This window comes from Phaseolus vulgaris, chromosome 11 (assembly GCF_051622355.1).
Source record: "Phaseolus vulgaris cultivar YP4 chromosome 11, ASM5162235v1, whole genome shotgun sequence".
NCBI classification, from domain to species: domain Eukaryota; kingdom Viridiplantae; phylum Streptophyta; class Magnoliopsida; order Fabales; family Fabaceae; genus Phaseolus; species Phaseolus vulgaris.
Genome location: NC_143508.1, coordinates 12,007,807 through 12,079,895, shown reverse-complemented (window position 1 = coordinate 12,079,895; position 72,089 = coordinate 12,007,807). Strand labels below are relative to the sequence as shown.

Here is a 72,089-nt window from a genome sequence, read left to right as displayed (position 1 = left end):
TCAAATTTTGGGAAGATGAATGGCTAGCCAATGGTCAACTTAAAGTAAGATATGAAAGAATATACAATAACTCTGAGCTTAAAGACAAGTCTATCGGTAGTTTTGGAAGTTGGAGTGCAGATGGGTGAGAGTGGAAATTCAGTTGGAGAAGAGAATGGTTTGAGTGGGAAAAAACTACGGTAGAGGATTTTATGTCAATAATATCATAGGTGTCACTACAACCTGATAAAGAGGATTCAAGGACATGGAATGACTCTCCATCATACACATTCTCGGTAAAATTTTCTTAATAAGTTAGTAAACCACAGATCGGGGGGGGGGGGGGGGGGGGGGGGGGGGGGGGGGGGTATCAATGTTCGGCTCCCTTTGGAATCTAAAGGTTATGCCCTCAGCTCTGTTTTATGTGTGGAGGGCTTTCTCGAATAGATTAGCGACAAAACAGAATCTACACAAAAGGGGAGTGTCATTAGGGGATACTTTATGTGTTTTATGTGGAAGGGAAGAGGAGACAGTTGTACACATCCTCCTTTCATGTAGAGAATCAATTAAGGTATGGAATATGTGCTTTAGTTGGATGGGAATTAGTTCGGTGAACCACAATGAGTTGATTTATCATTTTGAACAATTCTCTTGCATAGGCTTTAATCAATAAGGCAATGAGTTATGGAAAAGCCTTTGGGTCTCAGTACTATGGAGTATATGGAAGCATAGAAACAGGGTTATCTTTAACCAAGCAAAGGAAATTTTTAGTATGACACAAGTACAATCATGGGTATGGTTGAAACATAAAGAAAGGAAAGTTAAATTCTCTTTTTCTAATTGGATTTTATCACCTTTAACCTGTGTTAACATGGTAACAAGATAAGTGCATAAATGTGTAATCAAATTTTTCCATATTTTACTGTATGTATATCACAAGAGTCATTACAACCTTCAAAATATACTGCATGTATGGTTGGGTGTTGTAAAAAAATATAGCATAATTTACTCTTGGTCAAGGTTATGGGTTTGTATTGTCTCTTTGAATTAGTTGAGAGGTGAGGAAGGTTGTTTTCTTGATGCAGGTAAAGCTGGTGAATTACTTATGTTAAAGGAGTATGAAGAGAGAAAAGATCTCAGAAGGATGATGGAAGGTTATGGCATAGGGAGAATGTTTTAAAGCAATTTCAAAGGTTTGAGCTCTTATCAGCACAGGAACTTTCGAACCACTATAGAGTACGTGGTGGTCCAAAGGTGTTATCATTTAAGGAGTTTGAAGAATTAAACGTGCAAAATCACTTTGGGTTTGGAGAGCCGGAAGGAGGATATTGAAGTCCTTCTGGAGTTAGGAAAAACCAAGGTAATTTTTTGTTGTTGTTTTATGCCTGGTCCAATTGATGTCATTGAAGATTTTGTTGAAGTTGGTGTTACGATAAGATCTTTGGTTATATAAGGAGATCTTTGATGAGAGGCTTCTGTTTTAGCGAGCACGTTTTGTTGGATCAAGCAAGAGCTCGTGCACATAACAAATTAGATATCATATTTTTAGCAAGTGGGAGTGGGTTTTAAGCTGCTGGGTTGAGAAAGTCTATGTGGGGTCTTGCTTTAGTGCCTTGTTATGTTGTTGTCATGCTTATGCTTTGTTTAGAAGCATAGGCTTTGTAAGATGTTTTAAACAGGGACTTTGCTTGATGTTGTAATAGGTTTGGTTTCTTACATGTTTCTTAACCCAGTTTTTTGGTGGGTTTGTATAAGGGTTGTGACACCCCTAAAGTGTCCCCTTTAATTTTAATTTCTTTAATTTTTTGCCGAAAAAAAAAATCTCCTTTGTCCACATTCATCTCTTTAATCCACACTCATATCTTTCATGCACGCTCATCTCTCCATATCCTTCATCCACATTCATCTTTATCATCTACTCTTTTTCTTTCTATTTTTTGTATTTTATTTTATTAAAAATGGAGAAATTTTACACAATTTTTTAATTACTATAATTAGTGTCGACCAAACCGACACAAAATAAATTAATATTAAAAATATGTTATTTACCATTGAATTAATCAATATTATCTATTAATAAATAATTATATTTTATAATTTTTAATCTGTTAAACCGAAACTATATTTTCATAATTAGTGTTTAATATATAACATCCATTTTAACCTCAATTTACCTAACATTAGTAAGGTTTACTATTAAGAGTCAACACAAAGGTCATACCTTATTCTATTATTATAGAGAGTTGATTTTTTATTTTTCACTAAGACTAATCATGAGCTAGCAAAACTATTTATCTTTTTTTTATCATTTTTTGGTTGACATGATGTTCAAATTTTCTTGTAATGATTAAAAACAACTATATTTTGTGAAAAAACTTGAGAAATATGTATGAAAAAACAATCATTTAAGATAATTTAAAAAAGAAATTATTAGAAGGATAGTTTTTTTTATCAACAATAAACAATAAATAAATATGAATCACTTTAGGGTGATTCAACCCTTATACAAGAACTCACCCATAATCTTCATCACAAGACTTACTCCAAAGTCTGTCTAAACAGAACTCTCCTATCTAACCCAGAGGAAGACATCTAGGGAAAACAGTCAAACAACTTAAATGAATACGTCATGAGATCATCTTCATACAAACCAACAGATCAATGCACCAATTAGAAAAGGAAAAATTCGCAAATTGTGACTTGGATGTAACCCATGACCAAACCTTTAATTGAGCCAAATCAAAAGCTTCCAGAACATCCACTACTCCCCCGTTAAAAATAACCTTGTTTCTATGCTTCCAAACCTCATTGACTACTGCGATCCAAACAACTCCCCAAACTTCATTCATCGAAGCAGGCGCATTGCTCATCCTAAACTAGGAAAAACTCAACAATGGAACGTTGTGAAACACGCTCAGCACGCCCAACCATGCACTACAATGGTTCCACAATAACCAAGCAAATCTGCACTCAAAGAACAAATGGGTGCAAGTCTCCTCCCACTAGTGCAGAAACATAAAACAAATGCGGCTATTTCGAATTTATAAATGCGGTTTTACAACCGCATTTGATCAACACGCAATTGTAAATCAAGAAATATAAATGCGGCTATATAGCCGCATTTATAAATACCATTTACAAGTGCGGTTATTTGCTTTAACCGCACTTGTATATGCCAAATCATTAAAAAAAATTAAAAATTTTAAAACATCGTTAATCTTGTGTGAAGCCAACGTTGATGAAGAGTCACGGGAGCGAACAACGGTGGCGGCAGCAGAAGCGACGGCGGACAGGGAAGCAGCAACGGAGCAAACCAAAAAATCCACAAGAAACCACGAATACAATGAAAGAGTGCTCCGAGACCACCAATGCAAGGAAAAAAACATATATAAGAAAAACGAAAAACATTTATGCATATATTTGTGAAGATGAAGAGGAAGAAAGAGAGTTCAAAAACTTACATTGCACAAATGGAATGCAGATACAGCAGAATAACTCAGAGTGTGAACGCGAAACGAAGGCAAAGACGAGAAATAAAGTTTGAAATTGTGTGTGGCGCGCTTCAAAATTTAAGGTAAAAAATGATTTACGAATGCGGTTAAAGGTAAAACCGCATTCGTAAATCAAAGAATTTTGATTTACGAATGCGGTTATTCAAATAACCGCATTCGTAACCGCATTCGTAAATCAAAATAATTTCAAAAATGCCACCGCGTTTTTTACGAAAGCGGGTAGCGCAAAAGCCGCACTAAATAAAGCGTATCCTTTTCTTCTTTTTGCACTAGTGTCCTCGACCTCGTAAAGACTGCACATGGAGTTTGCAGCAATAATCTCGCGCCTTTCCAGGTTAGCCTTAGTGGCTAACTTGTTTTCCAACACCCTCCAAGCTGTAACCAAATCAGTAGGTACAAATTTACTCTTCCAAAACTTTTTAAACACCATCCCATTCTCCCCTACTCTAACCTCCCTTAGACGGAAATATGCCGATTTAACCGTGTACCGAAGCTCCTCTCCTTCCTTTCAGATCCACCTGTCCTCCTTATCCAAGTCGAAATTCACACCTTGAACTTTCTGAAAAAGTCGTTTTGCTATTTGCTTCTTGAGGCAAAATATGGGTTAATGTGTGACATGGACAACCAGAATAAATTCTAACAAAAAGTATGAGGGGTTGGTTATATTCCATTGCAAAAGAGAAAAATGGAGGTGTGTAATATGGTATGTTTGTTGGAATGACTGGATTAGACATTTAGATGGAGAAGAAATCTATTTGAATGGTAAAAATCATTTTTTAAATGAAGGAAGATCTGATTGAGGAAAGGTTAAAAGCAAGGTGAAGGGGTTTTCCTGTTTGCTGATAATTTTTTTTATTTGCTTTGCAGATATGAACCCTTTTAATAAAAATATATTATCATTCCAAAGATTTAATATAAAAGAAACTTGTAGACTTTTCCTCCTTAAATAAACTATCGGTAATAAACTGGATAAGGAATCAACATTTTATTAAACAATTTTAGCATAATTGGAGAACATTGTATATTGTTTATTATCTGTGAGTGGCTGAAGATATTTTATAGCATAATTAAACCAATGTTCAATGAAATGAGACATCAATTAAATTGATAGGAGTATATTAAAAGATTTGTCAGTGGATTCTAACCACGATATTCATTAACAAATTATTGAAATGTTAAGTTACATGATTATTATATCATAAAGCGAAAACGAATCAAGTTAATTAATTTTCAGACAAGTGTGATACTAACGTTATACGTTATTTAGTAGATTTTTCTAATAATATAATTTCATAAATTTAATTATTGAATTTATATAATATTATCTTAACAATTTTACACACCAAGTTACACAAAATTTAATTAACTCTTACGATATTATCACGTGTGCTTAATTATAGTACATATAATACTTAATATTCTAAAATAAAATTTTAATCATAAATGGGTTAGATTTGAAATCTAAGTTTAAGTCTCATATATATTGTAGTAAAGAGTAAGATGAGTTGTATGTAAAAAGTAATATTTATAGATTAATTATTCTAAAGTTTTTTTTTTATTAGAGGAAGTGTTATGGTCTTTTATATGTAATACTATAAATATACGTCTTTTATGTTATATATTTAAAACTAAATACGTGAATGTGGGACGTAAATTTACAACGGAGATTACATCTTTCGTTAAAAAGTGCATATTTGCGTTACACTAATCAACATGAATGAATATAAGATAAGTAGAAAAAACGATTAAAATTTACGTCACTAAATCCATTGGTCGACATATACATATAATATAAGTTAAATATTTCGATAAAAAGTTCAATAAAAGATATAAAATCTAACATAAAAATTAGTTAAAAAGAAAAATAAAGTTAACTACTTTATCTGTGTCGGAGAATGAAGGTTATAAATTATTCTCTTATTTGTTGGATATTATTATGAAACATTTGAATCATGTTATTATATAATAGTCATAAAAGTAAAATATATTTTAACAAATGTTGAAATGTGTTATTTTTTTTTATCAATAAGAAAAAATAAATAAATGTGTTACCTTTGTCCAACAGTCAACAACACTCATCAAATGATAATTTTCTTTCAATACATTGCCACAATTGAACGAATCAACTTGCCTACATTATATTAAAATGAGAAACTAGTGACATAAAATATTTCCATCAACTTTTAAATTAATAATTATTGTATTTACTAAAAGTTGTAAAAAAAACATATCAATAATTCATTTAACAAAATAAATAAAAACATTATAATAATAAAAGTGCAAAAAAAAGTAATAGATAAATGTCTATTAAGAAGCTATGTTTTCTGGAATATGTTCATCATGATCACTTCGAATAGCATGCATGACATCCACTTCATTGTCCATAACGACAGGAAGTGTTTTTTATGAGAAAGATGTATCATGCATATCGAGAGAGTCGTCATCGTGAGTTCCTTACATGTCTTCCTTCTAGGACAATTGACCATTTCTCATTACATGGATCGGTGACATAAAATATTTGTCACTTGTATAATTGAAGGTGAGACCTTATGCATCTGGGAAAACATTTTTCATAATTTTCTAACACGTACAATCAAAATCTATTATCTTAAATTTGATAAAATTTTGTATTGATATCTGAAGTACACAAAATGAAAGTGGTAACAAAGTTCATTGTCAAGTATGCACCTAAAGAACAACACAAAATAATTTCACCAAATTTAAAGTCAAACTTGTAATGTGTACGTATTAACAAATTATTAAAAATAAAATTTGAAAATTGTCCAATCAAATAAGGAACTAATCTTCCCTCATTGTGTTCATGAATACAATACTTAACTTAAATAAAATTACAATAGCAAAAATAAAGTATATCACTATCATTCCTACAAAAAATCTAATTTCAATATTCAAATTTCAAATTTCAAATTTAAGGAACTAAATAACACATTTTAAAACTAAACAAAATTTACACTAACACGCAAATTCAACCGAGACATTCATGCATTGTCGAGATTGAGATCCTCAAAACAATCACAATTTCAATTTCAATAATACAGTGGAGGTGTAGAACAAACTACCTCAATTACCCACTTTGACTCATAAATACTCCAATGCAATCAAAGAGAAGCGTCCATTACCACAAACCACAAACTACCAATTCAGGCCATGAAGATGACTTATACAAACTCTACAACGATGTAGTAAAATTATTGTCAAAGAAGAAATTGCAAGTGGGAAGAGAAAATCGCGATGAAAATGCAAGGAAGAAGAAGCGTTGTGTCCTAATTTATGTAGTTTACATCGAATCCCATAAGGTCCAACATAAAAAAGTTCCACTTAGTCTAATCAAATGTAAATTTGGTAATATGACATGCAAACTTTGCACTAATGATGGATTGTCTCATGACTTATTGATAGAATCTCCTTGATGTTGGTTCTGGTTCTGACTTAGGCTTTACCTTTTTATTCTACCTTCTATTGATTACACCACTTCTTAAAATTTCTTGTAATGTTACTTTCTTAAAACGCTTTGATTGTTTACTTGCATTAATGGATTTTGTAGACCTACCTTTAAAGAAAAAAATTGATGATTTTCTTGTTTTGATCATCCCAAAACATGTAGCCATACATGTCAAATCCATAATTAATGAAATAACATTGTTTTTCCTTTAGGTATAGTTTATCTCTATTATTAGAGTCTATCAGAATATATGAGGCAACAAAAAACTATCAGATGTGAAAGATTTACCTCCTTTCTTGACAATACTTCTTCAGATAACTAATAATCCAAAGGAATTGATGGTCCTCTATTTATGAGATAAGTTATTATATATATTGCGCATGCTCAAAACACCTTAGGTAGGTCTGATAATATTCTCGTAGACATAACTCTCTTGTTGAATATCATGTTCATTATTTCTACACATTGTTATGTTATGGTGTTCTTGGTACTATCTTAATCGTTATGATCCCATTTTCTAAACAACATTTCTTGAATTCTTTGTTGTTATACTTTTCACCATTATTAGATTTTAGACTTTGAACCATTAAACATGTCCAAGTTTCAATTAGAAATATTAAAGTGAGACAACCTGGATTACATGGGTTGAGCTAAAAACTAGGCAACTCAACCCGACTCACTTTTTGGTAAGCCAAAAATTTTGTAACCTAGCTCAACCCACCATGGGTGACTTTTTCCCCAAATGACATGTTTCTGGGAATTAATTCCTTGAATAACACTATTTGATATTTAATTCCTTAGATAACATCATTTTTATTCCTGGTAAGAATTCATTTATCGGGAAATCGAATTCTCACATTGTTTCTTATTTCCACCAAAAAAGGTTCCCAAAATTTGGTTCCTGGGAGCCGAATTTTGGGGTATATTTTTTCGATAATGAAAATGAGCAGAGAAAGTTCGTTCAATGAGTCATAAAAAATATAAAATTTCGACTTCTAGTTTTCGACTTTAGTGTATTTTTTTTTTGTCGGGAGTTAATAGGAAAGAAGAAATGAAATATAAAATAAAATCTTTTTTAAAATCTTTTTTGTAAGTAAGAAATGTTTTGAAAATTTTAATTAAAATGGGGAGAATAAATTTTAAATGAGAAGATAAAATTATTAAATTATGTAAGGATAAATTATTAAATTTTATTTTGTATTGAATTTAAATATTTATAAAATTATAATAGAAGGAAATATAAAATTTGAAATAAAAAAGTAAAAATATTAAAATTTATAAAGGATAATATTAATACAAAGAAATTGAAATAAAATATTTTATAGGTTTTATGGGAAAAAAAATGAAAAATTATTTTATTTTTGCATTTTTATAAAAAATTTGAATTGTGAAGAATAGATTCTAATAAATTTGTCAATATAGTTTTATGATAAAATTCAAATTGGTTGGAAAAAATTGTAATAAATTATAATATTGGTATCGAAATTAAATGTTGGTATTTTTAAAAAATATATATATAAAAATAAATAATAGCAAAAATTAAATAAGTAATAAGCAATTATAGAAAACTAGAAGTCGAAGATATATATTTTTGAAACTAGATTTCAATGACCCACCAAACGATATTTTTCCGCTTTTGTTCATTATCGAAAATTTTCCCTCAATTTTGACTCTCAAAAAACCAAATTCTATGAACATTTTTTTTTTCAGAAATAAAAAACAAAGGTGAGAATTCGATTTCATGGGAAGTGAATTATCACCGTGAAAAAAAAATTGTGTTAGTAAAGGAATTAAATATCAAACAATGTTATCCAAAGAATTAAATATCAAATGGTGGGAACTAATTCCAAAAGCGTGCTATTTAAGAAAAAAAAAAGTAGGAATGATAAAATAGGGCGGACCAGCAGTATCCGTCCATGGTCCACTAGTAAAAAATGTAAGGTGAAAAACGTAAGGTGAGTTCATTTTTCAACCCGCTTTAACCCGTTCCACATAACTCGCAACTTGCACGGGCCAACAACGGGGTAGGGCAGGATGGCCCACTGACCCATAAAAAAGAAAAAAAGTTTTTGTGTTGACTTGGCAGTGGCAAGTTGGACTGAAAAAAAAAATAGGCTTTCCTTTTCCATTCATATTCATTCATTCCAACGTTGCACACTTTAGGTTTTCTTTTAATTGATCTTATTTTTATTGTATTATTTTTATGAAAAATTAATTAATTCATTGTCATTGTTTTAATGTATGCAGATGACGGGAAAGATTATAATTATGAAAAATTGGATGAAAGTTTTTCTAAGGCTGCATCAAATGTTATTGAAATGGAAGAATATTAATGTTTTTGAATTAACTATGTTTATTGTAGTGATGCTTATGTTTAATGTTTTTGAAATGGACGAATATTGATATTTGATTTTTTTTTTATCTTAATTGAATTATTGATGTTTGACTTTCTTTGAAATGGAAGAAAAAAATATTGATGTTTGATAGTAGCAAATATAGGTTTAATTTGACAATTTTTCAAGAGAAAAAGTAAAAAACATTTTCATTGAATTTCTTTAAAAAAAACAGAATACAGGCTGGCCCACAAACCCGCAGACGAGTTGACTCTTATGCGAAGTGGGACAGAGAATCCACTTCACGTTCATTACGCGAGACAGGTCTATGTGAAGCGGGTCGACCCGCTTTATCATGCCTAGAAAAAAGTCACCATTGGATTGGCGAGTTAAATGAGTTGGCTCATTGAAGCACATTTTGCTTTTCAACTTGTTTTGTATATTTAATATAGTACGATAAAAAAAATGGTTAACTCACGTGTTCAACTATTTCACTCAATATTAATTGTTGGAGATCTCACATCGACTAGAGATTATAGCCTTTTCATTGTATATAAGTGGGTGCAAACCTCACCCCATTGAGCCGGTTTTATGGGGTTGAGTTAGGCTTAAAGTCCACTTTCGTAACATGGTATCAGAGCATGTTTTCGAGCCTATCCTAGCGAGTATTTGTTGGACCTATCGTGCCACCCGCTATCGAGCCGCTATCGGACCACCCATAATATATAGTCCCACGCACGAGTTGGCAGTCTCGGCGTGAGGGGGGTGTGTTGGAGATCCCACATCGACTAGAGATTAGAGCCTTTTCATTGTATATAAGTGGGTGCAAATCTCACCCCATTGAACCGGTTTTATGGGGTTGAGTTAGGCTTAAAGTCCACTTTCGTAACATTAATCTCAAAAAAATGATAAATAAAAGTCAAAGTGTTAACGTATATAATTTAATAAACAAACCTATTCAAATATTATTAACCAACATACTAATCTTAAAAAAGCAAAAATAGCAACCTACATAATTAAATAATTAAAAGTAATAAATAGTTATAATAAAAACATAATGAAAAAATATAAAAAAATTATTGTTGATGGATTATAATCTACCTACCTTCAACTCCACTCAAACTTGTTTAACCCCTAAGTAAATTGAGTTAAATTTGTCCATTTTTAAAAAACGATATTTTTTTTTCAACCCAACTAGACTTTAACACACCTAGTTTCAACATCTATTTTCCACTTTTTAAACACAGAAAACAAATTATATAAAGTTTATAAAAAAATACTCCATCTATCTTCTTGTAGAGTCATAAATGAAATTTACATAATAATGTGAGTCGTCAAAAAAATTCCCTTGAACTCTACCCTCCAAAGATGTGTATAGACATGAAGAGGAACCATTTATGAATTATTGACTGTAATATCATTATTAGAATCCTTTTTAAAAAAATACCATAATATCATCTTGAACAAAATAAAAAAACAATAAGTTTTTGTTTTGGGTGAAGGTGGACTCAAATCCAATAAATATATGTTTTTAATTTATAAATATAATCCAATTACGGATTTTTTTTTTTGAAAAATAATTAAATTGATAAAATTCATGTCGTAAAAAAATATTAAATAGTGCAACAAAACAAGTACGTAAAAAATTGTTTCTAAATTAAAAAAAATTTAAAAACTGTAATCATTATAAACACATACTTACACTCACGCAAATTTATATCCTCCTTCTATTTTGATGATATCAGTATAACGTACCTTCTCAATATTTGTGATTACTTTTGTTAGTTTCTCTTCCTTTTAGATAATAATGCATCACACACACACACACAAAAGTTAATAATAACATATAAGCTAAGTATTTTATTCTTAACATGTAATTGTATATACTTTGGTACATAAATGAAATGATATATACCATGACATAAGCAAAAGTTTCACCCAAAAATAAAAATTATTCTTTATATTGAGTACGGTATGACACGCAACAGGAATCCAACGACTTGCACGTTCTTTTTCTTTTGCCTATTAAAATATTTGTCTCATCCTCTTTAACTTTTTCCTTTCTTGCTCCCATAAAAATTTATTGTGAATGCCCTTCGAATCTTTCATGCAAGTGATAAGAGGGTAACAACTTCTAAAAAAAATCTGAATTTTTTATATCTATTAAAGTATATATATATATATATATATATATATATATATTAAGAAATAGACTTAGTTGATATGAAATTTTCTATAAACTTCCTTTATATCGAGATCCTCTACAGTATTTATGTATATTTATGGGTGAAACCTAATATGATAAATCTAATAAATTTTAACTATATAAATTTTAAATAACTGTAATACCATAATATTAAATGAATATTAAACTTAACACAACCTTAACATAACTTTACAAAGTCGAATTGCATGTGACATGTAAAACAATATAAAAAATTAGTTATTTGATAATATATAAAACCATTAAATTATTCATCATCCATAAAAGTAAAACAAAAGCTACATAATATTTCTAGTCGAATATTTTTTTTCCTAATAATTACAAACTAAATGTAGTTCAATTGATTCTTGAAACCACACATCATGGTTTGTGCATAAGTCACGGCATACAAAGTTTCATTTGAACGATAATTAACACAAATTCAGTCTAAGCAATTTTTTTTCGTAACAATAGTATTATAAAGAATATTTAAAAAATTTGATATCATTGAGCAAAATATTTTTAACATAAATGAAAAACAACTTATTTTGTCTAGTGTTTTAACTCAACATCCATAATAATAGTAGTTTGTAGGACAAAAATTCAAAAGGCTCTTATCAATTAGACTGAAAAGATTATATAAATAAGTTTCTTTTTTACTTTATAAGTCAATTTTATATAAGTTAAATCTAAAACACCACTAAAAATTATATTAGAAAATAATCAAAATCTCACGTTATAACTGCCAGTATCAAATTTCACTGTAAGTGCCGTCTTACTATTTTTGGTAATTATTACACTTCATATAATTTGAAGTTAAGTATTGACCAACTTACACCTTATATGACCCACCTGATTCATTCAACTGTTAATTATATACCCATTCTTTGTTTTTTTTTTCCACCTCTAATCATTACAATAACCAGCATGTTTTTCTCTCCCTATCTTATTAATTTATCAAAATCCCCATTGCTTTGTTAATTCAAGTTTCATTGTAATGTCGTCCACATGGTTGTGGAACATCATCTTAATTATGTCAAACATAGTTATTAATCAATCATCATGAAGTATCAGAAAACTGAAACACTGCAGTTAATTAAGTTTCCCTTCAAGAACAAATGAACAAACACAAGTTTATCAAACTGCTATCAATAGGATTAATTAATATACACATGGTGACATACAGATTATAAATCACAGTCACTGATCATGCTCTTTAATATACAATTCAACAACTGAGCCACATAGAAGAACACAAAGAAAAGGAGACAAGGAGGGACAGATATATAGAGAGAGAAGGTATATAGACAAAAGTATCAGTCACCCCAAATAATTAACCAGCAAAGACAAAGGAACCAAGCATAGCCCCCTTTTCTTCAAGTCTGAGCAATCAACATTCTTTCCATTAAATTTTAGTTCATGCTTGTTATCTTCTGTCTTCAAATCTGAATAATGCTCTGATGATGTGAACTCCTTACCCTACGCAATCATGATCATGAAACCATACATACAATCTGTCAGCAAAAATCGATGACCAAATTTATTTCTTCTCTTCAGATGATCATGAAAAGCAATATATATATATTAATCCAGGTTTACCATAGAACCTTCTAGTTGATCATCATCCTTCCTAGAACTGATTTCAGCTGGATTCAAGTCTCTCACCTACAGATAGTAATTAATCAAAGTAAACAGAAAAGAAAAAGACTTAGCTATGATTGGTGAAAAAGGGAAAGAAAAATAAAAACCAGATCATAAAAAGATGGTGTTTTTAAGTATACCTTGGGGCTATTGACTGGAGAGCTAGCAGTGTCTTCCAAAGGGTCATCTTCTGATATCTGTTTGGCTCTTGCTTTCTTGAAGGTCAATTTTTTGGGTAGATTTGGGGCAGTGGTATTACTACCCTTAAAAGAGGGGGAAGAGAGAAGATGATGATTGTGGTGAGAAAATTTCCATGCAGCAGAAGAAGCAGCATCTGAGAGCAAAGAGGAGCCATCCAAACTGGAACAATAACTGGGTTCTATGCCTTTTGAGAAATCTTCAAAGTAAGACGTCCAACCACTTTCTCCATCAGAACCAATTGGTTTTTTGCTGCCAGCCACTATGCCTCTTGATGAACAATTCATAGAATGATCCATTAGTCAAACTCTAACAACAACACCATATATACTATATAGAGCACCACAATAATAACAATAATAATAATCTAAAATTTATAATAAGAACGATTCTGAGTATAATAACAATAATATATAATACTCCCTTTCATATTTTTTTTAATTCTTTTTATCTTTTAATTATTATCCTGTTTCAAATTTTCACTTTAATTAAAATGATAAAAAAAATAACTATATGCACTGATTTTATACTGTTCAGTGTTTTTTTTTTCTATAAAAAGAACTCTATTAATTGTTTAGACTCAAAGTTTATGAATAGTTGATATATTATTGGTGATAGAATAGTACTATGTTGATAGTGCATTATTAAACATTAAAAGGTATATTTTTTTAAATACATTCTCATAATATATGAACATATAATTAGTTATGAATATAAAAAACATTAAGTCTAATCCTGAAATTATCAAATTTAACCGGTTTAATCTGTGAGATTCCCCTACCCTAAATTTAATCCTAATTTGCAATTTTTCTAATGCAAGTGATATTTTTAATGACAATGTTTGGTGAGAGGTTGAGAAAAGGTTTGGTAGAGGGATTCGTAACCGAAAGTTAGAGTGAAGAATGGAGAAAAAGAGAAGACATACATACCGTAGATTCTTGAGGTGGGACAGAGGGTGTTTAGGAAGTTAAAGTAACAGTTGAAACTCTAACTGAAAACCAAACATGGAAAGAGGAGAGAAGAAATTAATGTTAATAGGAAAAAACACAAACAATAGAAAAACAACTTTTAGATACCTTTGCTGTTAGTAAGGATGGTGTTTTCCATTTTTCTCCTCGGGAGTGCCCTTTATTATGGGGACACTATTGCTCCTATATTCGTTGGAAAAATAAATAATAAAATAGAAGGGAGAAGAATAAAAAATAAAATAGAAGAGAGAAAAATAAAGTGGTGTGATAAATGATGTAATGAAAAAAAAATAAGGATGAAAGTCAAAGAAAAAAAATGAATATACAAATATAATATATCTGTATAAGCTACTAACATCCACCGATTATTCTTTCGATTACTACCTTGTTATAGTCCATAAGGTCTCTTGATTTTGTTGGGTAATTAATATGTGATAAGGAACTATCTTAGATGAAATCTTCCATTCCATTTTTTTTTACTGAATTCAAAATTTATTTAAAGAATTTGAATTGAATTTTAGTTATACTAATTAGTTTTAGTAATTTTGACATTATTTTGGAGATTCCAAATTAATATATGGGTTAAATTATAAGATAGAATTAATTTTCGTTTCTAGTCCAAACTTTAGATAGAAATCATAGTATAGAAATAATTAAAATAAATCATTTTGTATCTGAAATTGATTTAATTTGAGATTTTACTTCATCAACCTATTGAAAGTAATTATATTAGACATCAACCACTATCAAAATAACAATGAATTTTAGAAAAAAAATTAACAATTTTTTTTAAAAACCTAATAATCATTTCACATTTAAAAGAATTCAATCAAATAATTTCTATATTATGAATAATTAAATGATTTAAAGGGAATCTATTTAACTCTAAATATAAAATATATAAATAAAGTGTTAAGAACCCATTTTTAATTAAAATTTGAGTTCAAAGTTAATTCTTGTTAAAGACAATAGTCCTTAACATATTCCAGCTATAAACCAAAATAAAATGACGGTGAAATCACCTAATTTCTTTTGTATTTTTCATCTTCTATGATTTTACACCACAACAAGATAAACTTATAAAGCACAAACACAAATTATTACTGATATATTGCATTTTTCTTGGTCTGATAATGGGTTGATGCTTATCAAACTGTAATTTTTAATCAATAGGTTGCTCCCTCTTTTAACTAATCAAACAATCTAAAACACTAAAACCAGTGCAATAATGCATGAATGCCAAATCTTTATAGTTTTAATTAGCTCGATGGGTATGAATAGTTTGAATTTCTTTTATATCTTATAAGTATTAACTGGTTTCGGAAATTATTAATCTTTTGTATGAAGAATCTAGTTTATTACCTTCAATGAAACATTTTTCCTCAAATATATATTTTCATCTACAATACTTGTTTAAGAGGATTGACTTTAACATTGGTAACTGTTAAATATTTTTCACACACTCAGGACGAAACCAACATCAATTACACAGATTGGGAAGAACCATTAATCTCATATTTCAAACGTGCCTTGCTTTCTTCATAGAAAGTGGAGATGGGAATGGGAAGAGCATGAAGATCAAAGGAAATAACAAAGTCTTTCGCAATATAAATTATTTTATTTGTCGGTTCTTTCTTGATCAAAATAGCAAGTAATATTATGGATGATAAATAAAATCGTATTCTTTTCGGGTGTTATTTGAACTTATTTTGATGTTGACACAGAATATTTGAATGAATTGATCGAATGTAGGTACATATTTGTCTCTTTCTCGTTTTCATGCCTATTTTTATTTTAAAATATTAAGATATTCTTAGTTATATAGTGATCTATTTTTAAATTTATATTATACGTGTTTATTTTTATTTGACATTGAAGAAATTTTTCTATATTAATTTTTTATAATATTATGCTTTAATTGTTTTGATTTTTATTTTTAAGAAAATTATTTGATAAGTATATTAGTGAATACATGCATGATACAAGTATACTATTTATTTGATGGACACGAGATGCAAATTTTATACTCATCAAATATAAATATAAATATAAATAATTTTTTACTTCATGAATAAGTAAAATCAAACTCGTTCTCATGAAACTTTCCTGTCATTTTTAAGTAAAACTTCGAGTATTTATTATATTTAAATTTTATATATTGCGTATATCTATATGTAAGTGTAGAATTAACATAATAATTTTCATTTAAAGGATATGTTAAATCTTTAATAAAGAATAGTGTGCATGACAACATAATACCCCCACATTAATAATAAAAAACTATTTAAAGTTGTAAATGGATAACCGATTGAATATGCAAAAGAATATAGCACGAAGTCTACAATTTAAACTATAATATTTTTGGATTTTTCAACAAAATAGTGCAATTTTGTTAGTTTATTACCAGAATGGACATAATTATTTATTTTATAACTTTGGGTAAATTATGTTTTGTTGGCACCAATTCATTTGAAACTGCTTCAAGACATTTTTAGGTTACACAACAAAGTTGTCTCATGGTGAAACGGATTTTGTCAAAAAGTTGTGTAATTAAAGTTGTAAATGGTATGCACGACTTTAATTAGAATGTAATTAGGATTTAATACTAAAGTCATATCATCTTTATATAAGTTCAGTTGTCATTCATCTAAACATTTGTGTTAATTTAATGGTTGTATATAATTTGATAAGTGGAAGTAAGTAATATTTTAATTAGTATTAATTTAAATTTGTGTGTAATAATATATGAAATAAAGAATTGATGTATTGAAAATTTAGTTAGCACTTGATTTTATAATACTTTAATGAATTATGTTAAATATTATTTAATAAACTTTGTAGTAGAACTAATTAATGAGTATATATATTGTGGTTTATTTTATTCCCAAAAACAGTAAGTAAATAGAGTAAAATAAGGAGAAGACCAATAGATCAAGTAAAATCAATTACATTGAAAAAGTAAATGTACCATAACATTGTTGTTATTATTACATGAATGAAAACAAACTATCTATGAGATGATATGTCACATAGTCCTTTTCTTTTCTGTCTTTGATGTTGTTGTTGTGGCTCACTTTGGTATTAGGAGGTGATGGTACTGGACTATCATCATTGTTTTCTGATTCATTGTTGTCAATGGATTATCATACTCGTATGACGCCATTGTAAGTCGATAACAATGCATTGATGATATTGGATGAAATGTGAATGGTGGTGTCATTACAGAAGTACCAAACATGTTTGATGGACTAAAAACATATTTTGTTAGGATGAAAAAGTGGTGCATGTAAGTGGACGGAACCTGTTGGTACAAAAATTGGGAAAATATGTTGTGGTGATATTCTATATATCTAAGCATTTAGCTTAGTTGAGAAAAAATATATTCTTGAACCTTTTCATAAGTGAGAAAGTAAGGCCTGCAACAATATCTTCATCATTTAGTGGCTCAATAGCTAGAGAAATGCATGTACTGAAATCTCAAGCCCAATATTGTAAAAGTAACATGCAACCTTCGATATTGTCTTGATTAAAATATATTCATGGTCTAGGGCATGATACAAACATGCCAAAATAGCTAAGCATTAACTATAATTTGACATGTTATTTTAGGTCAATAAATAATAAAAGATACACCAGATGGACTTTGTTGGTTGATGTATCAAACATTAATAAACTTCCAATTAGTGTTAATATATGTGCTTGTGCATGTTGTGCTATGACAATATCATTTGCATCATCCTAAACTTCCTGAAAAAGATTTGTTTATCCAAGACAATTTGATTGAGTTTTCCTTTACCATCGTGGTGGATGGCACTGAACATAACAGTTGTTCGTATACTAGGTCACCACTATTCACACTAGTGACAACTTCTCTATCATATGGAAGACCAATTGCATTGTCACATCTTCTAGTGTAATCGTTGCCTCTCCTAATGAGAGATAGAAGGCGTGAGTTTGTGTTTTTCACCTTTCCACTATACTTGTGACTAAGTGGTTAATTTCGATAAGTGTAAAAGTTTAATAAATGCCCAAATTTGGCATGATGAATACAATTTTTCATCCATTGGCCATCTGTTGTGATGTCTGAGAACCCAAATAGCATGTCATATAGGGCGAATGAGTCTTTCATTGTCATCCCATATTATCTTATTAACATGTTTGTGTTGTAGATGCAACATACACATATAAATCGAAAGTTGTTGATTATATATCATTGATTTACAAACCTATACACAAAGATAGTGCTTGCACAAATGACAATAATGATTGCATGTAGAAAACATGAGTTGCATATAGTAAGAATGGAGTTGCATATAGTAAATATCGGTTGCATACAACAAACACAAGTTGCATATAATAAACAAGGGTTGCATTATATAAGGTGTATATAGTAAACAAAGGTTACATAGAGTAAATAGGGATTACCTATAGTAAACATAAGTTGCATATAATAAACATAGGTTATGTATAGTAAACAAGGTTGCATATAATAAACACATATAATAATAGTAAACAAGAGTTGCATATAGTAAACATGTAAAAATAGTTCATTAGTGAATTTTTAGTGAATAAAATACAACACCAATTGCTTTTAGGATTGTTTTAATTTTATTTTATGTTGTGATATGTTGAGTTTCTTAATTTGTCCATACAAATTTGAAGAAAAAAAAATATAACATTCTAAGAAAATGTTATAGGACCTCCATCTTTAAGAAAGGAAAATTGAAAAAAGTGGCATCTCTAAAATAACTGCATAATTATATATTGTACACATAAAATAAACTAATTTTTAATAAAATAACAATAAAATATATATACATGACATGATAACTTACTACAGAACGCTAATAAGGCTATCTATAAATTTCCAAGGCAACAGAAAAAAGGATGACCAAGAACTGGCAGAATCATTTGCGGATAGGTTTTCACTTATGACTACTAGAATCATTTCTCCTAATCAATATGGGTTTGTGCAGGGTAGACAGATTCAAGATTGTATTGGTATGCTTCTGAAGCTATAGCTATTAACATGTTTTCTAAAAATGTTAGAGGAGGTAATGTGGCTTACAAAGTTGATATTCATAAAGTCTTTAACACTCTGAGTAGGAAGTTTTTATTATTAGTTTTGACACGCTTTGGTTTTCATCCCTCATTTTTCGGTTGGATTAGTACAATTCTCTGTTCAACTATGCTTTCTATCAGAATAAATGACAGTTTGGTGGATTTTTTTCCTTGTAGTAGAGGTGTCAGGCAAGGTGATCCTTTGTCTCCTTTACTTTTCTATCTTGCAGAGAAAGTTCTTAGTAGAGGTATCTCTAAGCTTGTGAATGATAAGAAAAATCTATTAGAATTAGAGGCCTTAAACAAGAGGGGATGAATTGTTTTTGAAAGATTTTTGCAAAGATTGAAGGTAGAGTGAAAAACTATGAAGATTTAATCAATTGAAAATTAGGTTCGACAAATAGAAAACTGTTTTAAGTTTGATTCCAAAAAATCAATTTGTTGTTTTCATGAAACAACTGGTTGTTTATACCAACATATTTGAAAAACAATTTTAAAACAATTTAATGAGTATAGGAAAAGAGAAATTTACACAAGATGTTTATACTGGTTCACTCTTAACCAAGAGCTACATACAATCCTCAGCTAACCACTGATAATTCACTATGTAATCAATCCTAGATTACAAAACACACACCAAAAGTGATGATCTTGAACCCCTCAAGAACACACACCACTTTTGGCAAACCACACAGTTTCCAGAAACACCTTCTGAAACTGCATCACACTAGAACACACAAAAATACAATGTTCAAGGAAGAAGAGCAACAAAATACACCTCGGTAAATCAAAGTTTAATGTTCAAAAGTTGATGAGAATCAAATAAAGGAGGCTTTTATTAATGAAGGAAGAGGTCATTCACCTTCACATTTAAAGTTCTTCCTTCTAGTCTTCTCAAAATTAAAAGAAGACATAAAATAAAGAGAGGATCAAGCCTAACGCCAAAGAAGTCTACAAGCTTTCAAGAATGGGCTTCAATTAAATATCTCTCTTTATAGTTTCTTTTAAATTATAAATAATATAGAATAGTGTTTAGAAATGTGCTTAGAGGGAAACATTAGACACCTCTTTTATAAAAGCATCTTTAGGCTTTAGTTTAGAAAATTCTAGAAGCTTGGGGAGTGAGCTTAGTAAGGGGGGTGTGATCTTAGGAGTTTTTTGGGTAGCTTAGGGAATAAGCTATGTAAATGACCAGCCCTTGCTCCTATAAAAGGAGGGCTTAGGTCCTTCACAATTGAGATTGGAAAAATAGAGTAAAGTTACTATGCTCCATTTGTGAGTGATTGTGAGACTAGTTCTCCTTTTCCTTGTCTTATCTTGTGATGCATTGGGAGCATTCAAGTGGCGGCAAATCTGCATTTATCTTGGAACATTCATCATCCAAGTGGTGTTTCCATTCCCAATCCTTGCTTCAATCACATAAGTCATCTTCCTTCATCTTGTTCTTCAATTTCAATCGGTAATTTTGTTTGTTTTAGTGTTCTTCATCGTTTTCACCGTTTAAATGGTGTTTTCCAGCTTTGTTTTCATTTTCTGTTCGGTGCAGTAGCTGTACATTTCAATTCTGTCCAGCTTTCAATTCTTGTTCTTCATTCCTTGTTGTTTGATTCCATTTGACAATATATGGACTTCCATATGAGCTTTGTTTTGGTGCAAAGTCTTGGTGAGTTCTTGAGTTAGAACATTGATCCAATTCTAAGTAAAATGCCTTTTCGTGACCAACTCAAGTTGCTCCTAAGAATGTCAAAGAATCATGTATTCTTGTTATTTCATTCACATCAAAAGTACAAGACCCAATTCTATTCCACACTTGAGATGATCCAAAAGCTTTTGAAATCTTGAAAATTGTTTTTGATTAATCTCTCTTTCTTAATTAATGCATAGGAACGTAAAACAACTTTTTTTATACCTCAACCAAATGGTCAAAGTAGTTAAATCAAAAACCAAAAGCTGTTGGAATTATTTAAAACAGATTGGAACAACTTAACAAAATTTTGTTAAGGTTTTCATAAAAACAACCAATTTTTTTAAACAACCGGTTGAATCTATTTAACAACAAAGCCAAAACAAAGCTAAGCTTTTCCAAGCAGTTTTTAAAAATCACTAAATGTTAAACAACGAGTTGATTCGACATTTCAACAAGTTTAAATTTCACACCCTTTTAGAAAAATCATCTTTTCAAAAGGATTAAGATTAAATTAACATTTCATCATCTTAAGGAGTGAATTAACATTTAAAAGACTACTAGACAACACAAACACAACCATCAACAAGGTCTTCAAGCTTTCCTCTTTGATTTGGAGACATCAAAGCACCTTGTTCAACAGATTCTACATATGGCTAGTCTGCAAGGTTATCTCACTCCCTCTCATATTTTATATGCTAATGACATATTTCTTTTCTTTTTTTTGTAGGGAGGATAATAAGTCTCTTAGAAATTTGAATATTTTTCTTGAAACATATGGTGATTTTTTTGGTCAATATGTAAATAATTCTAACAATAGTTTTTTTACCATGTATAATTCAACAACATTTGTCTCCAAAATTTGTCTCCAAAATTCAACGTATTTTTTTTGTAGTCATGGTTGTTTGTTTTTCACTTATTTAGGAGTGTCTATCTTTGATGGTGCCCCAAAGTGTCAATTTCTTCAACCTTTGGTTGATAAAGTCAAATTGAAGCTAGCATCTTGGAAAGGTAAATCTATTAGCATGATGAGTCAGATTCAATTGGTCAATACGATGATTACTGGAATTCTGCTTATAGCTTTAATACGTATAAATGACCTGTTTTATTTCTTAAGCAAGTTAAGCAGTGTTGTCAAAATTTTATTTGGACTGGTGATATTTTGAAAAAAGGCATAACTACCGTTAATTGGGCTACGATTTGTTCTCCTTTTGAGAATGGAGGTTTGGAGATTATTAACCTTCATCATAAAAATAATGTGTATCTTCTTAAGCTTGCTTGGAACTTTGCTTATAGCAATAGGCCTTGGTCTTTTCTCCTAAAAGTCAGGGTTCTTAAATAAAAATACAAGTTTAGAATGGTTTGTAGATCCTCATCTCTTTGGCCTGAAATTAACCAGTTTAATCCTACTTTACTTGATTATGCTTCTTGGATTGATGGTATAGGTACTTTTATTAATTTCTAGAATGATAAATGGTGTTCTACTACATCTTTAGCAAATATTGCAGGGTTATCTGATGGTGCTAGCATTTCGGATACAGTCTATCAGTTTTGGAGTGGTTGTGATTGGAATATTCCCTTGTCTTTACAGCAGATGACTCTTTTTTTTAATCATATCATGGTTAGGGAGGAAAAGAATATTCCTAATTGGATTCTTGATGAGTCTGGTCATTTCACTCTTAAATCGGCTAAGACTTTTTTCTTGGAACTAGGAGTTCCCTGTGGTTGGGTAAATTCATTTGGTCCTTCCAAAACTCTAGTACTATGGAAAGTTTTTCATGGGCGGCTTCCTACATATCAACATATTTAGAATAAAGGTTTGCATGTATGTTTTATATGTACGCTTTGTGAAAAAACACGAGGAATCTATTCAACATTTATTTTTTGAATGTCCTAATGCTTTACATATTTGGAGTTGGGTTCGACACATTTTTCTTACTTATCATTTATCTAATAAAGATGATCTTCTTTCTTTTATTAAAAGTGATGGTAGTCCTTTGGTTAAATTAATTAAGCTTGTTGTGATAACGTTTTCTATTTGGATGATATGGCAAATGAGGAATTATGCTAGATTTCAGGATAAGATTGATGTTTCTAGGGATATTTCAGTAATTAAAGATTTAACTTGTCTAGTGGATAATTCGTCTAAAGCTTCAATGAAGAATGATATGTTGGATTTCAACGTGATTAATTTTTTTGGTATTAATATTCGTACTGGTAAAGTTCTTCGTCCTCTTCCTATTAGATGGGAGTTCCCTTCATTAGGACGGGTTAAAATTAACACTGATGGGGCTGCTGGGGGATATCCTGGTCTTGCTACTTATGGAGGTATTTTCTGTGGGAGTATGGGGAGCTTATTGGTGCTTTATTTGCATTTCTTGAAGTTCAGACTGCTATGGTTGCTGCTTTTTATGGAGTTATACATGTTATGGGGCTTACTAATGTATGGCTTGATTGTGATTCTGCCTTGGTTTGTGTTGTGTTTACTGTTATGACTAATGTTCTGTGGATGCTTCGTAATCGATGGAATACTTCTCTTATTTACTGTGGGAAAATCAGATTTAGGGTTACTCATATTTTTCGTGAGGGGATGTGTGTGCTGATAAGTTGGTTAATTTATAATTTATTCATAGAGAATCATTTCAATGGTATAATAGTCTTCCATCTAGTATGTTCTTAGAATTCTTTATTTATAGGTATAGTCTACCTATGTATCGTTTTTGTTAACATATGGGTTTTGGTCTAGTCCCCCCTTATTTTTTTAATATCTTTTAATAATACTTTTTTTCATGTAATGGCAGATGATTTTTGTTACTTGAGGTGTCATCCTAGCTGAGATGTCAAGTTGCCTAGTGATGCTTAACATGAAAGCTTTTATAAAAAAAAACAAACCCCCAACAAACTTTATTATTTCGTTTTCTATTTAGTAAATGTTATACTTGATTATTCAACTGTTCCTTGTGGGTTTGAGATCGTCTTTAGGGACAAATTATTACTTCTGATAACACGGTGCACTTGCCGTAAAAAATTCATCAAACCCACAAGGAACAATTAAAATCTCAAGTATAATATTCACCAAATATAAGACAACATGTAGAAGTTTGTTGGAAAGTTGTTTTTTTATTGTGAATTTGCAAGAAATTAAGTAAAGCAAATTAAAAGATTTGTATTAGTCAATTGGAAAAATTGGGATTGGGGTTCATCCTTCTCACTTATTTGTATTTTTTTCAAAAGAATATAATATTCAATCTTGATTGGTAAATTAATGCACATATAAAAGTCACTCATATTGATTCCTCGCATACAAAATTATTCAAAGGGTCTCCTAAATATCGATTCCTCACATATTTACAATTTCAAATCTTTTCCTAACATTCGAATATGTTAAGCATTATTATTTAGGTCAGATACTTTAAATCTAAGGATAAAAAATCATGAATAATTCAAGCTTTGAGAATAAAATGATAATACTAGTCATTAATTAAAAACTAAATATTATAGATAAATATCACCTCAATACATAATAGTTTGAACAGATTACTCCAAATCCCAAAGGAAAGAATTAGTCACTCATGTTGGACATTACAAGAATGGAAAGCAAGAAAAGAAGATTCAGGATGTTTCTCCTTAACGGTTGTCTCCTCTAGGGTTTTCTATCTCTCTCTATTCTCCTAATGATGCTTAGGGTTATGCTTCACTCCTTCTATTTAACCTAGTTAGGCTTGGGCTAAGTGACATCTCGCTTAAGAGAATTATTACTTGCTTAAGCGAGTTTGACGAGAAAAAGACCAACTTCACTAAAGTGAACTCGCTTGGGTGAGTTCTTCTTGAATGATCTTGCTTGGACAAGATTTCAATGTTCCAACTTTGTCTTTTTATCTTTTCCGTTCTACTTTAGCCCTTTTCATCCCCATTATCCCCTAGAATCCTAAAATTAACATAATTTTGGAAATAAATCGTTCTCATTCATCTTATAATCACAAAATATGTAAGAATGTTTAAATTCCTAAAGTAGAGGTTGAATTATAATTATTTTATCAATAAAAAATCATAAGTTTCTATCTTTTAATATGAAATACTATTGAATTATGACATTATCAGACATGATATAGTTCTTTCAATTGTTGTATGCCTACGCCACACCCCAACCAAATGTATGTCTGATAACTGGCATAGGAACAACCATACTACCAACAATACAATCTCCAGAGGTTGGTTGGGGGAAGCAGATGACCTGCAATTAGTGTTTGGCATTCGTCATATAACATTGAACTTCAACAGGAAATTCTAAAGTACGATGTTGAAGAGACAACTAATAAACATGAGTATTTGTATTATTTAACTTCCATTATACACAAATTTTTTAATTTAAATAATTTATGTATTTTTATTTAGAAAATCCTACCAGGTTCCGAAATGAAACAACCCATTCTTTAAGATGAGTTCTCCGCTATGTGATTTAAATTTTTGGCTAAGATGACAACAAATTTAGTTGAATGAATGAATTCTATTTTGAAGGGAGCACAATCCTTACCCATTTGTGCTCTTGTTAAGACAACCTTTGAAAGAACGAATTCATGGTTTGTTGAACTAGGGACTAAGACAATGTGTATATTACGAGCAAATGATTATTTTCCTTAAGATATTGTTGCTTTACTAAGAAAAAATAAGCTACAATGTACCATGTGTCATGTCCATAGATATAATTGAGACAAATCAGATTTTGATGTTCAGGATATAGCCACTCCACATCTCCGATGTTGGCCTATGTCATTCACAGTAATATTAAATGAATATGGTGTGATTGTGAGGAGTTTCATTCTCTTCGCCTACCTTGTCCTCATGTCATCCTTGTTGGTTCCAATTTTTATTTGCAACTAATGATGATTGTCAATCCAGATTACAATCTCCATAATATTTACAAGACTTATGAGGTCCAATTTTATTCATTACAGAATGAGGATTACTGGTATACTTTTATTGGACCGAATTTTATTCTCGACTAATAAGTGTCAGATTTTAGTAATATTTCATATTAAAATACACACACTTATGGATATTAATTGATAAAATAACTATAAAATAAACCTTAGTTTATGAATTTATACCTTTCTACATATTTTTTTATTTTAATTTAAATAAGAACGATTTATTCCCAACTTTGTGTTAACTTCAGGATTCTAGGGAAGAATTGAGATGATTGGGCCAAAGGAGAATATACAAAGCTAAAAAGAAAAAGTTGAAATGCACCAACACTCGCCAAAGCTCGCCTAAACTCACCCAAAGAGGATCTTGCTAAAGCGAGCTCAATCTCGCCCAAGCGAGCTCAATCTCGCCCTAACGAGATTGCTCCAATGACGTTGAGCCTTTTTTTTGTAAAACTTGCCCCAGTGAGCCCAATAACACTCAAGCAAGAAGTCACTTAGCCCAAGCCAATTAGGTTAAATAGGAGGCTTAAGGCACAACCCTAGACACGTAAGATTGAGAGGAAAACATCATTGAGTCAATTGTAATCCAATTGGAGAATAGGAGATGTTAGAAACCCTAGAGGAGTCGGTCATGAAGGAGAAACATCCGGAATCTTCTTTTCTTGCTCTCCCTATTTTAACATCCATCATGTGTGGCTAATTCTACCCTTTGGGATTGGGAGTAATTTATTCAAACTCTTATGTATTGAGGTCATATCTAAACAAAATATTTTGTTCTTGATTGATGATTGGTATTATTGTTTTGTTTGTAATGCTTGGTTTTCCATGATCTCAACATTTAGATTTGACTGGAAAGTACTTCTAAGTTTCTGACCCAAACGATAATTCTTAATATATTTGAATGCTAGGAATAGATTAAAAATGTTAATTGTTATCAACGTCTAATCTTAATTATAAGAAGTTTTAAAAAATATGCGAGGAATAGATATTTAGGAAGCATCTTAATAATTTTATATGCGAGAAATCAATATAAATTATTTTTATACGGGCATCAATAACAATCAAAGGGCACAATATTGTCATGCTAATCAAAATACAAAAGAGTGAGAAAGATGAACCTCAATCCCTATTTTTTCAATTGAAGCAACAAACTTTTTTACTTAATTGATCATTGCCATCATAGCAAATTCAAACAAACTTTATTATTTCGTTTTCTATTTATTATTCAATTGTTTCTCGTGGGTTCGATTTTCGTCCTTAGGGACAAATTATTACTTCTAACAATGCAATGCACTTGCCGTAGAAAAGGCATCAAATTTTTCGCACTGTTTTCGGGGAACAGTTTAACTTTTGAGTATAAATTTCTTAATATTGTGAATATTCTAACTTTTTTTATTTTATGTTTATATTGTTTATCTTATGTATTGTTTTATTTTTTTATATTATTTAATTGCAGATTTTTTTATTTTATTTTGCATATTTGTTTTTATTTATTTTGAATTTATTTTCTTTTATTTGTTTTCAATTTTAAATTTTAAAGAAAAAAAATAATTATGTTATTGTCGATTGTTAGAATTAATGATCTTAAAAAGAGGGGGGTGAATTGTTTAAGGAAATTCTTTTGCAAATATTGGCTAAGAATAAAGATTAATGATGATTTATAGATCAAAGAATCAGATCAGCCAAGAAAACAAATTTATTAAAAACTTTTATCAGAAACACAATCGGTTGACAATACGATTTAATCGATTTTTATTGCAGCAGAGATGTCAGAAGTAATAATTGTTCCTAAGGACGGATATCGATCCCACAAGGAACAGTGAATTATCAAGTTCAATAATCACTAAATATAAAACAAAACAATTAAAAGTGTATTGAAAGTGGTTGGGTTGGCGATGATCAATAAGAAAACAGACAAAGAATTGGTTGCTTCAAGTTAGAAAAATAGAGATTAGGTTTCATCTATCTCACTCTCATATATTTTGATTAGCATGTCAATATTAAGTTCTTTGATTGAAATTGATGCCCGTATAAAAATCATTTATATCGATTCCTCGCATATAAAATCCTTAAGAATGTTCTCTAACTATCGATCCCTCGCATAATTATAAGAACAACTTAGAACGAAGCTCAGACGTTAATAGCAATTAACATTTCAAGTCTATTCCTAAGACTCAAATATGCTAAGTATTGTTGTTTAGGTCCAAACCCTAAAAATACCTCCCGGTCATATTTAAGATTCTCAATTTGTCACGGAAAATTAAAAGTAAAACAACAATACCAATAATCAAGAACTGAATATTAATATATAAGATATCACCTCAATACATAAGAGAGTTTGAGCAGATTACTCCTAATCCTAAGGGGTAGAATTAGCCACGCATACTTCTAGTACCTTCCATTCTCCCAATTGGGTTACAATTCACTCTATGGTGTTTTCCTCTCAATCCCGCACACCAGGGTTGAACCTCTAGCCCCCTATTTATCCTAATTTTCTAAGGTTAGGTGGCTTGTTGTGTCGCGCTAATGGCCTAAGTGATAAAACATAAAAAAGGCCCAATCTTTATTTGCATCTTTTTTCCATTCTGGGACCTTCCAACTTTCTCTTTTTAGCTCAAATTATTCTCCTTTATTCCAAATCTTCAATCGTCCCTAAAAATATGCAATTAACACCAAATTTGGGAATAAAATACTCTTATTCAAATAAAGATCATAAAAATGTAAAAGGTATAAATTCATAAATTGGGGATTATTTTATATGTAAATTAGCAATAAATCCTCATAAGTGTCTATATTTTAATATGAAATATTACTGAAATTAGACACTTTTCAAGAGATGAAATCACAAGTCAAACAGTTTTTAAATGAGTGAGAGAGAGAGAAGATCACACAAACAATTACACTGGTTCACTCCTTACCAGAGCTACATCCAATCCCCAGAAAACCATTGGATATTCCACTAGGTAATCAACAAAAGATTACAACACACCACAACCTCAAAGAGGTGATCTTGACCACTTAAGAACACAATCCCTCTTTGACTTCTTACACACAGTCAGAACAACCCTCTGACTTTACAGATACACATATTACAAGTATTCAAACTGAAAAACAATTACAAGAGAATATGAAATGGATTACACCTGATTAGAGGAAATCATAGTTGCTCCTAATCCACTTTTTAACCAAAACACAGCCCAAGACAATCTTGCTTTCTTGAATCCAAACTTTCACAAAATGTATTTTGAATCACTTTTTTCTCTATTCAAATAGGGAAGGTAATCCCAGCTTTATAACTCTTCAAACTAGCCATTTTAAGCAGTTAAACATGAGCCAAAACAGTTTGAAAACAACTAAAAACAGATATAACAAATTTATGAAAAGCTGTTAAGAAATTCAAAAATCAACCGGTTGAAATGTTAATTTAACCGGTTGAATTGGTTTGACAGTTAAGTCAACCAAAGTCAAAACAGTTCAAAAAATCCTTCACACAGGCTGAGGGAAAAACAACCGATTAAAACGAGAAATCAACAGGTTGTTTTTCACTTAGATTTGTAAAACACTTTTCTTTTTAAAACCAGATAGATTCAGTTGTGAATTTGATTAAGAGTGGATCTAGCAAATTCTAAACTACCTAGAACTAAACCCTAAACTAGCAACAAAGTCTTCAAGCTGTCTTCATGGATTTGGAGGCATCAATTTAAAGATTCTCCCCCTATTAGATGAAGACAAATCCCTAGGTTGCTTTAGGAAGTTCTGTTTAGAATTTGGCACAACCTGCAATCACAAAAAGATACAGGTACAAGAGGTAATCTATTCCAGATATATCAAGCATCACATAACCAGTTTCCACTAGGTGATTTCCAAGGAGAAGATCAACCAAATCAATGTGAAAATCAGTTACACACACATAAATGCAGCAACAGAAAAATAACCAGTTAAGAAACAGGATTAACCGGTTAAAATATTCAAAGTGCAACAATTTAACATCTATCTAAGCAGTTATCAAACAGAATAAGTGTAGGAATTAGATGATTAAGGTAAAAACATCATAGATTAAGGTAAACCTTGTGAATCAATGATTCCTAACTCATTCCTTAAGGAGAAAAACTTGTCCTTGGATATAGGTTTGGTGAAGATGTATGCAAGTTGTCTTTCATTGGCAATGAATTGTACCTCGCAATCACCATTATTTACATGATCTCAGATAAAGTGATGCCGAATCTTAATGTGTTTGGTTCTAGAGTTCTGAACTTGATTTTTTTTGTGAGATTGATTGTACTTGTATTGTCACAGAATAAAGAAACCTTGTTGACTTTTAACCCAAAGTCTTCCAGTTGTTGCTTGATCCACAAAATTTGAGCACAACAGCTCCCTGCAGCTATGTACTCTGCTTCAACAGTGGAAAGGGCTACAAAGGCTTGTTTCTTGTTATGCCATGATATCAAACTTGAGCCAAGAAGATGACAGGTTGCACTAATACTCTTTTTGTCTAGCTTGCAACCTGCAAAGTCAGAATCAGAATACCCAACAAGTTGTATAGGGGAATGAGAGGGATACCATAGCCCAACAGTAGATGTTCCCTTCAAATATTTTACAATCCTTTTTACAACTTTGAAATGTGATTCCTTTGGATTTGACTGGAATCTAACGCAAGGGCATACAACAAACATTATGGTTGGCCTGTTAGTTGTAAGGTAAAGCAATGATCCTATTAACCCTCTATATTTTGTTTGATCTACAACAACTCCAACCGCATCAGCATCCATATAGCAATTGGTAGGCATTGGTGTTGAGACTTCTTTGCAATTCTCCATTTCAAATCGTTTGAGTATCTCCTTGCAATAGTTTGATTGATTTAAGAAGATGCCCTCTTTGGATTGCTTGACTTGAAATCCAAGAAAGAAAGAAAGTTCCCCCATCATCAACATCTCAAACTCCCCCTACATTGTTGTCACAAATTCTTCACTCAATCTATCATTAGTTGATCCAAAAATAATATCATCAACATATATTTGTACTAAGATAACAACAGAATTTGACTTTTTAATAAAAAATGTTTTGTGAATCTTCCCTCTTTCATAGTTGTGAGATAGAAGGAAGTTGATTAACCTTTCATACCACTTTCTAGGTGCTTGCTTGAGACCATATAAAGCATTTTTGAATTTGTATGCATAATTGGGATATAGATGGTCTTCAAACTTGGGTGCTTGTGACAAAGGTTTCCTCATTTACAATCCCATTTAGGAAGGCATTCTTCATGTCTATTTGGAACAGCTTGAAGCCACTCATGCAGGCAAAGGCTAAGAATAATCTCACAGCCTCTAATCTTGCCACTGGTACGAAAGTTTCGTCATAGTCTATTCCTTCTTCTAGATTGTACCCTTTTGCAACAAGTCTTGCCTTGTTCCTTGTTATTACTCCTGTATCATCTGACATGTTTCTAAAAACCCACTTTGTCCTATGAAATTCATCTAATCTGTCCTAGGAACCAGAAGCCACACATCATTCCTTACAAATTGGTTAAGTTCCTCATGCATAGCAGTTATCGAGTGCTTCATTGATTGATTTGGGTTCAACTTTGGAGACAAAAGTCATATGGTTGCAGAAGTTTGATATTTTCCTCCTTGTAGATACACCTTTATTGATTTTCCCAATGATGTTTTCTACTGAGAGATCTCTGGGAATCCTCCACTCTTTAGGAAGTTCACGTTGTTGCAAATTTTCAATCGGTTGATTCTGCGAAACAACCGGTTGATTTTCTGGACAGTTTTCCAGATTCTTCAAAAAGATATTATGTTCATCTTCTTTTGCACTAAACTTCACTGGAGCTTGTTCTACATTGTTAGTTTCATCAAAAACAATATGTACATATTCTTCTACAGTCATAAATCTCTTATTATAAACTCTATAGGCATGACTTGTTAAGGAGTAACCAAGAAAAATACCATTATCGACTTTTTCATCAAACTTACCAAGGTTGTCTTTACCATTGTTTAGAATATAGCATTTACACCTGAATACCTTTAGATGTCCTATGTCAGGCTTCTTTCCATCAAACAATTCATATGGAGTCTTTTTCATAATGGACCTGATAAGAACTCAGTTCATTACATAGCATGTTGTGCTTATTGCATCTGCCCAAAAGTACTTTGGTAAGGAGGATTCATTCAAGATTGTTCTTTCCAGCTCTTCAAGCAATTTGTTCTTCCTTTCCACCACACCATTCTGCTGAGGTCTCCTTGGTGCAGAGAAATTGTGAAAGATGCCCAACTTATCACAGAAGGTGTTGAACTTCTCATTTTGGAATTCTCCTCCATGACCACTCAGGATGGCACCAATGTTATTGCACAGGAGTTTTGTAGCCTCTTGACTAGTTTCTTAAATGCAAAGTAGGCCTCACTTTTTGAATGCAGAAACATTGTCCATGTAAACTTGGAAAAGTCATCAACCACAACAAGAGCATAATAGTTTCCTCCAAGGCTCATAGTTCTTGAAGGACCAAATAGATCTATATGTAGCAACTCAAGGGGTTTTGAAGTGAAAACTATGTTTTTCAATTTAAAAGACCGTTTTGTTTGTTTCCTCTTTTGACAAGCTTCACATACATGATCCTTCTCAAACTTGAGTTTGGATAAGCCAATAGCAATATCATTTCAAATCAATTTGTTCAAGTGATGCATATGAATGTGTGCAATTCTTTTGTGCCAAAGCCATGATTCTTCATGCTTGGTCAAAAGACAACCAATAGATGTGGAATTTGCAATATCAAGTACATACACATTATTAATTCTTTTACCAACCAAAAGCACTTCCTTTGAATTTGGTAGACGAATCTCACAGGAGTTGGTTTTGAATGTGACTTGATATCCTCTATCACAAATGTGACTTATGCCGAGAAGATTGTGCTTGAATCCTTCAACATAAAAGACATTATGAATCAGAAAACTATTTTCATTACCAATAGTGCCTTTTCCAAGAATCATTCCTTTTTTATTATCCTCATAGGTCACATAGCCTTCCTGCTTAAGAATGATGTTGACAAACTTTGATACATCTCTAGTCATGTGCTTGGACCAGCCACTGTCTAAGTACCATAAGTGTTGGTTTTTCATCAAGAAATCAAAAATTAAAATCAAGTGGCAAGGTCTGGTCCCCTAATAAATTTGGGTCCATAGATGTTAATTTGATTGTTGGGAACCTTAGGATTCTTTGGAACCCACTTTAGGATACCTTTAGGAACAGAAAATTTGCGAATTTTGCAAAACCTGACAGAATGACCCTTTCTCATACAGTAGAAACAACAGGTTGTTTTGACCTTTCAATCGATTGATTTTATGTAATGGTTGAAAAAGGTTTTGAAATGCCACTATTCTTGCTTTGTGGATTAAAACCCATACCAGATTTTCCAAAATCGCAATTTTGATACGCTAAGACATTCTCAAAGTTGGATTTTCCTTTTGAAATTCTATCCACAGTTTTCACAAGATAAAAAGTCTTCTTTTGAAGAGATTCACAGTTTTTGCAAGAACTAGATTCACACTTGCAAGAAGAATTTTTATAAATCATTTCTAAGTTTTCAAAATCAGTTTTGAGTTGTTCAATTATTTTTCCAAGAACTTGACTCTATTTTTCAACCAGTTGTTTTTACTTTTCAAATGATTGTTTAAAAGGGTTAATCTATGAGCTTCCTCATGAGTCTCTTTAAAAGCTTCGAGAAGTTGATAATAACTATCACATTTAGTAGACGAGGATGATGCAGAATCTTCTTTTGCCATTAGACATGTGTTTATTTTGGAAGCTGCAGAGCATGATCCAGAAGAGAACTTGTCACTCTCTAGCCAAACATTTATTGAATCTTTATGAATTCTTTCAAGAGTGTCCCACATATCTTTAGCTGAAACACACTTTGAAACTCTAAATTTTTAGCAATCAAGAGCAGATACAATGATATTTTTAGCAACACAGTCAAGATTATCTTTTTCACTTTCATATAAAATTGTATTAGTTTCAAGCAAAGGTATGAAAGAACTGTTTGTGATGACATCTCATATTTTTCTATCTATAGAATCAACAAAAAATTTCACTATAATACACCACAGTTGATAGTTCACACCACAGAATAAAGGTGGTCTATTGATAGAAGTTGTCTCCCCAAAAAGTAACTTGTTAGCCATTAAAACAGATTTGAAAAACATAACTTGAGAAAATTTCAAGAACCTAGCTCTTGATGCCAATTGTTAGAATTAATTACCTTAACAAGAGGGGAGATGAATTGTTTAAGGAAAGTTTTTTCGCAAATACTGGCTAAAAATGAAGATTAATGATGATTTACAAATCAAAGAATCAGATAAGCCAAAAAAACAAATTGATTAAAAACTATTATCAGAAAAACAATCGGTTGAAAATACGATTTAATCCATTGTTTATGACAGTAGAGATAAAATCACAAAAACAATTATACTGGTTCACTCCTTACCAGAGCTACATTCAGTCTCTAGAAAACCACTGGGTATTCAACTAGGTAATCAACAACAGATTACAACGCACCACAACCTCAAAGAGGTGATCTTGACCACTCAAGAACACACTCCCTCTTTGACTTCTTACACACAGTCAGAACAACCCTCTGACTTTATAGATACACAGATTATAAGTATTCAAACTGAAAAACAATTACAAGAGAATATGGAACAAATTACACCTGATTATAAGAAATCACAATTGCTCCTAATCCACTTTCTAACCAAAGCATAGCCCAAGGCAATCTTGCTTTCTTGAATCCAAACTTTCACAAAATGTATTCTGGATCACTTTTTTCTCTATTCAATTAGGAAGGGTAATCCCAGCTTTATAACTCTTCAAACTAGCCGTTTTAAGCAGTTAAACATGAGCCAAAACAGTTTGAAAACAACTGAAAACAAATATAACAGATTTATGAAAAGATGTTAAGAAATTCAAAAATCAACCCGTTGAAATGTTGATTTAACCGGTTGAATTGGTTTGACAGTTAAGTCAACCAAAGTCAAAACAGTTCAAAAAACCCTTCACACAGGCTGAGGGAAAAACAACCTATTAAAACGAGAAATCAACAGGTTGTTTTTCACTTAGCTTTGAAAATCAATTTTTTTTATTAAACCAGATTGATTCAATTATGAGTTTGATTAAGAGTGGATCTAGCAAATTCTAAACTACCTAGAACTAAACCCTAAACTCAGCAACAAAGTCTTCAAGTTGTCTTCATGGATATTGAGGCATCAAAGCTTCATTTTTAACAGCTAGCACCACCTCCTAAGAAGACACTTGGAGATTATGACATGCAGCAGGGGCCAAGGCATTTTTCAAGTATTGCAATGCTTGTTTCCACCAGGGCCTTGGAAATGAAACTTGCTTTCCTTAGTCTCATCAGTACCCATCAATTTACAGCAATGGATCATGAGGATCCATATACACATTTGGCTACATTTTATGAATGGGTGGAAACAATTGGTTTCAACCAGTTCATATTGAAATTGTTTATGTGTTTGTTTCCATTTTCATTGGTAGGAAAAGCTAAAGAATGAATCAAATCACATTCAAATCAGAGTATCACTAGCTGGAAGGATGTAGAGGAAAAATTTATGCAAATTTTTTTTTTCAATCTCTCGCTACATTAAAGCAAAGTCTGAAATCTCTATGTTTAGACAAGGAGCAAATGAAGCATTTTGTGAGTCATGGGAGAGATTCAAAATGATGTTGAGAAAATGCCCAAATCATGGATTTGAAGATATTGCTCAACTGAGCATATTTCTTAATGATCTCAGATCTGACACTAAGATGCTCCTAAATGTTGCAGCTGGCAGCACAACGATGGTTGATGATGTAGAACAAGCAACAAGGATTATTGATGCATTAACTTCAATTGATTATGAAGCCCAACATGATAGATAAGGTATTCAAAAGAAAGGGTTGTTAGAGTTGAATATCAAGCCCAACATGACACAACAGATTGAGCAATTAACTACACAAAAGGCTAAATTGCCTCAACAATTACAAGTCGTGCAATTATTTTAAAACCAGAGTGAACCAATCAGGTGTGATTTGTGTGGAGGTGATCATCCCAATGATTGTTGTTCTTATCAAAACAATTCAACTGAAGCAGAAGTAAATTACATGGGTAATCAGGGAAGGCAAGGTGGTTTCTCCAAAAACAATAATTCTCAAGGTTGGAGAAGCAATTAGAATCAAAAAATTTGGTGGAATCAAGATAGTGGTTCATCCAACAAGCAAGGTCCTTTCCAACAAGAACATCAATCCTTATATCCTTCGATTCCTAAAAGACTGGACAAATTTGAAGATACCTTGGAGAAATTCATGAAGGCTATTATGGCCAGTTAAGAAAATAATATGCCGACAATAAAAAATATAGAAATTCAGGTGGGACAAATTGCCAAATAATTAGCAGAGATATAAAGTGGCCAGTAGCATTGCAATAAAATTGCCTCTGAAAGTGGTAGAATAGTAAGAGAATGGGATGTTAATAATGTAGAGCCTAAAAAAGAAAGGAAAAATCATACTGAGGGGGGAGGTGTTCTTGAAAAAAGATTTATAATATCTTCATGCTCCTTCAAAGAAAGAGAAGGAAGGAATTGTTTTTGATAATTTGTTCCCTCAAAATTATTTTGCAGGAAATTTGAAGCAATATTCAACATTTGAGAGATTTTTGAAGAATATGAGTTATATTGAAAAGAGAAATATAGAGTTGGAGGATAGATACAATGCCATTATTCAAAAAGGCTTGCCTAAAAAATCCAAGGACCTAGGAAGTTTTAATTTTCCCGTGTTTATAGATGCTTTATTTGTGGACAAGGCCTTACTAGATTTGGGGACAAGCATAAATCTAATTTCTTTGACAATGTTAAAGAAAATAGGTGATTTGGAGATCAAACCCACCAAGATGACATTGCAGTTAGCTGATAAAGTAACCAAGTATCCATATGGTGTGGTTGAAGATGTTCTCGTCAAGGTGGATAAATTCATATTTCCTGTGGATTTTGTTGTGATGGACATTGAAGAAGACGCGGAGGTTCCCTTTGTTAGGATTTATAGCCTTAAACAAGAGGGGGTGAATTGTTTATAAACTTTTGAAGGTATAATGAAATCCAATGATGAATCACGAAAAAATAAATCAAGGAAGCCTAAGAACAAAACTGATTAATTTGATTTCCAGAAAATCAACCGGTTGTTTTTGTGATTCAACCGGTTGTTTTTATCAGCAATGAATAAAACAACTTAAAACAGATATTAAAGAGTTCAGGGGAAAGAGATAAGCACACAAACAGATTTATACTAGTTCACTCTTATCCCAAGAGCTACATCCAGTTCCCAGAAACCACTGGGTATCTACTATGCAATCAATCACATATTACAAACACACAACCACCAAAGAAGTGATCTTGATCCCCTCAAGAACACACACTTTCTTTGGCACACCACAATCACACCACAGATCAAAACACCCTCTAACTCTGTGAAACCCAGTACTTACAGAATTACAAATGAAGAAATAAATAGGATTGATCACACCTGGTACAAATGAAATCAAAGTACACAGGAAGTCCTACTTCACTCTTAGAGAAATATCCAAAGCCTTAAGCAATCTTGGAGAAAAATTGATTTTACAAATTGATCTTGTAAAGTTAATGCTAGAAGCGTAAAACAAAACATTTATACTCCAATTAGCAGTTGAAAACATTTATTATAAAAGCCAAATCAATTTCAAATCATTTAAAGCAGATTTAACTAACTTAACAGAATTATGTTAAGAAAATTCAAAAAACAGTCAGTTGTTTTGTTGAAATAACCGATTGAATTGGTTTGACAACAAAGTTAACCAAATTCAAATTTGCTAAAACCAATTTCAAAAACCTTAAGCATGAAACAACCGATTGAAACGATAAAATAACTAGTTATTTTTTTACTTCTTCATAAAACACTCTTTTCAAAAATATTTGAATTGAATCAGCTTTGGATTCAAACTAAGAGTGAATTAACAAATTCAAACTACCCCAGAACACACACAACTAAGCTACAATCAGCCTTCAAGCAATCCATGGAGATTTGGAATCATCAAAGCTCTTCTTCAACACCCTTGATTTTGGACAGACCTTTCATGAAGACTGCTAGACTCATAATTGATGTTGATAAAGGAGAACTTAAAGTTAGAGCTCAAGATGATGAGGTAACTTTTAATCTTTTTAATGGTCTAAAAAATTGTAATGCAGGGAAGGAATGCTTGCAAAGAAATGCAACAAAGGGAGCATTTCCTACTAAGGAGCAATTGGACCTCTCGAATTTAATTGAGAAAGTTATACATCATCATAGTCCAAAAACAGTTGTCCACCTTGAGATAAATAGGCGTCAAGCTAGATGACGTTAAACGAACGCTTACTGAAAAGCAACCCATTACACATTTTAGTTTTATAATTTGTTATTTTTGTTGACTTTTACTTCTAAACCATGTTTTTATGCAGAGAAACTCGCTCAGGCTTCATAGGTCTCATCCAGGCACAGTATATCTCATCCAGGCAAGTTTGCCGACGTAAAATTGAGTTTTCATATAGGAAATCTCGTCTAAGTGAGATAAATTTGTCGTGAACAAGTTTGATGACGTAAACTTGAATTTTCTTATAAGGAATCTCGCTCGCATAGGCAAAATTTAAAAAAAAAATTGAAAACAAAAATCCTAAAAGACAACTTACTCCCTACATAACTCCCAATCAGTTTTTGGAAGTATGACTTTGCACACGTTAGCAATTACACGTGTTTCCGTAGTTATTGAATAAGGGCCATAGCAAACTGTGTTGCTTGATTTAATTTTAACCTGGAGCAGTTATAAATTCTCATAATTTGACATTTTACAAAAATATAAACTATTTCAATCTTTGCCAAATTCTTGACTGAGAACAAAAAAAACTCCTTATGAAATATGAGAGCATTGTTTAAAAAGAAAAAAACTAGTATAGAAAATAAAAACTTTTATAAAATAAAAAATATGTAATAATAAATAGAAGAAGTTAAAGATAATAAAAAACTATTAAAATATAAAAAATAATACAAGAAAATAAAATAAAATAAAAAAAGCTACTTTAGACTAAAAGTTAGAACAAGTATCGTATATGTCATTAGTCTGATCCTTTGTAAACTATCGGTAATAACATTAGTCCTGATCTTGTAGGAAAAGGAACTATCGGTAATAACATTAGTCCTGATCTGGTAGGAACTACCGGTAATAATGAACTTGCAAAATAAATTTATTTATCATAAAAGGATTCGTTGTTCCTAACTCTGTTTCACCTTTGAACATTTTGAACATGTAAAGTTATATCTGGTCGAAATGGGAATAGCATTTCTCATGTAAAGTTATATTCTGGTCGAAATGGGAATAGCATTTCTCTTCGGCATGTCCATAGAGTTTTGAAAAATCCACACATCTCAAAAATAGAGAGAGATAGAAATTTATCGAACGAACTAGAGCAATTACTTCCTGCACTGCACCCAATTTCCCCAATTTCAGTATAAAATGGTAAAAATATCCTTAAATAAAATGGGGTTCATATAAAATACATTCCAGAATCCCTTTTTGAGAATTTTTCTGAAGTCTTTATTTTTAGAACAAATTTTTTGTATTGTGAATTTTTTTATCCAGAATAAGATTTTGAATTTTGTTCTGGATTTTTATTTCATGGAACACAATAATCTCTTCCGGATTTACTTTTCCAGAATGAATAGCATTTTCGGAAATTTAAAATTATGTAGGGAGCAGGTTCAAAAATTTGGGTGTAAGAAGAATTTGGCCATATTTGGTTTAGTTTTAAAATCTTAAGACATGGACGCACCCTAGATACCTAGCCTTTATCTGACATCTTAATATATGTCGCACCTTTCCAGCAGAGGCAGTCCACCAAATAAGAATAGAGCAACGGATAAATCAAAAACATTAAAATCAACTTTACATATACCATCTGTGTATATAAAACTCCATTTGACAAACTGATTCCTTGAACATAATAGGTTCAGCAGACAAGCAAAAGAAAACAAGAGATAGAGTTGTAAATATTAAAAGTATAGGATAGACAGTACAAATGTCCAAGGAGATCTCAACCGCGTCAAAGTTCTAGTGGCCGTATTTCTGAAACTCCCACTCACTGTTATCTGTACAAGCACAGAATCACAAGTTAGAAGTGCACTTCTTGATCCATAAGGTACCAAAAGAAAAGGAGGATGAAAGGAATCACGTCTGCATACCTAGAGGACAAACTTGACGGGTCTTGAGCCATCGACTAATGCAGTGGAAGTGAAAAGCATGATTACAAACTCCTGTATAAAATATAAGCCAGCGCAAAAATTCAGTGAAAACTAAGAAAAATATTAACAAACCACAGAAGCCTGTCAAAGAATAGCCTACAAACTATTCTTTGAAGTCCCAACTAAACATTATTCCAAAATTAGAAAAAGGTAGATAGAGATAGAAAAAGGTAGAGAGTTTACAACATTGTGAGAATCTAAAAATATCAAAATGTATGTCGGGACAAAGTATATTTTGTCCTGCAAAATGAAGAGGCAAACATATTCCTTCTCCAACTCAATGTTATTAACACGTATTTCCATTATTTCCATCTCAATGTTATGAACACAGTCTATGGAAGCATCCCTTCTTTTCCATTAGACAGAAATAATAACTCATTCACTTCTCTCTTTTGCTTTCCTTTTCTTTAGTAGGCATCTTTTCCATTTCCTCCTTTGTACCAAAAAGCCAGGAGGTCATCATAATAACTCACAACTCTGATTCTTATAGTTTAAACAACGACTCCAATGGTCAATTTAAAAGCTGCAAGAACTTGAATAAAAAGGTGTGGCCACATTCTTTTGGTACAACTCATGGTGATTATCTCATAGACTCGTATTGAGTATAGAATAATTCATGATCTCTGTACTCCTAAAAAATGGAAGGTACACAAACCTTAAATATAACCTAAATACAATATATGATGTGCTTGGCAATAACTGCTAGTATCTCCTTTAGCTCTAAAGTGCAGAAGACCATATCCTATGGTTTAGATGTTTACTGATGAACTTTTGGGCTATGCAATATCAATATGATTGTTCTTGCAATAAAAAGGTTATTTCCTTTTCAAATCATAAACTGCTTGAAGAAACATGATGAAAATGCTAGTTTTTATGTTTTGTTAGCAAATTCCGCATAATTTTGGGTCCTTCGTGAGATAGGCGGGGGAAGTTTCCAATTAGATCAGATGAATACCTAATTTAGTAACCTGAATAACCACAGCAAAACGAGGCAGAGGACGTGCCACAAGATTGAGCAGTCACGTAGTACAACAGTACACGTAAGATACTGAATTTGCTTCAGTTTAAGAGATGAACAGAAACATAAAACGGGGGGAAATATAATAAAGGACTAGCTTGCATCACCTTCCTAGAATAAACCGCGCCTTTTCTCCTACCTCAGGATCAAGGCCATAACAACCACCACCAGCCCAATAACAACCTTGCTTTGGGACAAAGGTTTTGATTCTTGAGTCAAATTCTATATTAATGCTTTAATTTGCCAAATATTAATGACAGCAGCAACAACTTACCCTCTCTTTACGTAAAAACAAACTTCCAATACATTTCCTTGCAGTAGAGATTGAAGAACTCCAACTAAAGAATGTTTTTATTTTAATTTTAAATTATAATATTCCTACAATCATATCTACTTTCCTCAACCCTAAGGTGACACAACGGATAATATCAAGCATTCTAAAAGCTACTTCAAATAAAATCAGAAATTAAAGCTTATCAGAAACATACCCCACGCCACAGTGCATTCTTCGCTAGTTGCGCTGGCCTGGTTGGCTTGGCACTCGATGCCTAAAATCAGTGACCAAGATTTCAAAAGCGGAACGAATCGTTTCAAATTGAACAACAGTTTTCGATTGAAAGAACGCGCTTACAGAGATCCATGATGTGGTTCCGGCAGATGGCACAGTTATCGACAACGATGTCTTCGAAAAGAAAAAAAAAACAGTTAATCCCCAAAAAGAAGAAAAAAATGGGAAAAATTAGGGTTTAAGGAGAAAGCAAAATACCCCAAGCCCAGAGTGCGACGGCGTTCCACTTCTTGATCTCGAAGCGCTTGGGCTTCTTGGAAGACGGGCCGGCGCTGCTCGATGGCTCGCCGGCCGGAATCATTGGCACGTCGGAATCAAGAGTCGCCATGTACCTTTCTCTCGCGGTCGGAACTCTGGGTGATTTGTTCAGTGCTTTCTCCAATTGAATCAACAATAGTGTATTAAGGTCTTCTACGTTTCTACCAACAACAATCATCGGTGTTTATTTACTGGGCTTGTTATAATTGGGCCAGTTTCCTTATTTATTGGACTGATAATTTCTTCCTGCACCCCGGTGAAATTCCTGGTCAATTTTTTTCCATCACAGAAAGGCCATACCAGAATGAAAACAAGGTGCAAACGAATTTGGATATTTCTTATTGCACCGCTACAATTTTTTTTCATGCATCCCTATATTCATGTGAATTTAAAAAATTAATTTGGAAGCTTTTAAAAAATCCCGAGCTAGTGCAAACCGCCCTCGTTCTTTTTTTCTCTACATTTGTATGGAATATTGTTGAGAGCAAGCAACAACGGTGAGATTCTTTTCCTTTATTCATGATTTTGGTGCAATTTTAGTGGACATGTGATTTTCCTAAATCCTAAACCCTAAACTTTAAACTCAATCCAGTGATAGCTAGATGTTTTTGGAAGTGTGTTTCACCGGAGGAGAAGGAAGTCTCTTTTTTTTATTCTAAAATTGGTAATCCTTAATATTTATGATAATGAAAAATCCATAATGAAACAGGAGAGTACATACATATTACATTCTTAAAATGACAATTTATAACTTGTTCTTAAAAATAACAGAAACACATTCTATGAATTTTGAATTTACCATTTGGAAAGTTAAAAAATGTATTCTAGAGAATGTATTTCATAATCGTCTTTTGTCTTATGCATTTTCTATTCCAAAACATATTTTGCTTATGGAACATTCCCTATTTAGAAACCACCCAAAACTGTCAAGGATAATTTGGGTATTTAAAAATTATAGGGGTGCATAAAACAATATGTAAGGGTGCAGAAAGAAAAAGTTATGGGTAGAGAAAGAAATACCCAAAAAAATTTGTGGAGGTGTTAAAAGATAAATGTTAGATTTTTGGTTTGTGTAGCATAGGGTGTTCTTCTTCCTCCGACTTCACCTAATATATATCTAAAGTCATATGGCTTCTTTCTGCACTTTATATATTCACTTTATATTATTCAATTTCTCATATAACACTAATTATAATTTTACTTTTCTATTTAGTATTTTTTTTTCTTATCTAACATCCTTTTATTTTTCTTTTTCTATCTAACACCATTTCAATTAAAAAAATAAATTAAAAAAATTAATAATTTTAATTTTGAATGTATTAAAAAAATAAATATTTTTAATTTTTAAAATAATTATTAATAAATAAATGAGTTTTTACAAAAGAAAATTAATAAATTAAAAATGTTTAATTTAAATTTTTTTAAGAATGAAGAAAACAAAAAATTAAACCCTACAACAACATAAAAGTTGAATCTATAAACATAAATTAGTATTTATATTTTATTATTATTGATGATGTAATCATGTTAATTCAAGTAAAAAATACATAACATAATTATAAAAAAACCAAAGTCAATTAATATTAATTAGTAGTTGACACACAGATAATATTGAAGTGTCTACCCTAAATGCAAAATCCTAAAAAAAATAATAATGCAAATGCTACACTTAATGCTTAAAAATGAGGAGAGAAAAAATGTAAAAATAAATAAATATAGAAAATAAAAACAACAACAATAAAAATAAAAACAAAAACAAAAATAAATAAAGAATGACAAAATAAATAATAATAACTAAAAACAGAAAAGATATAAAATAAAAGCAATATTAAATAAGATAAAAGATATAAAAACAAATCTAAACAAGATTAGGATAAGAGATATAAGGCGAAGTATGTCACACCCAACATCTTTAATTTCTCCATCTTTCCTTTTGTATTACACATCCAACATTTTGTTTCTTGTCAATAAATAGCTTCATTATATGTCATTGAATTATGTACATTCAGTTCTATGACACCAAAAGTTGTTGTTATCAAAAGAGAATGACCCTACAAAGAATGAAAGAAGTCATCTTCGAAAAACTACATAGGGAAGCAGAAGAAAGGGTCACAACAATTAACAGAGGGTAAGTTATTAATTATGTTTCATTTTGCACAAACTATTTAATGTAAAATTGAAGAAAATATTAAATGAATGATCATCTCTCATTTATTTTCCTTTTTATGTTCAACATATACTTAGTTAGTATCACCTTATATCTCTTGTCTTTATCTTGTTTTGATTTTTTTTATATCTTTTATCTTTATCTTATTTTATTTTGCCTTTATTTTATATCTTTTATGTTTTTAGTTATTATTTTTCTTTTACCATTCTTTATTTTTTTTGTTTTTTGTTTTTATTTTTATTGTTTCTATTTTTATTTTCTATATTTATTTATTTTTGAATTTTTCTTCTTCTCATTTTAAGCATTAAGTATAACATTTGCATTAGTTTGTTTTAGGATTTTGCATTTAGGGTAGACACTTCAATATTATATGTGTCCACTACTAATTAATACCAATTGACTTTGGTTTTTTATAATTATGTCCTGTATTTTTTACTTGAAATTAACATGATTACATCATCAATAATAATAAAAATAAATTCTATTTTTTGTTTATAGATTCAACTGTTATGGTTGTAGGCTTTAATTTTTTATTTTCTTCATTCTTAAAAAAAATAAACTAAAGATTTTAAATTTATTACTTTTTTATTTTTATTTTGTAAAAACTTATTTTTTTTAGTCATTAATTATATTTCTAATTATTTTAGAATTAAAGATATCTATTTTTTAATGCATTCAAAATTAAAATTATCAAATTTTTTTATTTTTTACTTTTGAAATGGTACTGAATAGGAAAATAAAAAAAAGGGTGTTGGATAGGAAAATAAAAACAAAAGGTAATAGATGGGAAATAAAAGTGTAAATAATGATATATGAAGAATTAAATCTTATTTTGCTAACTAAATAAAGTGCTATTTATTTACATTCTATTCTTAGTCTCAGATATGGTATTGATTTTTTTTTACAAATAATGCATGTAAACATGTGTTAGTTGGAATTAATGTATTAGATTTTGATAGAATTTTAAAAAATTATATTTTTAAAAGAAAATTAGTTAGATATTATAATTTGATATAAGAAAAAATATTATATCTAAATTATAACTGTAAAGGTATGTTATATTGAAAATTATAATGTGAAAAAATAAAGGTGGAGCAAAGGAAATTATCACTAAAAAAATTATTAAATAAAAATTAATTTTAAAAATAAAAATAAATAATTATATTAATTAAATTAAATATTATTTTATAAATTAAAAAATTATTAGTATTTAAAGTGATTTATATTATTAATAAAAATTTATAAATTAATATTTAACATTAGCTATTAAAATTTATAGTTACTAATTATTTTAAACTCTAAAGTAATTTTTATAAACTAATTTAAAATAGTTATTTAGTTAAAGTCTTTATAACTAATATTAGATACTATACCGGTATGGCGAGGCCGACCCCTGGTCTCCCTGTCCGAGATCCACCTGATTGTTCGAGACCTGACCGAAACCAAAGAAAAATTGGTCGAGACTGGAGAGACTTGGCCGAACGATGAGGCCGAGACCTTAGAAGACCTGGCCGAGACGACCGAGACCATGGAAATCTGGCCGATGGCCGACTCATACCAGGAAAACTTGGCCAACGGCCGACTGCTATTACCGTTAATGCTCAAACCAAAGTCAGTGAAGCTAATTCGAAGGTACCTCGCCATCCGATGTTCACCCGAGACCGAGTGCCGAAGGAGAAGCAAGAGGACGAGAAGAATCCCAACTCATCACCCAGTCACCTAACCGACCGAAGGAAGGAGAAAAAGACTTCAATAGTTTTCTAGGTCCCATCTCCCTAGCAGGAACATATACTAATTTAAAAATTAATTTAAATTTTTTATTAATAATAAAAATTACTTTATATACCAATAACTTTTTACTTTATAAAATAATATATAATTTAATTAATATAATAATTAATATTTTTAATTTTTAAAATTAGTTGTCTTTTAATTATTTTCTTGTAATACATGCAAAGTGAATACTTCAAACAAAAGAAAAATAATGAAAACATTTTCAGTGGTTTGCATTGCTTAATTAACACATACTTATTATTTTAAAATGTATAAAATAATATCGATTATTATTGTATAAAAAAATTGATAGCTTTTCATATTAGTACAATTATAATTGCAATTTATTTTGAGCATAGTAAACATGACACATTTCGTTTGCGTATTTTTGAACTGACAAAACTAGATTTTTGGGTTTTGAGTTGCGTGAAAGAAAATAGAAGAAAACTTGGGATGGAATAGAATTTGTACAGAACATTAATTCTTTAGAAAATGTGAAGTGTGAACTATGCACCCAAACTTTGATTTGAAGTTATGAACCAAAATCATTTATTGTAGGGAAATAAAGTGCACGAAATCCCTTTCTTCATTGAATCCCATTACAGTTTCTATGATGAGTTGTGTGGAATCCACATCCTACCAACGCCTAGACAAGAAAGAAGATTCAAATTTAATAAATCTTCTACCTACGATATCTGTTTCTATAAGAAGGCATTAAAAGAAGTGTCAAGCATAAATTTAAGATCATTCAATTAATGTTCAATGCAAAGATTTACTTCTATTAATGAAGCTTTCAAATATCAAACTTACGTTGACATTTAATTTTTTTTCTCTTACTCTCTTTATAATACATGTATAACATCATGAAAGAAAAATGTGATAAAAAAATGCATTAATATACTTTACAAAATAAAAGTGAAAGTGAACCCTAATATTTTACATTAATTGACTTTTGATTCGAGTTAGAAAGTAAATAATACTTTACTTATAAAGGAAATCGATGTCATATCCATTTTCTACATCACTTTGTCATTCAACTGACATAAAAAATTCTTTAGCTTTTACATTGGTTAAATGACTAATTAATGTATATAAATATTACAATGGTTTTTTTATGACTTATGTAATATATACTTCACAAATTTAAAGACTAATGAATGTAGAAAATTGATTACAAAATTATCACTCTATTAGTTTTCACGTCGATTTATCATAAATCAATGTTATTTAAATTATGTAAAATTATCTTATTACAAAAAAGAAACAAGAATCATGCCAAATGTTAGCAGAAGAGTGTTCTCAATTGAAAAGCAAGTAAAACTTTAATAAAGTATCTTTTTATTTCAATAATAATAACTATTTTTCTAAATATTTTTTAAGTAAATAAACAAAAGGTTATACATAAATCACTTAACCAAACTAAAAATATAGCACTCTCGTGTGGTTCATTTTACATAATAGATGTGCTTCTTTGCCTTCACATAGAAAATAAAAAGATTATTTTCTCCAACAAAACAATTCGGTGATAAACACACAAAATTTGTTGATAAATAAGACCTCAGTACAATTATTTGTCGGAATCTATCATTTGATAAATTTACATAAAGAAAATATTGGTCAGTACGTAATTCCTATAAGTAACTTTCAATAGAAATTTCTATAAGTAACTTTCATTAGCAATTAGCATGAGTAAATAACTAATAAAAAATATTTATATGTAATATTATCCATGTACTATTTATGGTTAATTTTTTATAGTCAATATTACATACTGATGTGTAGGTAATTGATATATGTGGGTTTTTATAATAATTGATGCAGGTAAAAAATATATGAATCATCTATGAAAGAATGAAAATTTGCTAGTTAAAAAAATTGTCGATAAATCCATCAATACTTATACTAAAAAATATTTTTTTTTTTGTTATATATACAATATTTCTAATATTTTTTCATAATAAGTATAACCCAGTATTAAAATATCATATGTGGGTTTGTTCAATCATACAACGTAAGTAAGTTTTAACACAAAATCTAAACCAAGTTTTAAGAACACTTAATTTCTAACAATAAAATACACAAATTTTAGCAATACTTAATTCAAGCCAAAATTTAACACCACTTAATTCAAATCAAGTTCTAACAAAATGTTTACAAACAAAATTGTATAACCAAATAGGTTCTATGTTGGTGATTTTGAGTTTTGCCCCATCATACACAGTATTTCAACTATAAATGATGGATATAGAACAATAACCACACTAGAGGAGTGGTATTGTTGCACTAGAACAATAACAAATTAAATTACTTTTAATCTAAACCAATTACAACAATTGAGAATTTCATATAGATTAATAAAAATGGATATCTAAACATATATACATTGCTTATTAGAATAAGTAGACATAATATATCTTGTATTGCCAACATATTGACTCCATTAAAATTGCCAAGTAGGAGATATTATACACACATGATATGATTGAATAAATAATAATGATTCCGTGTGAGTATATGATCCTTTACACCTTTTTCTTCTCTCCTTTCCCATTCGCCAAATCATATTTTTCTTTTATTTTTACCACTATCACCCCTATATTCATATTTTTCCCTTCGAAGAACAAGTTTATTTTGAAGAATAGTCGAGTTAAGTTTTTATTCAAATTAGTTCAATATGGTTCCAATTTGATACTCTTTTGTAAGAGGTAGTTTTGTTATTTGTATAAAGACTTGGAGTATCCCTGAAATACTTTGCATTATTTATTATTTTATTTACTAATAAAAAAACTTTAGTTCATACTAGTTCAATTTAGTTTTGGGGCTTTTCAAATGCCATAAAAGCAAGTCATTTTTTCTTTTATTCATTTGCTTTTAGCCAATAACTTGGTTCTTGCTCCCCATGTCCTTACTCTACTTAAAAAATGGGAAGGATTTACAAAACAAAATGCTAATGAATAAGAGTTTTAAGTGTTTTTTTATTCTTTTTTCATCTACTTTTCGCTAGCATTTTGGAGCTTCGGGGGATGTGATTGTTTACAACCTAATAATGTTTGCAAAGAAATATCATTATTAGCTCTTAAGGTCATATAAGGGATGTGATTGTTTACAACCTAATAATGTTTGCAAAGAAATAACATTATTAGCTCTTAAGGTCATATAAGTTATTATTTGTAAGAAACATGTTTTCGCTTATATGGTTAACTATTTTTCTTGCATATAAGTTATATGAGCCTTACATGATAAAAAAAACAATAATTTAGGATCGTATTTAAGAAAAACCACTATTGTGTGACAAGTTTGTAAAATGTATTTCTTTATATATTTTATTTCTTTGTGAATATTTTTTCTTTGGTTTCCAACCTCACCCCATAGCTTGAAAGACAAAATAAGGTAGTCTAGTTAACATACAATAGAGAGATTTTTGCCTTATAACTCAAAGCACTAAACATAAAAAGAGAAATATATAATAGTTTCTCTCTAGAGCACTAAAAAAATAATCTAAAAATGGTTATTGATGTAATTAAGGGATGAAGTACCTTTTTCCTATGTTGTAAAAGTAAGAGTGTGCATAAATTATTAGTGAAAAAAATCTCCATATCCTATCAACCAAATCAAGTATCCAACCAACATATAAAATTTGTAGAAATCTAACGTAAATGCGTAAGTGCGAGAATGAGAAAAGATAAATTTAAGCTAGAGAGTCAAAGTAGGAATTGAACCATAGATGAAATGCTACAATTACAATATGAACATGAGGTGGTCGTTAGGAGGAGGCTATTTGGAAGGTGAGGGCATTGCCATTACAAAAATGAGATGGTTGCCACAATGAGATATTTTTTTTTAATCAACAAAAGAATGAATTAATATGGAACATTTTAGGGGTGCTCCAACCCTTTTACATCCCAAAAGGTTATGATTTCTACATAACCCCCAAAAGAAAGAACCATCAGATGACTACCACCTTACTAGCTATCAACAGAGCAACTATACAAAAACAAGTCCTACTATAGGCAAATATGGCAATACTAAGAGTAGTAGGCACACAAACAAAAAGATATACTATCTCAGCAAAAGCTAACCAAAAAGCAACCCTCACAAAAGACTTAAGCACAACCATGAGCTCTTAATACCAGCATTGTTGGAGATGCATTAGAAGCAAAGGTGAAATTTGTTCTCACAAAATAAAGAGAAAGTCGGAGTAGATTGCTTTACATCCGAGAGCCTCCAACCTTTGTAGGTGTCCCCCTCCACATCATGACAACACTTACACCACCAAAAAACCTCAAATCCAAACATGATATACATAGATTACCTCATTCCTTTCCCACGGATAGATGTAGACCAACAAACAAAACCTCATGTAGAAAGTTGCAGAACGAAAGCCAATATGTTGTCTCTTGATAAAAGTCCACCATCCTTACATACTTGTACAAACGAAAAACCTTTCTCTACATGTTGTTGAAACCAAATTGCCCCAAAATTCCATGTGGGCGGATACAGAACATAACCATTACAAATAAGGGTACAAAAAAGAAAATCACCACTAGACCCTGAGCATAGTCTCGACACATGCAGAAGAATTGCACCAACAAGCAATTAGTTGGCACCAGAATCACCTAATACTCAATGAACATTGATTAGGACATAAAAACCAATATGAAAAAGAGTAATTAAAGCTAGGTAGTTTACTTTTCAGCCAAATCCAAGATTTTAATTGGGCCATATACAGAATCCCCTTTGGATCTACCTTCTCCTCTTTAAAGATAACATCATTCCTAAGTTTCCAAATGCACCATACTATTGCAAGTCACATACCTTTCCACCCCAAGTTTTGCTTATGGTTTAATTGGAAGGAATTGCAGAAAATGGGTCATGACATTATTATGTTGTGTTGATTAAGAACCTACCCACCTCCAACATGCATACCACACCAAAGATACAATATCATATGATGTAAAGAGATGCAACATTGTTTTTTTATGTTGTAGACATAATGGGCAGAAAGTGGAAGTTGACAAAATCCCTTTTCTAGCTAGATTCGATCTAGTTGCAACTTTCCAAGCTTATCCACACCAAAGCTCGAGCATTAGGAAAAACCTTAACAACCTAAAGGGATTTTACAAAAATCAATTTTATAAACTATTTTCTAATTTGGTATTTAATTCTACCAAGATTTTATCTACCAACTTTAAAATCTAAAGTAATTGACACCTAAAACTTTCGTAGCTAATTAAATATCAATTTATAAACTAGATTATATTTTTTTTATTAATAATAGAAACCACATTAGATATCAAAATATCCAAGATTTTTCGTAGCTAAGAATTATTTATGCAATGCTATATAACTATTATTGTTCAAATATTGATTAGCTAAATCATTCCTCCAGTTTTTCCATAAGAAACAAATGATTATCTTTTCTATCCTAATTACTCCCTTTATTTGTATTTATAATATTCAATTATCTAATCTATCGGATTAATGAAAGTCATTATTTTAGTAGTCTATAATAATAAATTTGTCTTAAATTTATCACTAAAAAAAATTATTTAACAACAACTAAATTTAAAGAAAAAAAATAATAAATCACTATATGACTAAGTTAAATACTATTCTAAAAGATTATTGATATATAAACTAATTTATATTATTAATAAAAATTTATAGAATAGTTTCTAAATTGGTATACAACATTAACTACCAATATTTTAACTACTAACTACTTTAGATTCTAAATTAATATTTAATTTAAAATTAGAAACTTATTTAGAATCTAAAGTAGTTAGTAGCTAAAACTTTGATAGGTAATATTTGATACTGATTTAGAATTTTTTTATAAATTTTTATTAATAATAAAAATTATTTTAAATATCAATAACTTTTTAGTTTATTAAAATAATATCTAACTTCGTCATTACTAACTAAAGTGATTAATTATTTTTTTTCTAAATTAATTGTTATTAAATAATTTTTATGTGTATTTTTTTTCTAAATTATTCATTAAAATACTCTTTAGTCTAGATATTTGTCCACTGGTTTTGGAAATATTTTATTCTAAAAGTAATTAATAGAGGAAACAAGTAACAACACTTTTTTTTTAAAAACGCAGCAGACCCCACTCCCGTCACACACATTCTTTCTCTCTCTCTCTCTTCATATGCTTTTCTCTCCCTATCTTCTAATTTTCTCTCCCAAACTTCATCTATTTTAGAATCTGATCATACCACACTGTAGTTGAGGAGTTAAGGAACATTTCTACCCGATCATATTTTTAAACAGAGTAAGTTCATTTTTACTCTAAATATCCTTTGTTCTATGATTTTCCTTAGGATTTAGTCATCAATATTGGTCGGGTCAGTTGAGAAGTTTAACCCTCTCAACTTATTCTACTATATGCAGAATTTTTGTTCTGTTTGGGTAACTTGAATTAGGCCCGTAAATCTTGAAGCTTATCCAGACTGTGGGAAATAAAATTCTAGAAGTTGCTTGGAAAGCAAGCAATTGAGGTAAGGGAAGCAAAATTCAATTTTTAATAGCACCCTAGGATAGAAGATCTGAATGCGGAAGGGACGTGGTCCCAATATTGAATTTCTCTTGCAGGGTGTTATTTGTTTATATATTGTGTGTTTGTTTATATATTATTTAAACTTTATAAATATTATATTTTGATAGTTTGAGAGTTAAATATTGTTTTTAACATTGGAAAAGTTATGGAATGATATGAATTTTTAAACGTTATGTGATTGAATGATATGTATTATATATGAATGATGTAAATAGTATGAAATTGATGTCATACATTTGGGATAATATATGAGTTGTTGTTTGATGGTACGTTAAGTATGAAAAGCCTATGTTTAACGGAGATCCTCTGGCTTCACTAATGATCTAAGTCATGTAGACTAAGATATTAGGTGGTGAGAAGCTGAGAGGGAGTTCATACACACCGGGTCCCACTGTAGACACTCGGTATTGGATGTTTGAACTTACCCTGATCCTTTCTATTAGATTCGCTGGTAATCTTTGGGTCAGGTGTTAGTCTCTGGTAGGGGCATACTTAATGAGTCTTCCGGAAGACGAAGTGGGATTGAAATGAAATCCAATGATTATGATTGAAAATAGATCCATGTGTGGTCTATATGAATGATGGAATTGGTATTGAAATTTTACATGAAATCATTTAAAGAAATGTTTATAAATTATTAGTCTAAATTGGTTCTATTTCTATGAATTATGTTATGGATTTTCTTTGCACTAGCTTACCCTTGCTTTTCGTGTGGTGTTTGAACTGCGATGACTGTACTATGTACACAAGCAGATGATCGTACAGGTGTAGGAGAGCCTTAGAGGTTTCAAAGTTTTATTTTGAGCTACGGATATGTAAATATTTGTATTTCTATAAATCCTAATCATGTATTAGGAATGTTTAGAAAAACTCCAAGTTTGTATAGAATCTGGTAGAATTTTTATTGTAATATCTATATGTAAATTATGGGGTGTTACATTTAATGGTATCAGAGCGGTTCATCCTTAGGATGACTTGAGGGTAGTGGATTTATTGTGTTTCTCCTGCGTGTAGATTTTTGTTTAAGTCTAGCTTTAAGACTTAGTTAAAAGTTTCTAATGAGATGTTTGAGAAAGTTGTTTTCTTGAATCTGTTTTGTGCTTGAGCAAAGTAGTTGTTATGAATAAAGATGAAAGTATTAAGAATGAAAAGAATCTTGATAGAGTGGTGAGGGTGCACACTCATGACTAGATCAATATTATTTTCTATCTTAATTCTAAGTAGCTAGAGTACATTTTAGAGATAAGTTTTGATTAGTTTTTTTACCTGTTTCGTATGATTATATCTTTGAAGTTTATTTGTCTTAAAGATGTAGTTGGAAATTTTTAGTAATTTCTAATCCAATTATTTATGTGCTTAGAAGATGGCACGTAGACCACCTACTCCTCCTCCACCAGGAGATATGCCCAACTTAGCTCGGGCAATAGAGATGATGGCAACAGCCTTGCAACAACAGAGTGCTACTATGGCACAACAACATCAAGCTGCCCTTCATCAATTAGAAACTACTAGATTAGTAGCTGAAACATCTCAGCTTCATCAACAACCCCATACCTTTAGTCTGGAGGATTTTCTGAGACACAATCCACCCAAGTTTAATGGAAAGGTAAATCCAGATGAAGCAGACCAGTGGGTGAGAGACATAGAAAGAATCTTTGAAGCTACTCAAGGCCCTGAAGAGAGAAAGTTATCCTATGCCATTTATGTACTAACTGAAGAAGCTGAATTTTGGTGGATAGGCATGAAGCAAATGATGGAAGACAAAGGAGAAAATGCCACTTGGGAGAACTTCAAAATAAGATTCCTAGAGGAGTATTTTCCTGATAGTGTTAGATATGCAAAAGAAATTGAATTCATGCAGCTGGAACAAGGAAATCTTTTAGTCACTGAATATGCTACTAGGTTCAAACACCTAGCTAGATTCTACACCCAGACCATGACTGAGGCTTGGAGATGTAGAAAATTTGAGTTTGGGTTGAAGCAAGAGCTTAAAGAAGTGGTGATTCCTATGTCCATTAGAGATTTCCCTGCTCTAGTAGAGAAATCAAAAGTAGTGGAGAGTTTGAAAAGTAGTAGCAAACTTGCTAAGCCTCAAGTGGGAGGACCTTCTAAAAGCACACCCAAATATGAAGATAAAAAGAAGCCTTATTCCAGACCTCAATCCTTCAGGAGTGGAGGGCCTACTTCTCAGTTGCTACCAAATGTCAAATGTTTTAGATGTGGTGGGGAACACATAGTTAAATTTTGTCCTCATCCAGTGCCAAACGCTACATGTGATAGATGCCATAGATATGGTCATGCTACGAAGGACTGTCGTGCCAGACTTCCAGTCCCAAATATTACTGGAGTACATCAGAATAATAATCACAAACCCAGAGCTACTGGTAGAGTTTTTGCCATTTATGGAGCTAAAGCTTCGAAGTATGATAGCCTTGTTAGAGGTATTTGTTCTATCCTTGGAACACAATTATCTGTATTGTTTGATTCTAGGGCAACCCATTCTTTTATATCTTTTGATTGTGCTAAGAAAGTTAAGTTGTCAATCCGAGAGTTAGAATTTGAGTTGGTGGTATCTACACCAACAGAAGGTATTATAGTAACTTCTTCCATGTGTGCTGAGTGTCTAGTAATTATAGATGGGCAAAGATACAAGATCAACATGATTTGTATACCTCTAAAAGATTTGGAGGTTATTTTGGGAATGAATTAGTTGTCTGCTAATTATAGATTGTGGTCAGATGAAGTTAATTTTCCCTAAATTAGAAGGAATGCAGGTTATCTCAGCTTATCAGTTTGAGAGAGAGATACAAGAAGGTGCAAGATGTTTTATGCTTTTGGCTTATTCTATAGTTACAGATAAAGTACAAAAAGAGATGTTTGTAGTTCAGGAGTTTATGGATGTATTCCATGATGAGATTTATGGTCTTCCACCAAAGAGAGAGATAGAGTTTGCAATTGACTTGATTCCTGGAGTAGGCCTGGTGTCAATCTCTCCATACCGAATGACACCAGCGGAGTTAGCAGAATTGAAGAAACAACTAGAAGACTTATTAGAGAAACAATTCATTCGACCTAGTGTTTCTTCATGGGGAGCTCTAGTGCTATTAGTGAAGAAGAAAGATGGTTTGTCACGTCTATGCATAGATTATAGACAATTAAACAAGTTAACAATAAAGAATAAATATTCTCTTCCTAGAATTGATGATCTGATGGATCAGTTGCATGGGGCAGTTGTCTTTTCTAAAATAGATCTGTGCTCAGGTTATCACCAAATTTCAGTGAAAGCGGAAGATGTTCAGAAGACTGTTTTTAGATCAAGGTATGGTCACTATGAATTTTTGGTCATGCCATTTGGTGTGACCAATGCTCCAGCTATCTTCATGGATTATATGAATCGGATATTCAAACATTTTCTTGATAAGTTTGTGGTAGTGTTCATAGATGATATCTTGATCTATTCTCGTACAAGGGAAGAACATGCAGAACATCTTAAAACTGTCCTGAACATTTTGGGAGAAAAACAGTTATATCCTAAAAACTGTCAGAAATACAGTTTTTAGGACATGTCATCTCTGCACAGGGAATATCAGTAGATCCTTCTAAAGTGGAGGTTGTACTTTAGTGGGAACGTCCTAAAACAGTTACAAAAATTAGAAGCTTTGTCGGGTTAGCAGGATATTACAGGAGATTTATAGAAGGCTTTTCTAAAATAGTGGCTCCTTTGACCCAATTGACTAGAAAGGATCATCCTTTTGCATGGACTGAACAATGTGAGAGAAGCTTTGAAGAGTTGAAAAGAAAGTTGACTAATGCTCCTGTATTGACAATCCCTGATACCAATCAATCTTTTGAAGTTTTCTGTGATGCTTCCTATCAGGGATTGGGTTGTGTTCTGATGCAGAATAAGAAAGTTGTTGCCTACGCTTCTCGTCAGTTAAAGGTGCATGAAAGAAACTATCCAACTCATGATCTAGAATTGGCCGCAGTTGTCTTTGCTTTAAAAATATGGAGACATTTTCTTTATGGAGTTAGTTTTAATGTGTTCAGTGATCATAAAAGCTTAAAGTATTTGTTTGATCAGAAGGAGTTAAATATGAGGTAGAGGAGATGGATTGAATTTTTTTAAAGGACTATGATTTCCAGCTAATATACCATCCTGGGAAGGCAAATGTTGTTGCAGATGCGTTGAGTCATAAAAAGATACAAATGTCGTCGCTTATGATTAGAGAGTTAACATTGATTGAAGATTTCAGAAGTATGAATTTGGATGTTTCCATGTCTTCAAATTGCATTAGTTGTAATACACTTGTTATAACTAATGAATTTCTGGAGAAGGTGAAAGAAAAGTAGTTGGAAGATTCAAAATTAAAGAACATTATGGGCTTATTAAACACTGACAAAGCTAAAGACTTCTCTTTAGGAGTGGATGGTATTTTGAGATTCAAAAATAGAATATGCATACCAGAGGATAATGAACTAAAGCAAACAGTGTTATCTGAAGGTCATAAAAGCAAACTCAGTTTACATCCAGGAACGACCAAGATGTATCAAGATGTCAAGAAGTCTTATTGGTGGCATGACATGAAGAATGATGTAGCTAAGTTTGTAGTTGCTTGCTTGACTTGTCAGAAATCAAAGATTGAACATCAACGACCTGGAGGCATGTTAACTCAGTTAGACATTTCAGTGTGGAAGTGGGATAGTATCTCAATGGATTTTGTTACCCACTTACCACGTACTTTGCGGAAGCATGACTCTGTTTGGGTCATAGTGGACAGGATGACAAAGACGACGCACTTCCTACCTATAGACTTGAGAATTTCTATCCGGAAGTTAGCCCAGATTTACATAGATGAAATAGTCAGACTGCATAGTATACCCTCCAGCATAGTTTTAGATAGAGATCCCAGATTCACCTCAAGATTCTAACAAACACTTCAAGAAGCCTTGGGGACTAAACTCAGACTTAGTTCAGCATACCATCCTCAGACTGATGGACAATCAGAGAGAACTATCTAGTCCTTAGAGGATTTGCTTAGGACTTGTGTGTTAGATCATTTGGGCAATTGGGATGAAATTCTACCATTGGTAGAGTTCACCTAAAATAATAGTTACCAAGCAAACATATGAATGACTCCTTTTGAGGCATTGTACGGAAGAAAGTGCAGGACACCTCCGTGTTGGTTTCAGAATGGTGAGAGTGTGTTAATTGGACCAGAATTAATACAACAAACCAATGAGAAAGTCAAAATGATTCAAGAAAGATTGAAAACATCTCTCAGCAGGCAAAAGTCTCATGCAGATCAAAGAAGAAGACCTTTAGAATTCTCTGCGGGCGAGCATGTCTTTTTGAGAGTTACACCGTTCACTGGTGTAGGAAGAGCACTCAAATCCAAGAAATTGACTTCTAAGTTCATAGGACCTTATCAAATTCTCAGGAGAATAGGCCCTGTGGCTTACGAAATTGCTTTGCCTCCTCCTTTAGCTAACATTCAGAATATTTTCCATGTATCTCAGCTAAGAAAGTATGTACCCGATCCTAACCACATTCTAGAGTCTGATTTCATCCAGGTGAAAGAAAATCTGTCATTTGAAGTGAGACCAATCAGAATTTTAGATTCACAAGTGAAACAACTTCGTGAAAGAAGTATTCCCATGGTGAAAGTATTGTGGGATCTCATCTCTGGAGATTCCACTTGGGAAATTGAAGAGGAGATACAAGCATCATATCTTAACCTCTTTCTTGGTAAGTTCATTTTCGAGGACGAAAATTTTTGTAGTTGGAGATAATGTAACAACGCTTTTTTTTTAAAAAAAAAGCAGCAGACCCCCACCCCCGTCACACACATTCTTTCTTTCTCTCTCTCCCTCCATATGCTTTTCTCTCCCTATCTCCTAATTTTCTCTCCCAAACTTCATCTATTTTAGAATCTGATCATACTACGCTGTAGCTGAGGAGTTAAGGAACATTTCTACCCGATCAGATTTTTAAACAGAGTAAGTTCATTTTTACTCTAAATATCTTTTGTTCTCTGTTTTTCCTTAAGATTTAGTCATCAATATTGGTGGGGTCAATTGAGAAGTTTAACCCTCTCAACTTATTCTACTATATACTGAATTTTTGTTCTGTTTGGATAACTTGAATTAGGCCCGTAAATCTTGAAGCTTATCCAGACTGTGGGAAATAAAATTCTAGAAGTTGCTTGGAAAGCAAGCAATTGAGGTAAGGGAAGCTAAATTCAATTTTTAATAGCACCCTAGGACAGAAGATCTGAATGCGGGAGGGACGTGATCCCAATATTGAATTTCTCTTGCAAAGTGTTATTTGTTTATATATTGTGTGTTTGTTTATATATTATTTAAACTTTATAAATATTATATTTTGATAGTTTGAGAGTTAAATATTGTTTTTAACATTGGAAAAGTTATGGAATGATATGAATTTTTAAACGTTATGTGATTGAATGATATGTATTATATACGAATGATGTAAATAGTATGAAATTGATGTCATACATTTGGGATAATGTATGAGTTGTTGTTTGATGGTACGTTAAGTATGAAAAGCCTATGTTTAACGGAGATCCTCTGGCTTCACTAATGATCTAAGTCATGTAGACTAAGATATTAGGTGGTGAGAAGCTGAGAGGGAGTTCATACACATCGGGTCCCACTGTATACACTCGGTATTGGATGTTTGAACTTACCTTGATCCTTTCTATTAGATTTGCTGGTAATCTTTGGGTCAGGTGTTAGTCTCTGGTAGGGGCATACTTAATGAGTCTTCCGGAAGACGAAGTGGGATTGAAATGAAATCCAATGATTATGATTGAAAATAGATCCATATGTGGTCTATATGAATGATGGAATTGGTATTGAAATTTTACATGAAATCATTTAAAGAAATGTTTATAAATTATTAGTCTAAATTGGTTCTATTTCTATGAATTATGTTATGGATTTTCTTTGCACTAGCTTACCCTTGCTTTTCGTGTGGTGTTTGAACTGCGATGACTGTACTATGTACACGAGCAGATGATCATATAGGTGCAGGAGAGCCTTATAGGTTTCAAAATTTTATTTTGAGCTACGGATATGTAAATATTTATATTTCTATAAATCCTAATAATGTATTAGGAATGTTTTGAAAAACTACAAATTTGTATAGAATCTAGTAAAATTTTTATTGTAATATTTATATATAAATTATGGGGTGTTACAAATTCAACCTTAAAAAAAACACTTTTAGTTTGTTTGGTCTTGTAAGTAGAAACACAAGGAATATGAAGAACATACTCACTTTTAAATTATTTTAATCATTAATGTTCTTTTATACCTTCTATTATTGTGAGATATGTTGATAAGACATTCATGTATCATGTAAAAGTGGATGCACTCATTGGTTAATTAACAATGTAATTCCCCCCTCTTTCATAAAAGAAGAAAAAAAGAAGAAATACCAAATATTGTATATATTTGGGGTATACAATCTTCAGTCTCCACTCTAAATAGCGAAAGGTTTATAACATAACTAAATTTCTCATCAGCCTAAGGACTTGTAAAAAACGTATTCTTTGACTATTCAGTATTAAATCTAAAGTATAAATATACTAAAGACTAAGTTCGTCATCACCCTGAAAACTGTATGGACGCAGTATCTAAAATATTCTTTAAAAAAAACTTATTTTTTGTTTTGATTTTTATTTTATGTGTACATTGTGAAATAATTTAATAAATTTATTGAAAAATAACTTGATCAGATGACTTGATATCATATTAATTTTACAACATGAGACTTTTAAACCAAAATTGAACTCTGTTTTTGAGCAACATATATAATAATTATGACAACTAAAAGCACTTTACTAATATTCTCAGGACTTTAACATTTTTTTTATCGGCATTTAAGTGTTTCACCTTGACTTGGCCAATATTTTTGCATGCATTTTGAAAAAAAAAACACTTATTTGCTTTCTCTTATGGTTTAAACGTATTTCGTGTATTTGAGTATGAGGAATCTTTTGAGTTTTTTTTTTATTGATAAGAAAAAAATAAATAAATAAAAATTATTTTAGAGTAGTTTAATTTTTTTATAAAATAATTTCTCTTAAAAGAAGAGATTCTATAAATTTACTAAAAGCTAATTGAGATAACTAAAGAAAACATCATAAAATTCACCTACTCAAAATTATAAAAGATTTTTGATTAAAAAAAAAAAGTCCACGAATCAAGACATGAAGAAGCAAATAGTTGTTAACCAGGACCAAACTTTTAGTTGACTCTTGATAAAAAACAACAAGTCCGCGGATTAAGGCACCAATCAGAAAAAAAAACATGCAGATGCAAATTTAGTTGTTAACCAGGACCAAACCTTTAGTTGACTCTTGATAGAAAACAAACAAGTCCACCAATCAAGACACCAATTAGAAAAGAAAAAACATGCAGAAGCAAATTTAGTTATTAATCAGGACCAAACCTTTAATTGACTCTTAATAAGAAAAACAAACAAGTTCACAGATCAAGATACCAATCAGAAAAAAGAAAAACATGCAGAAACAAATTTAGTTGTTAACCAGGACCAAACTTTTAGTTAAACCAAGGAAAAAAATCTCAAAATGGTCAATCAGTCCTCTTTAAATATGTGTTTATTCCTATGTCTCAAAATCTCACCAATCCAAACACTTCCCCAAACAATATTTACAAAGATTGAAACCTTGCACAAACTAAAATGCAAGAAATGTGAAATAGAATCATTATGATCAATTAACGTCATCCCAAATCAAGCATAATACTGTTCCAAACTAGTTAAATAATTTTAAATTAAAAAATCAGATAACTTGTTATCTTCTCTTTCTCGCCAACAAATTATTGGGAGTTGATATGAACTAGAAAAAAAAATGTTTAAAATTCAATTTCTTTTATTATGATTTTTTTTTATATTTATAAATATCAATTTATCGGAAGGGGCGATAAAATTTTACTTGTGAAAATTTTGAAATATGTAATCACTTAACGAAAACTATGCCAACAACTTCATATGGTTAGCATCGTGGTTCGTGAGGTTTCATCGTCGCATATTCGCCATGGAATAATTTGCCTATTATCGATTCTCTGATTCCAATACATTATATTGGAATTCGTCCAGTTCCATTTTATCCAAATATTCTATTAAAAAATATTCATCTCGTTATGAGTCTCGCATTCCAGTTAAAAACATATTATTATTATTAAGAAAACTTTTTTTTCTTGTCACTGAATTTTTCAGTCTATGAATCAGTTAAATTTTTTGGAAAAGAAAATTTTATAAAATTACATCTAAAAACAAACTCACAAATTACAGAAAGAACATACTTAATGGACCTGAGTCTCTATACCGAACCCTAATTAAAACAATATTTGACATTATTGTTGGGTGAATGAATTTTGAAGAAGAATAAAGATAAGCAAAAGTGATTTAGTGTATAAATAGTGGTAAGATGTGTTAATTGAAGTAAAATTGTATCTTAATATCTGAAGGCAATAATGACAAATATGGGAGGCAATTGTCTCACTCAATCGCTGGGCCATGTACAGCTACAACTACACCTACTTCCAGATCCCCGCTGTATACGAATATGGTCTAACATCACCATGCCCTATAAATTATGGACGTGCAATTTTCACACAACCTGGGGGAATATATAAATAAATATAATCACATATCAAACAAATTTCAGATCATAAATGAAACGCCCAACTACCCAAATAAATATATAATCTATAATAAACAAAAGTTTCGAAATTACATCATAGGCTTTATTTTTTATATTAAAATAAAAAAATTAAATTAATTTCAAATTTTAAATTTTTTAATGTGGTTCTAATTTTTTTTTAAAAGTTCAATATAATTAATTTTAATTTTTTTAGAATAATTTAAGGTAGTAGTTACAATTTTATTGAAACGATTCGACATAATAACAACATATAGTATGATTTAACGTGGATTAGCATAATCGCTAAGAGAAAAATTTCATTAGACTCATTTTATAAAAAAATGAAATTATATTAAATCTTTTTAAAATCTTGAAATTGAATTAATTTTTAACTTTTAATACAAAAATTAAAAGAGTAATTAAACTTAAATTATATATATATATATATATATATATATATATATATATATTCAGTTGCATGTATACGGAGATTATATATAAAAGAATACATATATTGAAGGATTAAACTAATGTTATAAATTATATATAGCAATTTATTATTGAAAATACGAACAATTTAAATAACATTAACATAATTAACTTTGTAATTAAAAAAAAACTAAAAGATAGTGGTATCAAAAGATTTTCTTTTTGTCAAGAAACATGCATGCATATAAAATCTACTACATAATTTTTTTATGGGCAAATCTACTACTATAGATCCTATGCAATAGGGCAGCTACTATGTATAGTTGTTTAAACATTTACATTGCCACGCGTATACTCCTACATTATAGGGTATGTATCCTTCACTGGTTAACGGCATTATAAAAATGTTTTATATTAGATTAATTAATTTAGTGCAATTAATTTCAGAGAGTAAACTTGAATTATTGATTGCATTAATTGAAATGGCTTGTTAATTATATGGGTGGTTTAAACATAGCCACGTATATAGGTTGCTATGTAATAATATCTAGAATGATGTATATGGAGCTAGCCAATACATACATACATACATATATATATATATATATATATATATATATATATATATATATATATATATATTCCTAAACCCTATCACTTTTTTTAGGTCTTACTATTAATTAGCACATTATAAAAAAGTGTAATGAAGCTAGATTCGTATTATCCTATGGAATAAGCTCTTTTTTGCTGTCATTTTAAGATAACTGTTTTATGACATGGAACTAGTTGCAAAATTGGAATTGGACAGCAATTGGAACAATCTTAACAAAACCCGACAAGACAACAGCTAAATAAGACAAATGAAAATCATTGATTTGGATATATAATTTCGAATTCAATTCTTGTTAATTACAATAATCCAACAAATCTTCTAACTGATGGGTCTAGGTACACTAACAACACTGCCACTGCAAATTTCCGTAATCAAGGTTATAAAAAATGAACCCTCACACATAAATACATAAAGCAAATTACATTACTACTTCCTTGTTTGCTTATATTTTTAACTATTTTATTTATAATGTCGAAATTTAATGAAAAATAGTTTTGTGACTTATTATAATCGTAGGATTTTTTTTAATGAAAAATCAATTATTGAATAACATATTTTACGATAACTGATATTTGAAATGATTGAATTAAAAGACGAAATCATTAAATTTGTGGTGTGATGAGGGATTGAGCACGTGTGTGGTAATGAGAATGAAGAATGGAATTGAAGATAATGAATGGCGTGGAGAAGAGGGAAGGTAGGGTCCATAATTTGAGTGATGAAGTGCTATCACATGGTTGCTTACTTACCTCCTTCTGTTCTTCTGTGCCCCTTTTAATCAAACAACATAATCCTTACGGAAAACCATCACAAAACGACAAACGTATCCACATTTATTTTTTCAAATTTCACACTTATTCTATAAGCAATGCATTTGGGTGCATTTATGTATTTTAAATAATAAATAAAAAATTAAATATATTTTTCATCTTCTATCTCTATTGATTTTTGTTTTTTCCAAATTTTTAATCTCTTAAATATTTGTAGTAAAGAAACTATTGAAATGAGTCATTATCAAACAGATCCATTATGGACCAAGATGTTAAAATATTTCATGCTAACTATCGTTGATGTCGATATTATAATATTATAATATAATTTACATTAAAAATTCGTTTATTACGTAAAAAAAATTGTGACAAAATACATTACAATAATTTTCTTGTTACAAGTTACAGAGATCTAAAGTTTGAATTGGAGAGACAAAATTCAATTTTTTCTTATAGTAAAAAGACGAAAAATTAACCAGCAGTAACATGTATTATTATTTCAAAAATTACTTTTATTATATTTAAAATCAAAATAATTGAGTTAGACTTTGGTAGCGAGTACTTACAAAAATAGATTATTTAAAATTAATAAAATAAAATTATTTTTTGTTTAAAGATTTTTTATGAAGAGAAAATAAAAATAAATTTTCAAAATAAGGAGTTGATCTCTCCTAACACATATTTTTGTGTTTATCTTAACTTAAGAATATCGAATCCTTTATTACATACTTAAAGTGCATACTTATCTATCAATTATTATACGCCACATATTTATGTTTAAATAATTTTAATGAAACAATTAATTTTAATTGAACATAAGTTTTAAATAATAATTAGCCAGTAACTTAAGAAAACTTCAAAACTAAAAAAAAAAATACATTGCAACGTCTATTATATTTTAAAAAATATTTATATTTTAACTTTAAAATATCTTTCAGTTTTCATTTGTTTTGTAGGATTTTTCCTTTTAGACTTAGCAAAGAACTAACCTTAGTGAACTAAATCTGATATCAAGCTATAATATGTTAGTTTTAGAAAGGATATATTGGAAGAAAAAGGTTTTTTTTTTTTGCAAAATTAGTTGGAAAACAAATATAAGTAGATGGTCTAATAAGAAATATCTACTTGTTAAATTTTTTTTCTAAAACATTTTCAGAAAATCTATGCAATGATAGTTAGGTGAAGTATCAAACAAACTCTAAACACGAGGTTAAATAGAACACAAAACATTTTAACATGGATACTAAACCATATAATAACAAACCTTTTAGATGAAAAGAAAGACATAAATACTTTATATTAGTTCACACTAACACTTTACGTCTAGTTCTCTTATAAGAAACTTTTAAATGATTCAATTATAATTAGACAATGAATATAAAGTGAGTATACTATGCATTCCTGACTATCGATTTTTAATCTTTTCCTAAGATTAAGAATTCTAAGTATACATTATGATCACTTCTAGCTAAAAAAAAAAAATGAATACTAAGGGATTGTTTTCTTCCAGAAGATATACAATAAGACTTCCTTACAAGGGTATTACTTCATGGACTGAAAAATATAACAATTTCTTTCTCCCATTAATATAAATACTAAGAGAAAAGAATATAGACTAGATAAGTTTTATTCTAGATATGAGTTGCAGATTTATTTTATGTCTCTTTGTCTTGTATATATAAGTGCTTAAATTTTAAGCGTATGAGAGAAATCTTCTAAACATATCTTCATTATAATTTTGGATACTATAATATTTGAATATTGATATGAAACATTACTACATTTAGCTTAAGTGCACATGTTTGTGTTTTCTTATGAAGTATGTTTCCTTCTTCTCATGTGATATATATATATATATATATATATATATATAAATAGGTGCAATACATAATATCTCAGATAATATGTTTTCCTTTTTAGTATAGTGAGGTAAGCACTCTAATTAATTAAGACAATTTCATTTATCAGATGATACAACACTATGCAGTCTTGTTTTTACGTCTAGTAAGCCTTGTGATGCTCAAATGATACACATATAGTCTAAAGCTAACATCGTACTTCACGAATATCTCCATGTTTATTCTATGTTGCAGGAAATGTTTGTTCCTTATGTCTGACCAAGAGGATTCATATAAAGCTTTTATCACATTAGCGATCTCTTGAAACATGAACTAAAGTTGCCTTACTTCATCAACTTCCTTACGCTTCCTTTGACACCACTGGAAAGCATTTTCTGCTTCGTACTACTTTGTACTTCTCACAAGCTCAAGTAAAAACAATCTAACCAAAGCTTGATAAGTCCAACTAGCTATCAGGATGTTGTTTGAAGAGAAGTGCATTTAATGCATGCATGGAGCGCATTTATTGCATCTTTTATGTTTAAGTTGCTCGCAAGGAAGATGTTCAAATGAGTCTGAAGTCGCTTAATGTCTAGACAAGAATTTGCAACGAATTTTTTTCTTTTGTGCCTATATAAAGCCTTCATCAAGAAGAGAGTAGAAGAGTTTTAATTGCATAAGTGATAAAACATTGCAATAACACTATTGTATTTATCTAACAAACTAGAAGAGAGTACTTATCCTTGTAAACGTCGAAAGATGCAACCCCTCTTTAGTGAGAAAACATCATGATCTTTTGATCACACCCTTCTTTGTCTTAGCCAGGAGTGACTTGTTGTTAAAGAATACTAGTGTTATCCAAGAGTGGCTTATGGTTAAAGAATACTCCTATTAGTCATGTATGACTTGTTGTTAAATAATACTCATACGAGTTAGTTAGAGTCGATACAAGCCGAAAGAATACTCTTGTATCTTGCAGCGTTAATATGTTAATAGAAATCAAACAGTTGTTTGAGAAATAAGCATAGTTTCTATTAACAAACAAACCAATATAAAAACATCTTGAGTAATTTCTTTCTTTTCTTATCTAGTTATATTGTATGTTATAATTATTGTTTTAACTTAAGGAGGAAAAGAGTTAGAACTCAATTTGTGAAAATCTTTCTCAATTCACCTGACTAACAAAACCTATATATCGTTTGATTACACTTATTCAAACGATACTTGGAAAAGACTGCAAAAGTTTTTTAAATCACAATTCAACATTTATTGTGTTTTTCTTGTTTTTCACATTTGCATTATTATAAATTTTATTTATTTATTTGTGAATAAAAGAGTGAACATTGAGATTATTTCAATAAAACTTGAGAACCATATTACCATGATTTATCCTTAACAAAAATAGAAATAGGGTCAGGAAGCAATTGGTGCATCATTATTCAAATATTACATCCTAAGCAAAATAAATTCTAAGCTACCCTAGGAACAACTGGTAAAGATATATTGATCCAATACAACAATAGAAAAGAAATTAAACTAAACCATGAGCATCCTAAACATCTAGATCCATGATATGCTAGTTACATCCCCTCTAAAGGGTTATCCTCATCCTCCAAAGGGTCTTATTCCTCAAACAAATCTTCATCATTCATGCTTCATAAGATGTCTTCAACTTCTAATAAGTCCTCTAAGCATCCTACTATAGTCTCTAATCATAAAATTTGAAAAGTGTTGATTCTTTTGTGACTATGATATTTGTATACATGAACCAATATGTCTTCCTCGATAATGTTACTTAGGATTTTTTCCGCAGTGTCATGATCAATATGAGTCACTTGAAATCTAGTAGGATAAGTGAGTATGTGTATATCGGGTAATTGTTAGGTTGAACACTTATCATTCACTTACCACTAGGCAAAAAGATATAATTGATAGTCAAGGTGCAACATTTTCTACTTAAGAGATTAGTTGCCCAAATTCCATGATTCGTTTATGTCTTGGCCTACCTAACCTCCGCTACAGGATAATTAATGTCACATACAACAATCTACGAAGATGACATTGCAGTTACCAAACAGATCAATAAAGCATCCGTGTGACATAATTGAAGATCTTTTGGTAAAGGTAGATAAATTTTATTTTCTAGTTGACTTTGTAATCATGGATATAGAGAAAGATATTGAAATACCTCTCATTCTTGGACGACCATTCATGAAGACTATTTGAGTTAAATAGGGGGCTTGAGGCTCGACCCTAGTGTACAAGATTGAGAGAAAAACACCATTGAGTGACTTGTAACCCAATTGGGAGAATAAAAGGTGTTATAAGATATGTGACTAATTCTACCCTTTGGGATTGGGAGTAATATGTTCAAACTCTTATGTATTGAGGTGATATCTTAACATAATATCCTGTTCTTGATTGATTATTGGTATTATTGTTTTGCTTCTAATTCTTGATCAAGAATCTTAAATTTTACTGGACAATATTTTTAGGGTTCTAACCTAATCAATAATACTTAACATATTTGAATGCTAGGAATAGACTTGAAATATTAATTGCTATCAACGTCTAATCTTAAAAGCTAAGTTATTTTTATTAATATGCAAGAAATCGATATTTAGGAAGCATTTTAATAATTTTATATGTGAGGAATCAATATAAATGATTTTTATATGGACATCAATATCAATCAAAGGGAACAATATTGTCATGCTAATCAAAATAAATAAAAAAGTGAGAAAGATGAAATCCAATCCCTATTTTTTCCATTTGAAGCAACAAACTCTTTGACTTGTTTTATTGTAAATTCTTGCTATCATAACAACTCTCAACAAACTTTTATTGTATTTTTTATTTAACGAATATTTTACTTGATTATTCAACTGTTCCTTTTGGGATCAATATCCGTCCTTAGGGACACATTATTACTTTTGACAACGCGGTGCACTTGCCGTAAAGAGTCATCAAGGAGCACTCCATAGTTAGTGCATCAGAACCTATTATTCCTCAAAGGATTACCAGGAGCAGAGCCCACATAATTGGACCTGAGCACCAGTTATTTTCATTACTTTTACTTTCATTAGAGTATGGTTTACTTAGTATAAATTGGGCTTGTGCCAAACCTATTTTGCTCTTCACGTGCCGCCTATGTTTAGGGTTTTTTAACCTAGCTTCTGAAAACCATTCTATAGGTGTGACATTGACCTAGAGTCAACCTTAGCCATCCTCTTTCTTCTCTCTTCTCACTCTTGCCCACCAAGGCACCCTCTTCTATAAATAGGGTGTCTTGCCTCATGTATTTTGACCTTGAATCTTGAATAGAAAAGAAACTTTCTCAAAGTGTTTAGTGAGTCTTAAGTGATATGATATTTGGGTCTTATCTTGGGTAGAATCTACTTTAAGTGACGACACTTCGCCACTCAATTGGAGGTTTCCACCACTCCAAGTGGCGTGATCATCAACTTCCTCCTTAAGCTTTCTAATCCTTTCTCTTTTTCCTTATTCATTTGCACCACCTCCCATTCTTTTTGTGTTCTTATGCTACTCTTTAGATTTTGGTATTCACATTGCCTTATTCATCTTTTGTTCATTTAATTCCGCAAGTCATCATCATCTTCACTCTATACTTGTATTTTCTCTTTTGCTCTCTAGAAGAGAACCTTCACACGTACTTAACCACTTGGTTAAGTTCGTGTCCAGTGACAATCTTCTTTGAGCTTATCACTATAATTGCTAATTCAAAAACCATAAACAAAGTACAACCTCTAAAATGTGTAATCCTAAAATCAACTAACATCACAACCTTTCAACCCTAAACCCTAAACCACAAATCATAAACCCTAAACCATAAACCATAAACCCTTCTATAAAAATAGGTGTTTTTGGAACATAATTACGTTTGCTTCTACTTTCAGTCCTTCCGAGTTATAAAAAGTTGTCTGAGTGCTGACTGATTTCGTTGAAGTGCTTTCCAATTTCCTATTTTGTGTTTGTACTTCAAGAGGTTAGTAATGACTGTTGAAGCTGGAGGAAGCTTCTTCCCTACCAAGGCTTGATGTGTGTTTGATGAAGAAAATGGCTTGAGTGCTTTGAAGATTGTAATAGGTTTTTATATTCATTTGTAATTAGGCTTGTAAGTGTGTATGATTGCCTTTTGCTGTATAACCTATCCTAGATGCCTAACCAAGTCTAGATCAAGCACATGATGAGGTTAAATGGGTTTTGAAAAGGTTTTTAAAATGGTTTTAAAAGCTTTAAAACTGTACACAAATAAATCTGTTTTATGGAGAAAGAATCTGTTTATTTCTTCTCTGTTAAAAGGCTTTTCTAAAAGTTCTGTTAGAGACCACATGCAAAGCTTAGTTTGTTATTTCAGTTAAAGCTGAGCTGGCCTACTTGTCTTCATTTAATCTGTTTCACTGTGAAAGAATCGGTTTGCCCCTTGATCAGTTGAAAGGTTTTTCACAAGTTAGTTAGGGCACCAAAGGTACAACTCAGACAGTTATTTCAGTTAGCTGAGTTGGCGCTTTTCACAAAATAAATCTGTTATGTTAAAAAATGAATCTGTTGTTTTCATAACTGCTTTTCAACTGTTTTTTTGAAAAGAAGTTAGAAACTGTTTTCTATATAAAGAAAAGTCTATCTCACATGAGAGTGTGCTGAACAATTACGTTTTTGACAGAGATCAAACAATTTCCATGTGAGAAGAAGGATTGAAAGATTTTTGAAAGGTTTTCCAAAGAGATTTTCAAGTGTGCTTGTTCTAGGAAACCTTGAATCTTGGTGAAGGTGCTGGTGCAGTTCTGCAGCAAATTGAACTACTGGTTTTGAGTTCTTGCATCTTCTTTTCAGGTGTAATCTTTCCTTTATTCTTGTTTGTAAAGGTGTAAGTGTTAGTCACTCCTTGATAGGGTTTCTTGGAGTGCAAGGTGTGCTGAAATAGGGTTTTTTCAGCATTGTTTGTGTTGTTCTTGTAGTGTTCAAGAACTGCTGTGTTTGTAAGTAATTGGTACTGTTTTTAGTGGATTTCACCTTGGGGTGAGGTGAGACTGGATGTAGCTCTGTATGAGTGAACCAGTATAAAAACTTGTGTGCCTTTTCTTCTCATCCCTGCACTCATTTCTGGTTTTGCTTAATTCTGTCAAGAACTAAATCTGTTCTTTTGAAATTGAATCTGTTAATTCTGGGTTTAAGTGAAAACTGTTCTTACTGATTTGTTAAAGTTCTCTGATCATAAACAAGGTTGCTGTATATAATGGTTTAAGGGATTTGTGAACAAAACTGTCCATTCATTAAAATCTGAGAAAGGATCATTCTTCTTGAAACCTTGTGTTGAGTGATTTTGTCTGATTTCTAAGCATAGCTGTATCCTTCATCCTCACAATATTAAGCTGATCTGATTCTGTTATAATTCTCTGTTGATCACAATTTTACATTGAACAAATTCAAATTGTGCCAAGACTGCTTTGAAGAATCAATCTGTTTCATGTAAAAACAATCTGTTCTTTTTGCCTCTGGAATACTGAAAAATTGTGTGTTCTTGTGAAAATTTTATAAGCTCAATTCACCCCTCCCCTCTTGAACTTAGACACTAATAGACCCAACAATTGGTATGAAGAGCTAGGGCTTGTATTTTGCTCAAGTGTGTGCATGATGTCTGAGTTTAAAATGCCTTTTGCTGAAGGTGCGTCTATTAATAGACCTCCTATGTTTGGTGGTGTTAACTATGCTTTCTGGAAAATCAGGATGAAGATCTTTATGGAGTCCATTGATATGGGAATCTGGGATGCAGTGGTCAATGGACCTTTTGTACCTATGGAGGTTCTCAAAGATGAAACAATAAAGAAGCCTTGGTCTGAATGGAGTGAAACCGAAAAGAAGAAGGCCCCATATGACTCCTTAGCCAAGAATATCATCACCTCTGCATTGAATATGAATGAGTTCTTTAGAGTCTCTCAATGTAACTCAGCAAAGGAGATGTGGGATGTACTAGAGGTGACTCATGAAGGGACTGATGATGTGAAATGGGCAAGGAAGCACTCACTAATTCAGGAGTATGAGCTGTTCAGAATGCAATCTG

The 72,089-nt window shown here is 31.0% G+C and overlaps 3 protein-coding genes and 1 pseudogene across 4 annotated transcripts; 1 reads left to right on the top strand and 3 right to left on the bottom strand.

Annotated features, from left to right (window-relative positions):
• Positions 1 to 12,623: 12,623 nt before the first annotated feature.
• Positions 12,624 to 13,673, bottom strand: LOC137832733 (vascular-related unknown protein 1). Of its 2 annotated transcripts, none has more exons than XM_068641052.2 (3): positions 13,272 to 13,673; positions 13,090 to 13,155; positions 12,624 to 12,969 (listed from the first exon to the last, which is right to left on the bottom strand). In XM_068641052.2, the coding sequence occupies exons 1-3, from the start codon at positions 13,626 to 13,628 to the stop codon at positions 12,811 to 12,813; spliced, it is 582 nt and encodes a 193-aa protein (XP_068497153.1). In that variant the 5' UTR covers positions 13,629 to 13,673; the 3' UTR covers positions 12,624 to 12,810. The 2 variants fall into 2 exon arrangements, with proteins under 2 accessions (XP_068497153.1, XP_090153969.1); XM_090297843.1 differs by having other exon boundaries at positions 12,624 to 13,004; positions 13,272 to 13,647.
• Positions 13,674 to 35,625: 21,952 nt separating this feature from the next.
• LOC137811603 (small nucleolar RNA R71) lies at positions 35,626 to 35,731 on the bottom strand (annotated as a pseudogene).
• Positions 35,732 to 39,935: 4,204 nt separating this feature from the next.
• LOC137832686 (RING-box protein 1a) lies at positions 39,936 to 42,312 on the bottom strand. The gene is made up of 5 exons (XM_068640992.2): positions 42,101 to 42,312; positions 41,966 to 42,016; positions 41,823 to 41,882; positions 40,257 to 40,328; positions 39,936 to 40,163 (listed from the first exon to the last, which is right to left on the bottom strand). The coding sequence occupies exons 1-5, from the start codon at positions 42,228 to 42,230 to the stop codon at positions 40,126 to 40,128; spliced, it is 351 nt and encodes a 116-aa protein (XP_068497093.1). The 5' UTR covers positions 42,231 to 42,312; the 3' UTR covers positions 39,936 to 40,125.
• A 12,361-nt stretch (positions 42,313 to 54,673) lies between these two features.
• On the top strand, positions 54,674 to 56,268 carry LOC150023069 (uncharacterized). The gene is made up of 3 exons (XM_090297697.1): positions 54,674 to 55,253; positions 55,549 to 55,788; positions 56,246 to 56,268. Exons 1-3 carry the CDS (start codon positions 54,674 to 54,676, stop codon positions 56,266 to 56,268), a joined length of 843 nt encoding a protein of 280 aa, XP_090153823.1.
• Positions 56,269 to 72,089: the final 15,821 nt, after the last annotated feature.

Bases quoted from the DNA above. Each gene is read 5' to 3' on its own strand.
- LOC137832733 (XM_068641052.2), bottom strand. From the start codon at position 13,628: ATGGATCATTCTATGAATTGTTCATCAAGAGGCATAGTGGCTGGCAGC. The intron at 13,156-13,271 runs GTATACTTAAAA...TACTATCTGTAG, and splicing joins CTCCAGTCAATAGCCCCAAG to GTGAGAGACTTGAATCCAGC. The intron at 12,970-13,089 runs GTAAACCTGGAT...ATGATTGCGTAG, and splicing joins ATCAACTAGAAGGTTCTATG to GGTAAGGAGTTCACATCATC.
- LOC137832686 (XM_068640992.2), bottom strand. From the start codon at position 42,230: ATGGCGACTCTTGATTCCGACGTGCCAATGATTCCGGCCGGCGAGCCA. The intron at 41,883-41,965 runs GTAAGCGCGTTC...CACTGATTTTAG, and splicing joins GAACCACATCATGGATCTCT to GCATCGAGTGCCAAGCCAAC. The intron at 40,164-40,256 runs GTATGCAGACGT...GTGCTTGTACAG, and splicing joins CCGTCAAGTTTGTCCTCTAG to ATAACAGTGAGTGGGAGTTT.
- LOC150023069 (XM_090297697.1), top strand. From the start codon at position 54,674: ATGTCCATTAGAGATTTCCCTGCTCTAGTAGAGAAATCAAAAGTAGTG. The intron at 55,254-55,548 runs GTATTATAGTAA...AGATGTTTGTAG, and splicing joins GGTATCTACACCAACAGAAG to TTCAGGAGTTTATGGATGTA. The intron at 55,789-56,245 runs GTTTGTCACGTC...ATCTCTGCACAG, and splicing joins ATTAGTGAAGAAGAAAGATG to GGAATATCAGTAGATCCTTC.